Source organism: Pongo pygmaeus, chromosome 16 (genome assembly GCF_028885625.2).
Source record: "Pongo pygmaeus isolate AG05252 chromosome 16, NHGRI_mPonPyg2-v2.0_pri, whole genome shotgun sequence".
Lineage (NCBI taxonomy): Eukaryota > Metazoa > Chordata > Mammalia > Primates > Hominidae > Pongo > Pongo pygmaeus.
This window is the reverse complement of record NC_072389.2, coordinates 31,291,143-31,363,231: the sequence shown is the minus strand read 5'-3', so window position 1 is coordinate 31,363,231 and position 72,089 is coordinate 31,291,143. Positions and strand designations below refer to the sequence as shown.

The window sequence follows — 72,089 nt, the reverse complement described above, 5'->3', positions numbered from 1 at the left end:
CCAGCTACTCAACTGGTTGAGGCAAAAGGATTGCTTGACCCCAGGAGTTCAAATCTGCAGTGAGCTACATTCATGCCACTGTGCTCCAGCCTGGATCAAGAGTGAGACCCTGTCTCTGAAAAAAAAAAAAAAAAAAATCCTGATTTGGTCAAGAAGACATCACCAGTGAATGATTTTACATCTTCAAAAAATTAATACCAACTTATCATATATTTTTCAAAAAATAAACAGTAAACCTCAAGCCTGTGGCACCCAGCAGTGAAATGAGGAGCAATCAACCCAGCCAAGGATTTTGACATAATGTGGTCTTGTCCCTCCGTCCATCAGCCATCAGCATCTGCAATTCAAATTCCACTTCCCAGAGAGGGAGGAAACTGGTGGCAGCCACATGTGCAGCACAGCAGTGTCGGCTCCAGCAACAGCCCAGTTCCCAGGGTGTGCGTCCGGCTTCACGGAAGTCACCTGCTGCACTGGTTTGCCAACTGTTTGTTTTTCTAAGTCATCATCTGGGAATAGATAACAACTTTAATAATAATATTTAAATGCTTATTCTGTTCAACTTTTAAGTAATTAAAACTCTGATATTCTATTTTTTATAGATATTTATGAAGGCTCACAAAATGTGTCACTTCAAATGTCTACATTTTAGGTCTCCTGAGCACACAAACTAAATTGACCTTAATGAAATACCAGAATTTAAATCTTGTATTTCTTCTAAATAATGACCACCTGTTTGTCAACCCATATTTTCATCTTTGTCTATACTTGTAGCTAGTGTAAAGAAAGAAATATGCAAAACAATGAAATCATAGTAAAAAGAGTAATTTATCACCCACCTTTCTCTCTCCCTTTCTAGTGTTTTGTAAATCTCCATCTATGTAGCCCAATTACATCTCTTTACTACTCTGATTTGGTTTTATTCACTTATATAATATAATTGTTTGCAAAGTCTGAAAATTATCTTGAAAAAATGTACATTTTTTCTCCTTTTCATGTGTTCAATTCTATTTGTGCTAAATAAATTTAGACCTTTCACATAAAAAAACTATAAGAACAACATGAAGAACAGATCACTTTCCAATGTGAATTATCAGCCTTATACCACAGCTAGACAAAGTTACTGAAGAAAAACTATGATCAATATGACTTATGAACATAAACACAAAAATTAAAGGAAATACTATCAAAACAAATAACAGACATGTAAAAATGTATAAATTTTGATGAAGGTATACATCTTACGAATGCAAATTTGGTTCAACATACAAAAAGAATTAGTGCCATAAACTATATTAAGAGATAAGGGACACAATACACGTGGTCATCTTAAAAGATGAGCAATAAGCACTTGCTAAATTGAAATTTAATTTATTATAAAAACATGCAAGAAGTTAGGCAAATAAGAAATGTTTCCTCACCATGAAAGCACAGAAAACCTCACATGACATCCTAAATGTTCTGAGAAGCTTAAACACTTTCTTGTAAAATTAGAAACAAGAGGACGATACCACTTTCACAGTTTTAGTCACCACTGTATTGGAGGATGTGGACAAGGTAATTGGTGTAGAAAATAAACATAACACAGTCAGATTGGAAGGAAAGTCAGATTATGTCTCCAAATGACATGATCCTGCCTAGAGACATCATAAAAACTCTAATAAAACATAACAAAATATGAAAAAAGGGTTTAGCAAGCTTGTACAGGTTAAGCAGGTTGTACAGGTTAAGCAGCTTAGTACAGATCAATATATAAAATCAACAGTATTTTTATTTATTAGCAATTAACAATCTAAAAACAAATTTTCAAAAACCATTTCATGTAAAATGGAATAAAAGTTAAATATCTATGACTTAATTTAATAAAATAAGTATAAGATACATATACTGAGGACTACAAAACATGTCAAACAAATTAATACAATTATAAATTAAATACATTGAGCTTTCACTGATTACAAAGCTTAGTATCATTAGGTTGCTGATACTTTCCAAATATATCTAATGCAATCCCTAGCTAAATCCTAGGTGACATTTTCTCCCTAAATTGGCAACTTTACTCTAAAATTCCTATATAAACCAATCGAATTCCAGAACAGACAAAAATAATTTTGAAAAAGAACAAAGTTTGTGTAGTAAAATCCTACTTTCTGATTTCAAAACATACTACAAAAGAAATAGTAATCAAAATTGTGTTAAGGATATGGAACAACAAAAGACCCAGGATAGCCATAGCTATCCTAAGCAGAAAGAACAAAACTAGAGGGATTATATTACCTGACTTCAAATTATACTAGAGAGCTATAGTAAATGAAACGGCATGGTATTGGAATAAAAATACCCATATAGACCTATGGAACAGAATAGAAAACCAAGGAACAAATCCACAGCCCTACAGTTACGTCATTTTCGACAAAGTTGCCAAGAATGTACACTGGGGAAAAAGCCAGTCTCTTAAATAAATGGTGCTGGGAAAACTGGTTATCGATATGCAGAAGAATGAAACTACAACTCTGTCTCTCACTGCATGCAAAAAATCAAATCAAAATGGATTAAAGACTTAAATTGAAGACCTCCAATTATGAAACTATTACAAGAAAACATTAAGGAAACTCTCCAGTATGTTGGTCTAGGAGAAAATTTCTTACATGCATGGTAAAACAATTTTACAAGGTTGACAAGTGAATTCAATATAAAGAAATATTTCCCCACACAGTGTTGCTGGGACAAATGGACATTGACATGCAGGTTTTCTCCTCCCTAGCACCATATGCATGATTCACTCAAATTAATAATGCACCTAAATATAGGAGCCAAATAGACCAAATCCATAGAACAGAATGTAAGAATACATCTTCATCCCTGAAATAAATTGGATCTTTGTCCCCACCAAATCTCATGTCAAATTGTAATCTGCAGTGTTTGCCGTGGGACCTGGTGGGAGCTGATTGGATCCTGAGGGTGATTTTCGTGAATGGTTTAGCACCACTGGTGTTGTTCTCCTGATAGTGAGTGAGTTCTCACAAGATCTGGTTGCTTAAAAGTGTGTAGCACTCCAGCCCCTCTCTTCATCCTGCTCTGGCCGTGTGAAGTGCTGGCTCCCCGTTTGCCTTCCACCATGATTGGAAATTTCCTGAGGCCTTCCCAGAAGCAGAAGTCACTATGCTTCCCATACAGCCTGCAGAACTGTGAGCCAATTAAGCCTCTTTTCTTTATATATTACCCAGTCTCAGTATTTCTTTATACCAATGGGAGAACAGACTAATACAGTAGCCTTGGGTTAAACAATGGTTTGTAAGCTATGACACCTAAAGCAAATGAACATAATTTTAAAAAGACATAATGAACTTCACAGAAATCAAGTATTAAAATTAAAAAACAGACACTTGGAACTCATTACAAAAAAGTATTGTGTGATTCAAAGTACATGGTTAAAAGTAAAAAGGCAACACCAAAGGATGAGAGAAAATCTTTAAAAATCTCATAGCTAATTAGGGTCTGTTATCCAGAATAGATAAAAAGTCTTACTTCTTGAAAATAAAAAGGCAAACGTCTTAATCAAAAATGGCAAATAATTTGAAGAGTCATTTTTCCAAAAAAAGTTGTAGTCTTGTCCAATAAACACATGAGAACATGCTCAATTCTTTTGTTATTCAAGAAATGCAAATCTAAAAAACCATAAGATATACTTTAGAAACCTCAAAGGTATTTTGATAACTAAATAAAATGAGTTGGAAAAGGCAAAATACTATCTGATGCCATTTATATAACACTCTGAAAAAGAAAAAAGTACAGAGACAGTATTCGGTGAGTACGAAGAGATTGGACCACAGAAAATTTGAATCAGTAAAGTACAAGAAATGTCTCTGGGGCTGTGAAATTGTTCTATATGACAACGTGACACTGAATATGTGACACTGTTATTCAAGACCTACAGAACTTCATAACACACAGACGGTAAAATAAAAACCTTATTTCGGCCAGGCACCATGGCTCATGCCTGTAATCCCAACACTTCGGGAGGCTGAGGTGGAGGGGATCACTTGAAGACAGGAGTTCAAGACCAGCCTAGCCAACATGGCAAAACCCTGCCTCTACTAAAAATACAAAATACAAAAATTAGCCATGCATGGTGGCACATGCCTATAATCCCAGCTACTCCGGAGGTTGAGGCAGGAGAATTCCTTCAACCTGGGAGGCAGAGGTTGAGGTAAGCCAAGATCGCACCACTGAACTCTAACCTGGGGAACAGAGCACGACTGTATCAAAAAAAAAAAAAGCCTTATTTAGTTGATAGACAGAGAGATTAACTAAATAATATAACTGTATAACAAATGTGTGAAATAAGCTCACTAGAGTCGAAAAGGGGGCTGACCTAAGTAAATTAGGAAATAGAGGGAGATTCTGAGATTCTAAGTCAAAAGGACAAATAATTTGTATATAAGGACTTACTTTTAGCTGGTAAAGTAGTTTCCCAGGGGTGTATAAATTACCACTTTTGAAAACACTATGCATGTATTTTTGGATGATATCATTAAGTTAACAAAGCCAACTAGTTCCATGTTAGAGGCGCAAGCTACATACAAGCGAGTTGGAACAGGTACATAGCTTCATGTGGTACTGGATTAGATCATGTGCTGCCAGAAACTTTACATGGAACTCATGGTTAGTTTAATATAGATACATATACATACATATTGAAATATTTATATACATGTATATATTTGTAAGTCAGTAAACACATGTGTATTCTTTTGCTCAGTCAGCTGACAAGGCCTCAAGTCATCAGACGTCCTAGGGGCAATGAATATATCACAGTCTCTAGATCTTCATTTCTAATTCCACTTTCCATTCAAAGGAACTAGGGCATTGTGAAGAAACGGTGGATAATAGGGATAGACAGTGAATAAACATAATCAGCCTGCAGCACCTAGTAGTGCCAGAAGAAAAGAAAATGCCAACCAACAATGCAACAAACCAAACAGCACACAACACCAACAAACCATAAGTATGGGGAGATTTCAAAATTATAGAGGATTCAACTGAAAGAAAGTCCCAGCCGGGAGTGGTGGCTCACGCCTGTAATCCCAGCACTTTGGGAGGCCAAGGCGTGTGCATCATGAGGTCAGGAGATCGAGACCATCCTGGATAACATGGTGAAACCTTGTCTCTACTAAAAATACAAAAAATTAGCCAGGCATAGTGGTGGGCGCCTGTAGTCCCAGCTACTCAGGAGGCTGAGGCAGGAGAATGGCGTGAACCCAGGAGGCAGAGTTTGCACTGAGTTGAGATCGTACCTCTGCACTCCAGCCTGGGCGACAGAGTGAGACTTCATCTCAAAAAAAAAAAAAAAAAGAAAGAAAAAGAAAGTCTCTTGGACAATATTGAAGCAATTTGAGCAATAAACCAAATAAATTATTTCAAGTGAAGTGTAAAATAAGTACCCATATTTGTCTATGGGTAGAACAATGATGGAATAATATGGAACAATTGAAGAAGAATTGGCATTTGTTCATTGTGATTAATTCCAAATAATTTTGCAGACACTCTGCCCCTAGGAAGTGGAACATAATTCTTCACTTCTTATTTGTGTGTTGTGTAGTGACTTCTTTTTGAAACATACAACATGGAAAGGGGAAGAAAAAAAAGAGTAATTTCACTGTGCAGAAATTTGATTGGAACTATCTCATTCAGGTGATTAAATTAACATCAAAAGTGATAAAGCTGTTACAGTCTGTACCCTTAACAGGATGTGATGAGAATGGCACTTTCCCTCTGTGGTCTTCCTCCCTGAAACCTACAATCCAGTCTAATCATGAAAGAAACACCAAAGAAATCCCAAATTAGGAATGCCAATGTCATAGCAATCATGGAAACTTGGAGAAATTGTCGCAGTCAAAGTCGATTAAGGAGCATGAATTGTAAATGTAATGAGGTATCCTGGATAGGATCCTGGAACAGAAACTCGACATTAAATGATGACTAAATCAATCTGAATAACGTGTGGATAGTTAATAACAGTGTAATATTGGTTGGTTCATTGTGACTAATATCCCACACTAATGTAAGGCGGTTATTAAGGAACATGGTGTATGGAGTCTGTGGAAACTCTATGTATTATATTTGAAACTGCTCTGTAAATCTAAAACTGTTCTTAAATTTCAAAAGTTTATTTTATTTTAAGCCTTTGCTGAGCTTATAAAACAGAAAGAACATTAACAATATCATTGATGCCCCCTGAATGTATCTCCTGAATTTCATCATCTATGTTAACAGCTGAAGGTAACTATTATTATGGATTATCTTTGTCAGTCTCTAATTTTCTTATATTCATTTTTCCTGTATGTTTGTATATATAAATACTGTATTGTTTTGTCTCTTATCTTTAAACTTAAATAAATATAAATATTGAAAATATTGAATTTAATCCATATCCCTAGTCTAATTATGAGAAGACATCAGACAAATTCATATTGTGGGAAATTTTACAATAGAACTGACTAGTCCTTGTCAAAAGGGTCAAGGTAATAGAAAATAAGTGAAGACTGAAAAACTATTTCATATTGGAGAAGATCAGATGTGAAGGTAGAACTTAAGATGGCACCCAACGACTCCAACCTCTAAGTATAAGTGAAGTTGATAAGTAACTTTGTATTTTAATTCCTTCTAATGAATGTAGTCAGAAACTGTGAGTTGCTTAAAATCAACAGAATACTACAATGGTGACGGGACATTAGTAGGATGATGATGTTACATTAGATTGCGATTCTTGTGTTGCTAGCAAAGTCCCTCCTCTCTTGGTGGCTTTGATGTAACATTTGCCATATGGGAGAAGCCAACATGGGAGGGAACTGAATGCAGAAACAGGCCAAAGCCAACAAAGAACTGAGGCCCTTGGTCCAAAACTCTTACCCAGAGTTTGCAATATTACATTTAAAATGAATCCAAGATACTTTTCAAAAAGTGTTTTTTGAAAAAAACACTGTATCACTCACAGGTAGTATGAATATCTTAGAATAAAAAAAAATCTTAACTCTTTTGTTCTCCCTATTAGTACTGTCATTCATTTCACTTATACGTGAATATACATGCACATATACATGTATATTTATATACATATAACATATAGACATAAGCATGCCTAATCAAATAGATTGGTGCTACTATTATTTTCCAGAAACCATTATCTGTGAGACTAAATTAAGAATATGAAAAATAAAAGTTTTATTCCATAGGGCAACCATTAAAATAGTAAAAAAAAAAAAAAGTTATATAATCGATATGCTAAGAATGGAGAGAAAACAGAATTGCATAAAATTCTCAATTAAAACCTCAAAACACAGAAAATAAGTGAAGTACAATAACGGGGCAACAAATCAAAAAGAGTAACACATATGACTAATATTAATCCAACTCCATTGGTTGTCAATAGTCTAAAAGCATCAATCAAAGAACTGAGAATGTCAGCATAGATCAATAAAGTCAACCCAACTAAATGATGTTAAGTAAAATCTATGAAATATAAAGACATGTATACATTTAAAATAAATAGATGAAACAAAATAGCCTAGGCTAACACTTATCAAATAAAGGAAGAGTCGCTGCATGAATTACACACAGAGAAGTCTTCAAGCAAGGAAAGTCACTAAAAGTAAAGACGGGCATTACACAAAGATGAAGGGGTCAGTTCTCCAGTACAACATAATAATCCTTAAAGCATTTAAGCGCCTAACAACAGAATGTCAAACTATGTAAGGCCAAAACTGACATAACTGCAAAGAGAAAGAGATTAATTCATTATTATAGTTGGAAACCTCAACCCTCTCTGTCAGATAGTATTTGTCTGCAACTGTACAGTTACTGTCATCTATACACAAGGGTTACCTCAGCTCCATCCAAGTGCCAAGCATTTTCAGGAATGGAGATGTGACTTCGTATATTACTGGAGGCGTCTCCTGCAGAGGCTCCACAACAGGGGCAGCACTGGTCTCATAGTGTCTTGGCCCTATGATAGCATGCATCTCCCAAAGGACTCGATAGCATGCATCTCCCAAAGGACTCGTGGAGCGGGTGCTACATTGTTGCAGGTATACATGCCACTTCTGTATAATGGAGGCTTGAGAAATAGCTGATATTGGCCTGGAAAACAACCCTTCTATCCAGCCCTTAATAGAGAGATCTGTTCTCATTGTTACTGGCAGATGATCAGTTACAGGCTCAATGTGCTGCATGGTCTTGCATGCTCCCAGAACCTGTTGTTCAATTGGAGAATACTGGGTTTCAGCACATTTCCATAGCTGTGACCAGAATCTTAGAAGAACTGCTTTCCCATGCTGAATGTGCCAGAGGACCTGTTTTGTCCCTTCAGCGTTTACAGTCACATCAAAAGACACTGGTATCCCAGAAGGGGGGAACTAGAGCTTGTGCCTGAGCAATCAATATTTTAGCCTTTTCAAATGCTACCACTTGTTCTTTAGTTCTTTATCCTAGAAGATCTTTTTTTTTTTTTTTTGAGACAGGGTTTCTAGCTCTTTTGCCCAAGTTGGAGTGCAGTGGCACGATCTCAGCTCACTAAATACTCCACCTCCCAACTTCAAGCAACTCTCATGCCTCATCCACACAAGTAATTGGGATTACAGGTATGAATCACCATGCCTGGCTAATTTTTTGTATTTTTAATAGAGAAGAGGTTTCACCACGTTGGCCACGCTGGTCTCGAACTCCTGGCCTCAAGTGATCTGCCTGCCATGGTCTCCCAAAGTGCTGGGATTACAGGTGTGAGCTACTGTGCCCAGCTGAGACTGCTTCTTTAATAGTCAGTATAGGGGAGGCAAACATTGAGATAAACATGGAATGAAAGCCCACCGGTATCCCAAAAAACCTAGGAAACTTTGTAACTGTTTAACTGTTTTAGGTATGGAAAATTGTTATATTTTCTCAATGACCAAGCCGGAAATAAGGTGTGTCTTACCTGGCCAAGTGACCCATAGGAACTTTGCAGCTGGTTCCAGGCCTTGTACTTTTGTGAGTTGATGGCCCATCCTCTGGATTGAAGAAGGGTGTCAATGTGTCTCCTTATTGCTGTAGCAATGACAAGTCTTCAGAAGTTAGAGTATCATCAATCTAATGACTGCAAGTCAGGGTAAAAAGGATGCTAAGGAAGGCATTAGCTAAATCTAACACAGCATGATAAGTGCCTATGTTTTGTATTAATTGCTCAATCACTTGAGTTATATTACATAGAGCAGCATGTATCTTAGAAAGATCAGTAGTGTCCACTCATCTACTGTCATATCCAAGTGCCATCAGATTTTCTTATTGGTCACACAGGATGGTTGAAAGGACTCTGGGCTGGCCAGATAATATTAACTTTGGCCAGTTTCTCCATGGTGGCTGTGATTTCTTGTATTCTACCAGGAAGATGGTATTGTCTCACATTAACAATACATTGTGGGGGAGGGAGGTGTACACCTTCCCATTTTGCCTCCCATCTTAATATAGCCTTTGTCATAGGTGAGATTCCCCCACAGATGTTTGTAAAGTGCATCCTAAGAAGACATCCATACTCAAGATGTTTTCTGCAATAGGTGAGATAAAGACAGGAGAGTAAGCAAGGGGGAACTCCAGACAAAACTAAGGAGGAGAGGAGTTTGTTTCTCTCAGATTTTTAACGCCTCACAACCATCTATAGCTTCGCACTTACCAGGGTGTCTCTCTGGATTTCCATCAATTAAGACACATTCTGCACCTGTGCCCACTAAAGCTAAGGTTTTCCTAGTGCTGTTTTAGACTCCAATCAATAGTGAGCTCCAAATACAGCCTCTGGTCACCCCCTATTGATCTCACACAGAAGCAGCCTTGACCCTACCTATGGTCTCCAGGCTGGAAAGAAGTCCACCCCTGAATTGCAGAGATTGGGATCCTTTTACCAAAGGTTTCTTCCTGTCTTTCTCCCTCTTCTGGTGGAGGCGGGGGAGGTACTTAGAAGGTGTCTAAACTATTGATCAGGAGTCAGATCTTTCCAAACCCCACTAATACGCCATTGGGTTGCCCATCTATATTCTCTTTGTCAATCCAAGCTGAAATCAGATCATACCACATTTGTTTCCTAGTAACCTTAATTGTGCCTTTTTAAACTCCTTTTTTCAGTCCAGCAGACTTTGTTTCTCCCTTTTTCCATTTTCCTTTAGCAACCAGTCAGACCTAATCTCTTTTCTTTTGAGTTTCTAGGAAATCTGAAACGGCTTTCCCTATATCTTGTCCCATAAGGGGGTTATTGCACTTCCGGGGGTACTTCTGTCTCCATTTTTCAGGTTCATTCCCTTCTAGGGAGATATCATCCTCATTGGTGTCCCATAGCTGCATCATTCATGTACATAAGGCTTTCTCTTGGCAGCTGTTTAAAAGTTTTTGTTATATCCAGTAATCCTACCCAGGCCTGTGTGTGTTGGAATTTTGCTTTCCACTGCATGAACAGTTTCACTCTCAAATGGGAAGGATAATGATCTTCCTCCTCTGAGTTAAACTCTATGTCATCATCTGCCTCACTGGTTGGTTCCCAAGAATTACAGGTATTTGCATCCCAGCCTGCATTGGCAAGGACAGTCCACACATTCAGCTGGCACAGCTTTCTCTCTCCCAGCCACACAAAGTGGCAAGGTACAATTTCCAACTGTGCCTCTTGAGTTTCAAGTTTATCATAAAACCAGACATTAACACAGACATGGAAGTTCTCATCCCTTTCTCACTGTGACTCTTTTCCTAGCTTCCCTACACTTGCCTCAGCTGCTACCTGCGCTTTCGTGACCACTCACATAGATAATAACAGCAGCAAACTCACTGTTATCACTGTTTTGCCACCTTTTTCACCACAGTGAGTCATACTTTTTAGTAAGATTTTACTAAAAAGCTTTAAACACACATAGCAGTCCACCGATATGTAGCATATGGGCAACACTACCGACGTGGATGAGGAGGGCCACTCGTAAAACCTCCTCCACAGATGCTTCTTTCCCCTTGTCCATACTTTGGTTTCCTGGCTGGCCATTTGCTCTGTTAAAGGGCCGTATACACAAAGCAACTCTGAAATGCCAAAGGATCTGAAAAATTAAAGAAGAAGGCAGAAAATCCATTTAGTCAGTACTGGTTAATTTATTGATGGAACTTACACGCAGAAGTATAACCTTGGATGGCTGCAGGCAGGTAGTTGTTCACACTGTTACTCTCCAGACCCAGGGTTAATACTCCACAGGGAAAGGGTATACCTGCTTTAGCAAGGCAATTAAAAGCAACCCTCCAGAATGGACAAGGAGGCTACATGCCTCATAGCCTGTAATTTTTGTGGTAACACCCAGGGTGACATGATTTTACACTAAGGACAGTTAATAAATGAGAGATCAGAAGGCATTCATGGAACCGGGGCAAATCAGAAGTAATATGGTGGACTAGCATCCAAGTTGGGTCACTTTGTCTCCACAGGTTCTGTGACCTGCTGTTTTTTCGAAGTACAGCTGGGAATATTAATGTAAGTGCAAGACATGCAAGGTTTTATACTTCCCTGTCTTCAGTAGCACAGTGATGAAGAGAACAGTCTCTGGAGGGAAATGTCTAATGTGAAATGAACTCTCCAAAAAATAAGAAGATGTAATATTTGAACAGAGGCAGAAGAATCAACAGGCCAGGCACGGTGGCTCACACCTGTAATCCCAGAACTTTGGGAGGCCAAGGCGGATGGTCAGGAGATTGAGACCAGCCTGACCAACATGGTGAAACCCCATCTCTACTAAAAATAAAATAAAATAAAATAAAATAGCCAGGTGTGGGGACATGTGCCTGTAGTCCCAGCCACTCAGGAGGCTCAGGCAGGAGAATTGCTTGAACCCGTGAGGGAGAGGTTGCAGTGAGCCAAGATCACAACATTGCACTCCAGCCTGGGTAACAGAGTGAGACTCTGTCTCAAAAAATTAATAATAATAAAATAAAGAAGAATCAATAAAAATAAAACAGAGTTGAAAATCTGATAGATGCCTATATAAACAAATAATCCAAAAGAATAAGTAATGGAAAAAGGTGAATTTTCTTTTTTTTTTTTTTTTTTGAGACGGAGTCTCACTCTGTCACCCAGACTGGAGTGCAGTGGCACCATCTTGGCTCACTGCAAGCTGCACCTCCCAGGTTCACACAATTCTCCTGCCTCAGCTTCCCAAGTAGCTGGGACTACAGGTGCCCACCACCATGCCTGGCTAATTTTTTGTATTTTTAGTAGAGATGAGGTTTCACTGTGTTAGCCAGGATGGTCTCGATCTCCTGACCTCGTGATCCACCTGCCTTGGCCTCCCAAAGTGCAGGGATTACAGGCGTGAGCCATCGTGCCAGGCTGGGAAAAGATGAATTTTCAATAAATATTTCAGGATACTGAATGTCCATCTGGAGAAATAAAATTTACTTTTAAACTCATGCACAAAATCGACTTCAGGTGGATTATAGACCTCCATAGAAAAAAGAATTCAATGGAGTATTTAGAATTTAATATAGGAAAATAGTTCCATTACAATAGGGTAGGTGAGGAATTCTTAAAAAGCACCTACAAAGTGTTTATTCTAAGAGAGAAGTGCTATTCTAACATAGTTGATGTGAGTAGGAACACTGGGTCAAGCTCAAGGTTGTTCTAAGTCTTTTCCTGTAGGGCTTCAGCTCAGATTCAGAGCTACAACTTTCAGGTCACAGTAGTGTCTACCTCTTGAGATGCTGTGACAACTTAATGCACTCATACACAAAATGTGTAGACTAATAGCAGGTTTGAAAGGAAAATAAAATCTCAGAACACTAAATCACTATGCCCAATGGGAAAGTTACGCTTGGGAACTGTGTCACACTAAAACAGACTTCCTTTTTTTCCCAAATAGACAGCTGTAATTATACATGGTTACTTTATCTTATGCAAAATGTAGATCCAGCAAACATGAGATGAATGCATAATCAACTCCTCTATTTTCACTCCTGACACTGGGAAGGGTCAGACGTTATTGGCAGGTCTGTCTTTTGTCCCTGGCTCTGCACCTGATACATAAGTAAAATTTCTTACTTCCTAGATTTTTTCACTACAAGTAAGAGTTACTGAGGGGTAACATTACAATTAACATATATAATTGAATCTACTAGATGCATCCAAAGTGTATAATAAAAGTGAGATGTGTTTTTAGAAAAAAAAAACGCTATAGAAAGGTATGAGAAATGTGTTTTCCTTACAAAGGGAAAGTACTTTTGTCTACGGTAGAGGTTTTCAAGTTGTCTTTAAATTAAAGGCAAACTGATGGATAAAGCTAAATGGATACAGAAAGTTGGGGCTTGGTGTGGTGGTTCATTCCTGTAATCCCAGCACTTTTGGAGGCCAAAATGGGAGGACTACATGAAGTCAGCAGTTTGTGACCAGCCTGGGTAACAAAGTGAGGTACCATATCTACAAAAAAAAAAAAAAAATGAGCCAGGCACAGTAGTGTGTGCCTGTTGTCTCAGCTACTCAAGAGGCTAAGGCGGAAGGACTGCTTGAGGCTAGGAATTTGAAGCAATAGTAAGCTATGACTGTGTCACTGCATTCCAGCCCAGGTGATAGAGTGAGACCGTGTCTCAAAAAAAAAGGGAAAGGAAGCTTGGAGAGAATTTTTTGTTGTTGTTCTAAGGTAAAATCATAGGACAAAACTGAAAGTTCAGCGGAATTGTAGATTTGTAGCAGATTGATCTTGCAAAAGAAATATTGTTTGTGTCCAAGTGGGCTGAAATTTAAAGGGTATTATTATTCAGTCTTTCTATAAATTGCACATTAAAAAGCACATTTATGCAAGCCCAGGATCTGGACATGATTTTTTCAGAGAACTTATCTGCTTCTCAGTAAAAAACAGTAAAAGGTTAACAAGCATTTCTTAAATCTTACCTTATGATTAAACTGATTGATATTTGATGAATTCATTCATAAAATTTTATTAAAATTGCTTTAGTATTAACACCACGCTATGCAAAGGTAAAGTTGGTTTTCTTTTTTGAACCAGGATTTTGTTTAATATTAAGAGAGAGTAAAAGATTTTTGTTTGCCTTTTGGGCAAACTGCAGAAGAAGAAGAGGGGAGTAAGGTTCAGTTGGTCTCATACTATATTTAGTAGGCCTTACTGTTTTTTCATTTTTTCAGGGTATTTTTGTTTGTATTTCTGAGACAGGGTCTCACTCTGTCAGCCAGGCTGGAGTGCAGTGGTGTGATCTCGACTCACTGCAACCTCCACATCATGGGTGCAAGTGATCCTCTTTCCTCAGCCTCTGTAGTAGCTAGGACTACAGGCACACACCAATACAAGCAGATAATTTACAAATTTCTTTTCTGTAGAGACGAAGTCTCACTATATTGCCCAGCCTTGTCTTGAACTCCTGGGCTCAAATGATCTTCCCATGTCGGCCTCCCAAAGCAATGGAATTACAGGCACAAGCCAATGCACTCAGCCTGATATTAGACCTTATGGTTTAACAAACTGAATCTCCTTTCTCTATATCAAAGAATAAAGGTTTTTGCTTTTTAGAAATATTTAAAATATCATCTTTGGCTTAATGAGTAATTTATTTCATCGTGATTGGTGATTCCATTTTGTAACATCAAGTGTTTCAAACCTTTGATATTTGACAAACTTTCCAAATCAAATTCTAATTTAGCCTTAGTGACCTAATTAACTTTTTGAATATTACGTCACCTGAAGTCCAACAGGGACAAATCAGCCACATTTAACATGTTAAAATCATACAGAAGCATGTGAAATATTTAACTTTGAGTTCTATTTACCTAAATATTAGCATGTGCTCCAAAATCATATGAGATGCCAATAATTCTGACATGCCTTACTATATGTTATCAGTAATAATTATGATTATGTTAAACTGTTGTATGACACAGAAATAAGCAAATTTCTTCTCAACTGCACCTGTAACTACCACTGTCCTAAGAGTTTTCCATTCACAATTATTGTTTTATTTTGATTATTCTCAAAAAGTGGTTTATAAAAAACCAGTGGGCCAAAACTTGCTGCTTTAGAAGAGTTCGTGAAAATGATTCTGATAGGTTTTCTTGAATTTAGGTTTCTGATAACTGTGGAGATTGTGCCATTGTACTAATGAAAACAACAACAATAAAAACAACAAAACTCCCAGGACTCTAATTAACAGGCTGATATGTTCATGAGGATTGCTAAGCCAATATAAAGTAGAACAAGTTAATTGTGTGGGACTGATGTAACAGAAGACTGAAACAACTTTTTAGGACTTTTTTATTTGAAACATTGATGACTATTTTTGTTTTTCAGAGTAAAGAAAACTTTTTTCTTAGCTATTTATAGTTTTTAACAATTGAATATGGTACACTCTTTAGAGAAAAATTTCAAGTACACTTCTTTCTCTTTACCTGATTTCCCCAGAATTTGAAACCTATTTCTGAATATTCTTAATTTATGGTAATATAAGTTATTTGCATATGATCAATAACAATTTTTTTTTGTAATGGGACACAATTGGAGATACTGGTTACCTTGCCAAGGCTTTGGCTGGAATAGCATATTTTCATCTATGAGCAGATTGCTTTGAGAAATTTAGGTTGAATAATAGAACCAATAAAATTGTTTGGAGAGACTGGCCCTGTGCCTTCTCTATGCAGTTTCTTTACAGATTTTCTGATCTGTGGTAAGAAACACATGTCACTTTCTGACAGGCCTAGGAACTCCAAGTAATCTTGCGACCTCAAGATGAGAGGAATTCACCCAGTTCATACAGTTATTTGCAGGCACAATAAATCCTTGTTTGAGCCTGAGGGGCTATTTGAAAAGTCAAATGGTAGACACTTTGTTTAAAAAAAAGTTCCATCAATGCCAACTTAGAAGAGCCTATATGGAAAAAAAAATACTCTTGCTGCACTTTATGAAAATAATCAGGCCAAGTACGATAGGACTAAAACTTATTTTGGAAATAAATTGGTCTTACTATGATTTTTCTTTAGTAAAAATGGAAGACTATAGAAAGAAAAAATGTATTTCAAATGAAACTACAGTACATCTTTTATTGGATTCTAGCCCTGTTCATTGTCCTCCAGTTTTATTATTGGTTTACAATTTAGCTAGACTGGATACTAAATTCTTTGCTGGCTACAAGTCTCGAAACTAACATTTTCAATGTTTTTTTTTTTTCTTTCCCATTTTTTTCTGACTTGGAATTAGTAGAAAACTGTGCTTTTTGTAAAGTCCGGCAGATTGAAACTAAAAAACTTAAACTTTGGGAGAAATAACAGCATCTTATTTATTTACATAAAACATTCCATGACTGTCTACTTATATATGGACTTCTCTGTAATATAGTCTATCGGTTTTCAAGGATTGCTCTCTACTTTGTTGCTATAATTCAGCTTTGTCTCTTTTTCCTTCTTTTTTCCCTTTATTTCTTATTCCCCCTATTTCTTCACAACCTTCTAGAATGAGTCTCCTTAAAAATGTGGATCCTAACCTTCTAGGAATAAACCATCCTAATGTTGAAAGATTAGGGGAAAAACATAACCAAACACTCATTTTCTTCTAAAATGCTTTCTCTGAAATATTTTGAAGAACAAGGAAAATAAAATCTTGGGATCCAAAATTCACTATGCCAAAGGAGAAGTTGGGAACTGAGTCATGCTAATACTACCTTCCTTTTGTTCCCAAAGAGACAGCTGTAATTTCACAAGGTGGCTTATCTTATGTAAAATGTAGATCTACCACGCACAAGACAAATGCACAATCAACTTTTTCCCCATTCCTCCTTACACGTGCAACATCTGGATGCAGTGAGTGCTAATCCAGGCCTCATAAGGATGTAACACTTGCCTCACTGTCTTTCCCCCTGTTCTTTATCCTGCATCCACTCCTGCCTGGTCTCACCCCTATAAATATGGAAGTCAGCAAAACCCTCTTTGAAAAAGGCACAGGCCACAGAGCCTACTGTGACTTGTGTTTCTTTATCCTTAAACTTGGCAAAATAATTCTCTGAAATGAATGAGATCTGTGTCAGTCATTTTTGGGTTACATAGGTCTACACTAAACACTAAGTCAGTATTTCCTACTAGTGACAGCTTTTTTCAAGTAATTGCAAGAAGTATCATATGTATCAATAGCAAAATACATCATTATTTTACATCACAATAAAAGCATATAACTATTGAAAAACTAAGACATCACAAAAATTTTATCTCATATATGTTGAAAATAATACTTTTTGTTTGAAATGCCTGTTCCTCGGTGCCATAAAGAAATAGCACTTGAATATAATTTCCTCAGCAAGGCCATTTCTGTATTTTCTGCAGAAGGGGTACACTCACCAGCAGTTTTCCCATGAGAGTACACCGAACAAAGGAGACATGGTCATTTATAACCTGATGCTTCCACCCTACTACTGTGTCCAGTTTCCATTGGCTGGAACAGGCCCTCACATTCTGTATTTGTCCCGACTGGCTAGCAACTTAGAACTTTTTAAAAGAGGCAAAGGCAGAGGAGTACAAAGGAAGGGGGAAGTAACTTTTGGAATGCTGAGAAAGGTAAAAACACCTTCAAATAAGGAAGAGGAACAGGCTATGACCTAATGCTTGCTTGGACCAATATAAGCATGCCAGGGCAAATATTTAGGCTAAATTGTGGGAGCTAAGAACAGAAAGTACATTGATTTCTTTATTAAGGCTAGCAGATATTTAAGAATGTTAGCACAGGTCTTTGAATAAATTTTGCTTCTAAGAGAAGTTACTACTTATTCCTAATGAGATGGGGAGGAAAGTCTTTGAAGAGGAACCTCTACTTTACTTTTTACATTTTTGAACTTATATAAATGTGTGTATTTATGTTATATCACTACTATGATCATGAGACAGAAAATGAAAGCAAAATAGGTAATAAAGATTTTCTAAAATTTCTCATATTTGGATAAAACTCTTCTAAATCACTGTGCAACTCACCTTGTCCATGGATTTTTCCTACACTAGCATCATCTCTGCTAATTAGGAGTTTTGCGGATGCCATATTTGTAGTGAGAGAACTATAAGAGTTTCTGTTAGATTATGTTTCTCATCTACTAACGTCCCTCTCCAAGTTATGATGTTAAAGATACCACCAGAATGTGAAAACGGAAGTTTTTTACATCAAGTTCACTTGTGTGCACACAAAGTCCATCACATTATGACTGTCTTCTAACCAATAGTCTTTTTACAATATTATGATCCATCTCTATTTAGAAGATGTAAAAAATATGCCTTTTAAAATAAATGGAACACACTATTTTTCCCTGTGACTGCCCCCTTCTCAGTATAAAATTTCGTCGGCTCATCATATGTATTCTGGTCTATTATTGGGAAAACATGCTTAACTATAGTTTCAAATTAGTTGAAAAACTCCATTTACCTGCTACCTCAGGATTAGAGAGAGAGTTATTATTGGGCTACTAGAATTCCTATTTTAAATATTGCTGTGTATTGTTTTAATTTTATATAACCTGGGCATTCATTTTGTATATGGTTTTGACATTCTCATACCAGAAATAGGGTTTAGAAATCCATGACACTTTCCACTTTGGGGCCTCCTCCATGTTCCTCAAAGTAGTCACTGAACATAGCCCCTTATAAAACCTGCTCAAGGTGACTACTCCATATAAGACAGCTGAATACCACCTTTATCTCACCCCACTGTCCCCTGTGGGAACTGCACAGATATTCGGCAGTAACCACCTCTCAGTCACACTTTGACTGTGGAAATCATGGTTGCTTCACCTTAACCCAGCAATTTGAACTCCTCATGAGAAACCTGCTTGGGTAACACTCCAAAACCCAATGTGATGTTTAGTTTAGGAGTCAACTAACTGTATTAAAGAATACCTAGAACACTGGCAAAGCATTACTTCTGGGTCTGTGAGGGTTTCACCAGAAAGGTCTGAAATGGGAGTTGGTAGACAGAGTGGGTAAGATCCTGTGATGGAGCAGGGACCCTTTGTTAGGGGCCTGTAGCTTCCCCAAGCAGGGAAATAAAGGAAAATCATGAGTCCCTTCAAGGGAAATCCCTGGTACCTAGCTAGCACTGACAAAGAAATAAGGAACTTGATAAGCAAGAAAGTTATAGTAGCCTAAACAATAGCCAAGGAAGTTACAGTCAGAAGATGTTTGTTTTGTTCCAAAGATCACATCTTAACATACATTCCTGAGTCATTTTTCATAAACCTAGAACCCCATCAAATGCATCTGCTGACAAGTACACCTCAGATAAGGGGGTCCTGAAAACTGAATTCTGACTGCCATTCTTTGTACTAAATTTCTTCCTGAGGGGCCTAGAGGGAGGCAAATCCATTAACCACAGAGCTAACATTTTCTTCTGCTGACCCCCCAAGTTTTAAAAACAAACCTTCTTTTCTTTAAGCAATTATAAATCAGAAAACCCTTGAACCTATGTATGGGCTGTAAGCCCCTGCTTCAAACTATCGTGACTTTTCAGGACAAAACCAATGTGTAACCTCCATGTACTGATTTATAATTTTGCCAGTAACTTCTGCTTTCCTGAAATTTACCCCTGCTTTAAAAAAACCCTTACCTGCAAGCCACTGGGGAAGTGGAAACTTAAGCATTAGCTGCCTCATCCGCCTTGCTTGACAATGTCCAGATAAACACCTCTTTTTCTCCCACTGCAAATGTCAGTGTAGATATATAGTCTTACTGCACTGGGTGAGCAGTCCTGAGATGAATTCTATAACAATCCACCCTCTATGTGGGTAGGCACCATCCAGTGGGCTGGGGGCCCTGATAGAATGAAAAAGTAATGAGAATGATTTTGCTCTCCCTCTCCCCTGGAGCTGGTACACTCTCTGCCTCCTGCCCTTGGACACCTTAACTACAGACTCTATTCCTTGGGACTCCAGGACTTACTTCTGCATCCCTCCACATTCTCAGGCCTTTGGCCTCAGACTGAGAATTACACTGTCAGCTTTCCTCATTCTGAGACTTTCAGCCTTGGAATGAGCCAGGCTACTGGTACTCCATGGTTTACAGCTTACAGAAGACTTGTCTTGGCTTCCATAATCACGTGACCCAATTTATCAAATTAATGCCCCCCATCCATCTATCAATATCTGTATCTGCTTGGTTCTGTATCTCTGAAGAATGCTAAACACGTTTTATTTGTTAAACCATGAATGATTGTAGAGAACCAGAATTTTAGGAATGAGTTTCTTTCATTGGTTTTGGGGTTTCTAAACTTAGATCTCTAAACTGATGATACCTAAAAATGCTAAAGACTCTATTTCTAATAGTCCAGACAACATTGCTAGTCCATGTCATAAACTGCTTAAGAGATATGCAAACATCTACCTTTGACACTCCTAATCAACACTGATAAAAGACAAGGAACTTGGTGACTCTGAAAGCACACCTGTAAACATCTGTGGAAAATCAAGGACTCTGCTTCTAGCATTGATGAGTAAAGTGATGGATAAAAAAGATAAGCTAAGAGATTCAAATTTCAGAATTCGGCTTCACATAAAAAGCCTTAGAGCTTCTTACAGTGCTCTGAGTGAGAATTTTATCTCCTATACTCATGGGGATGAAAATGCTAGAAGTCAAACACAAACCCTCACCATGCAATTGGCTGAATTACTATGAAAGTTGAACTTTCAGCCTGGCAAGGTATCTACTATAAATTTATAGCACTGTACAGAGAAGAATGGAACTCTGCAGATTGGGTTGGGAACATTTTGGGAGACCATATTGAGGCTGGAGACATTGAACTCTGAAATTGTGATGTCTTCTTTGCCAGCAGACCTGACCCACTACTGACATCCTCTTGGCAGTAGCCTCTTCACCCACACATAAGCGGTTCCATCTCTGTCTGAAGGGATTACGCCAGCATTGCCTCAGGGAAAGTTAATGGACTCCCCTGAGGCAGTTGGGGAGGAATGCAATGCAGATTGTTCTAAGGTCCTACACCCACCACTCCTTTTTGCTCCTAGACCTGTAAGTAGACTCAAATCTCAAAATGCCCTTAAAAACGATATACAAAGTTTGGCCCACTGGAGGTTCATGACAGTTCAAGAAGACTACTTGAGTTGATAATTTATACAAGCAGAAATCTGAAGAACAGATGTGGAAAAGGGTATTAAGAGTTAGGATAATAGTGGAGGAAACACAAAGTTGGATCACCCGGATTTATTGATATGGACCCATTAAAAAAGATACTGCTTGTAGTTTTACAGCATGGGAAATTAGAAAGGGCCCTAACAGTTTGGTTGGTTGGCTGAACCATGAATCAAAAGATGGCCCTTATTTAGCCAGTTGAATATGTCTGATCTCCCTTGGACTAACATAGAGGAAGAGATTTAAAGGCTTAGAACAAATGGAACTCCAGAGTGCATTTGTCCTTTGTCCTGTGGTGCCCAGCCAGTGCGAGAGCTTTTATATCTTAAATTACTCAAAAGGTAGCCCAAGGCCTAGAAATCCCCTGAAAACTCCACACAGCAAGGAGACCCCAGTCCTCAGGAGAAGCAGAAAAAGCCACTTAAAGCTTAAAAAGAACGATGGCTAAACTGTGCTGGGAAACAGAGGAAAACTGGCTCACTCTCTTACCATAGCTCTTCTGGACTCTAATCATCCGGTGGATGTGAACATGCATTCTCTGACAGTAGTCAGCCTCTTTTCCCAGGCACCTATGTCATCAGTCACCGGGCTTATGAATAAAGTGGCCACAGAGGTAGGGACTGAGGTTTTGCATACACACAGCAACCTGGAATTCCTTTCACCATGGCCAACCAGGTTACAGACCCCTCTGAGTGTTCCAGCTGTCAGCAGCGGAAACTAACACCGAGCCCCCATATGGCACCATTCCCCAGGAAGATCTGCCAATTTCCTTGTGGTAGGTTCATTACATTGGGCAGCTTTCATCAGGGAAGGGGCAGCATTTTGTTCTTCCTGGAATAGTAAGACAGTTACTCTGTCTATAAATTTTACTTCCTTGCATGCAGGTATTCTGTGGAAACTACCATCCATGGACTTAAAGAATTCCTATCTACCATCATGGTATTCCACACAGCATTGCTTCTCAACAAGGAACTCACTTCACACACAAAGAAGGGCAGAAATGAGCTCCTGCTCAGAAACTTCAGTGAATTCACCATGTTCCCTATAATCCTGAAGCAAATCACTTGAAACAATGGTGGAATGACCTTTGGGAGTTACGGTTCCAGCACCTGCTACATGACAATACTGTGTAACTGTGGGGCAAGGTTCTCTAGAAGGCTGTATATGCTCTGAACCAACATGCATTATATGGTGTCATTTCTCCCGAAGCAGTGTGGTCACAAACACTTCATCAACCTCTAAGGACTCCCAGATATTTCCTATCTTCTAAACCCTCACAAGAATACAGGCTTTTACTAGTAGTCTGCCTCTCTAAGATTCTTTTAGACTCTGCCCATCACCCAGTTTGAAAGACACTTTCATATTTTTAGGTATTCATTTTCAGCAAGAACCTACTTGTCATTACCAGTTTTCTGTATTAGTCCCTTCTTTGTTGCTTAAAACAGAATACAAAATATTGGGTAATTTATAAAGAAAATAAATGTATTTCTTACACTTAAGGCATAAATGATGGCTTGGCGGCCTCCACAAATTTCAAAGTATTTTTTTTTTTTTTGACAGCCTGGGAGTCCAGAGAGAGAGGTGTCACAGGGCCAGATCCACTGCAGAGAGCCCCCAGTAGAAGGATGCCAAACACAAATGTGGGGTTGGAGCTGCTGCAAAGAGTCCCCACCAGGGCAATGCCAAGTGAAGCCACAGCATTGAAGTCACTGCAGGGAGTTCCACATGGGTAATGCCTAGTGGTACCAATACCAGGATCCCAAGATTGTGAAGTCCCCTATGGCATTCAATGCCTGCCTGGGAAAATTTCAACCAGTACAAGCACCCACGGGTGATTCACCAAGGAAAACCTTAGGGGTGACATTGCCTAGGGCTTGCCACTCCAACCCTCACCCCAGGGTGTTAAGGAGTAAAAAAAAGAACAAAAAACAAGGCTCTCCAGCTTTAAGATGTAATATTTGTCCTCCTGGACTTCAAATTTACTTAGGGGCTGTTACTGTTTTCTTTGTGTCTATTTCTCTCTTATAGAATGGGAATGTGTACATTACGTTTATCCTGAAATCAACTTTGAAAAAATTCTAACAGTGAGAAAATTATGACTGTAAAAGAGATATGACCTGACTGAATCCATCTTGCCTTTAATCTCCAAGCTGCCCTTGTTTGTTCCTGGACAAAGGGAACATTAACATTATAGCCTATCTTTGAAACAAAGATGAAAGCCCCTCCTTGAAGCAAATCCCTTAATTGCTTGGGGACCAGATCACCTTTGTAAAACCAACAAATTAACCACAAGATTAGAAAATATGGCTCAGGGGTCATACAGCCAGAGGCCATAAGATTACTAACATCCTCAATTGCTCCTAGAGATAGCATTCATACTGTGAACCCTAAGGGGCCTAGGATCCCTATAAGCCCACTGTTTGGGCTGGCCCTGCAGACTCCTCAGTTACAAAATTTGCTACACCTCCCTGAAACAAAAAAGTTGAAGTTTCCCTCTTATCTTGTTTTATGTCCTTGAAAACTTGACTTCATAACCATGTGAGGGTGCTGTCCCTTGTTCTCCCACATACAGAGGGTTGGAATTTTTGCATTCATGTCAGGCAGCCAGTCTGAAAGGATACATGATAATGTCACAGCTTGCTTTAAGGATTCTCTTTGGGCAGTTAAAATCCTTGAAGCTTGGAGCTGACTGACCTACGTTATTTCTGAACAACAGCCACTGCCCCATACTGTAGCTCAGTAACTAAGGTTTTTCCCTTTTACTGCAGCAGCCTGGGTTTGATTCTCAGCTCAAGCAGTAAGCCCTTTCTACTGTGATATTTGGAGACTTTTTGCCATTCATTCGATGATTTTCTTCTCTATGGACATCTTCTCACTTTCTGTCTTAAATTTTCCTTTCCAAGCTATCTTTGGGGAAATTCTAAATGTTGCAAAAACTGCTTGCCATCCCTCTGAGACACCTCATGCATCCATAGTTAAGTCATAACCTTAGTTAGGCTTCTAAGTTTCTCATGGGCCGTTACTTTTGGAAAAGTTGAAAGCCAAAAATACTACCTATTTGTCCTGGCTAAAATCTATTAATAAAAGATTTCAGCAGATTTTCTTTTGAGATCTCTGTAATCAAAAATCAACTTGATTAAGGCTGATATTGAGCTACATGTGTACAGATACTATTTTGAAGCCTTTGGTCTCCCTCTGTAAAAATTTCTCATTCAATGGAATTCTTTCTGATCCTCCATTTACTCCTGTCTGTTCTTCCTTCCTCTTGTATCTAACCTTTTTGACTTGCAGGACCTGAAATTACTTTGCATTATGAAAAAAAATTAACCTTGATGTGTAATAGCTAGATAAAAAATGTCCTTTTTAAAATGACTAATGGTAGTTGCTTATAGTAAGTGACTATTTCTACAGGGTGATACTCTTTTATTCGTACATTTAAATAAGAAGGGTTTGCTCTCATGGGCTAATTACAGAGTGGGCTGATGGGTGCTGGGTTGTCCAGCAGCCTTGGGAAAATGTCCTTACAATGAAACACACTGTGGAAGCATTGCAGTGTGTCATGCCATACTGTTTGCCTCTTTAGGGGACCCAGGATTCGGTATAAAAATAAGATTCCTCATTTAGGGGAATCTGTTTTGCCTTCCAGCTCTGCCTGCTTCCTAGGCCCTAGAAACTGCATGCTTTCCTGGTTCTGTTCCTTAAAAGGTTCCACCACAAAGGCAATAATCCCATTTAAAAACTTAACAACTTTAAGAAAATCTCCACATGTAAGAGTGTCTGCTTTTCCTGGCCATCCTGACTGAACTTTTACCCCCACATTTTTCCTTGGTTTAGATAAAATATAAATTCTCTATAATTATTTCACCTAAGAATTATCCCTTTAAAATAAAAATTTGGAACTGCCTGGTTAAAAACTGTTTAGGGCAGGGAACAGGTAATCAAGAGACTGATGATCTAAAATGAAAAAGAAAAACTTAAAAACTGACAAATGAAGAATCCATATAACTCTACCAGATCTGCTTCTCTATGTCTGTGTATTTATATGCTTCATATATGCAATATTTTGCTGACAAACTATATAAAAGATCTCTAATTAACTGGCATATATATGCACTTAAATAAAATATTTTATCAGAAAACATTTAACTAAAATGCTTTTTAGTTCACATGACTCTAATAATCTTTGAATAATAAAGATAGCTTTAAAGATTATTCGTACAGTAAAATTATTTCTTCAACGTTTAGACATTTGGTCTAAATTAGGCAGGTCAGATATTCTCTTTGCTGTTTTAAGGTTATGAATATCTATGACTTTTTGTAAGTGTCCAACCTGCCTGCATTAGAGCCAGCAGCTTCTAGGTAAAGCCTGGGGATGTGTTGAGTTAGCCACGCCCCCTAGTTATGTTGGAAAGAGTCAGACATTATCTTCATTTCTGTCCTGTGTCCTAGGCTTTGCACTTGGTATGAAATCAAAATTGCTTTCACTAAAAATAAAAGTTGTGAAGATTTAACATTGTAACACATGTAATTGATACTACTGAGAAAAGATTTACATTCAAGGTATATAAAAATTATAAAATGTGTTTTTCTAAAAAGTCATAAGAAGACCCAAAGATATTGTTTTGTTTAAAAAAGTAATCTTGTCTAAATTAGAGGTTTTGAAAATTGTCTTAAGCTAAAAAAATAATAGGACAAAATGGAAGGTTTAAGCAAGTTATAAAAGGTTTGTAAAAGATTGGTCTTGTAAAGAAAGTTCTGTGTGTGAGTGTGAGCAACTTGCCAAAACTTGAAGCAGGTTACTTAGTTTTTCTACAGAATGATCATTAATATAAAAATCACAGTAATACAGGCCCAGAATCTGTCCCCTTATGTGTGATCAGCAGAGTGTTCACGGAGAATTAATCAGTTGTTTAGTAGAAAATTTTAAACAGTTATGCTCAAACTGATTTAGATTGGATAGATTTGTTTATAAGGCTTTAAGTAAAAATTAGGTTTCACATTAATAAAACACTAATGCAAAGGTAAAATTTCATTTTCTCTTTAAACAAGATTTTTGTATAATACTGAGATATAATAAAATATTTTTTATTTGTCTTTTAAATAAACCGAAAAAAGTAGGGGAGACAGAAGATACAGATTCAGATGGCCTCAGGCTGTCTTTATTTGGTCCTGTTGTTTGGGAGTTGAGTCTCCTCTCTACCAATGAATAAAGGCTTTTGCCTTTTTAAATTTTTGAGCTAACATTTTGGCTAAGCAAATGATTTGTGGTTATCTGGGATTCTATTTTGTGATATGAAGTGTTTTAAGCCTTTAATATTTGCACACTTTGAAAAATAAAATTATAAACTAAGAATTTTTATTTTAACTCATTAGCCTTTTAAGTATTAGGTCCCCTGAAGTCCAAAAGAGACATATTTAGCTTATTTGGTATATTAACCAACCTACAGAAAACATTGTCAAATACAAAATCATATTTAACTTTCTTTGGATTATATTTATATAAATGTTATTAGTATGTATTCCAAAATGATATGGTTCCTATAATTCTAATATGCCTTAGTATATATTATCAGTAATAATTATGATTATTACGTTGAATTGTTATGTGCCACAGAAATGACCAGATTTCTTTGTCGATTGTCTCTTTAACAATGGCCTCGTTGGACACAGTGACTCAAGCCTGTAATGTCCTCACTGGGCATGGTGGCTCATGCCTGTAATCCTAGAACTTTAGGAGGCTAAGTTGGGAGGATTGTTTGAGCTCAGGTGTTTGAGATCAGCCTGAGCAAGATAGTGAGACCTTAGATCTACAAAAAAATCAAAAAATTAGTTGGATGTGGTAGCACTTGCCTGTGGTCCCAGCTCCTCTGGAGGCTGAAGAAAGAGGATTGCTTGATCCCAGGAAGGTGAGGCTACAGTGAGCCGTAATTGTGCCACTGGACTCCAGCCTGGGTGACTTGAGACCCTGTCTCAAAAAAATCAAAGTAAAATTAATAAAACAATGGCTGTCCTGAGATTATTGTCATCCACAGATTATTGTGCTCTTTTTTTAACAACTATTCAAAAGGTGCTTGCTCTTTGAAATGTTCTTTTGAATACAGGTTTCTGATAACTAAAGATTGTGGCATTGAAATTGGAAAAAAACAAAATAAAACAAACAAACTTCCAGGAGCTGCTACGTTTATGAGGACTGCTGGTCCAATGTCAGACAATACAAGAGTTAACTGCATGAACTGAACTAATAGAAGACCAAAATAATCCTTTTATGACCCATTGCTTGAAATGTTGCTGACCCTTTTTGTTGTTTTTCAGAGTGAAGACAACATTTTTCTTTTCAGCTATTTAGAGCTTTTAATTATTGAGTACAGTATATTCCTGTGAGCAGAAGTTGAAGGATATTTCATTTTCTCTAGTTGATTTCTCCAGAATTTGAAAACTATTTATGAGTATTCTATACTATGGAGATATAGTTATTTACATAAGTACAATAAAAATCTCATTTCTTTTGTAACAGAACACAATTGGAGACACTGATTATTTTACCAAAGATATGGTTACGTTACCATTGGAATGGCCCACTTTCAGATACAAACAGACAGGCTTGGGGAATTAAAACTGACTAACAGAGTTGATAAAAGCCCCTTAAGAAACCGACCTCATAACTGCCTATACAGGCCTTGTACAGGGTTCCTGACCTGTGGTAAGTATAAAATGTGACATTCTGACAGGCCTATGATTCCCAAATTTTCTTGGGAGCTGAAGAAGAGAGAAATTCAACCAATCTGTACAAGTATTTGCAGGCACAGGTACATCCTTTCAAGGCTTTAAAAAAGTCTAATCTGAGATTCATTAGGGAACAAAGTTCCAGCAAACCCAATTTAGAAAGAGCTAATATGGCAAATAATTATTCTTGCTGAACTTTACACAAATAATCAGGCTAAGTATAATAATATCAAAACTTATTTTGCAAATAAATGTGTCCTACTGTGATATGTCTTAAATAAAAATGAGAACTAGAGAGCGACATGTATTTCAGAAAGATACTATAGCACACCTGTTGTTAGATTCTAGTCTTGTCCATTGTTTTTGAGCTTTTTATTGTTTTCTGCACTTTGGACTGAATCCTGAAATCTCTCAGAGCTAAATTCCTCAAACTAACACATTCACATTTTTCTTCCACTTTTCTGACCTGAACTCAATGAAATGGCTACGACCTTCTTCCTGAGGCCCTTGCATGCTGAAGCTTATCCCTTGAGATACAGATGTGAAATATGTGAGATTGTCATCATTGTCCTCCTTTGCAACTTAAAAATGCTTTGAATCTAACATCTGAATACACTGTGCCCAACATCAACCTTTGTTAATGTTTTCTATTTCCTTACAAATGCCTGTTATTAAAAATACGTTTTGCCTTAATCACATAAGGAGGCCTAGTTCATTTGCAGTGACACCTCCTGGAATGAAACACAGCTAGGATCTATTCTGAGGACTAGGAAACTAGGTAAAACGATATGAGATGGTATATTTAAATTTATTCTTTCCTGTTTATCCCAATTTGTCTTTCTAACAACCTCTGACCCAAATCTCTCTTGACTATTGACCCCATGTCTGATTGGTTCTTGGGGCTATTCACCTAAATACCTCAGGGATTTAGACGAATTATATAAGGACTTCTGAAGCTAGGACTTCCACTCCTCATATTAGGACTCATTATCCTATAGTCAGCTGTTCACTTAAGTGCTGTACTAAAACTGTGGATGAGAGTACTAACGTCTTGGTCATGCAAGCCTAGGAACCCCACCCAGGCACCTGTGAATACATGCAGGCAGCTGCTAAGCAGTTTCATTCCATTTACTCTGGGGCCAAACCCTTTCTCAAGTATATGCCTTGTCAGCAGGAAGAAGTTAGAATGGTCTTTGGACTTGTCCCAACTCTGTACCTCACCCCTTAAGAAAAAGATGCAATGAAACTCAGCAAGGGGAAATTGAAATCACGTTTGCAAAAACAGTAACAGTGACAAAATTATGATAGGGAGAGGGACATGACCTAAGTGACTTCATCTTGCATTTAACCTCCAAGCAGTCATTGCTTATTTCTGGGCAAAAACAAAACCAACTTTGGGAGAAATTTACTTTGTAGCTGAACTCTGAAACAAAGATAATAACAGCTCCTCCCTGAAACAAAACCCCTCATTGTTTGGGGACCACATCACCTTTGTAAAACAAACAAATTAACCACAATATTAGAAAGTATGGCTCAGGAGTCATACAATCAGAGGCCACAATATTAATAACCTCCCTGATGGCTCCTATAAATAACATTACTATTGTAAAACCTAAGATTGGTGTTTGCGGTATTTTTCATAACTTGCATTCTGATAGACCAGTGGGTGCCACCAAAACCAGTAAACTGGCTCATCTAGATATGTGGCCCACACCCAGGAGCTGAGGCAGCAAAGAAGATGGCTTTGACTTCCTAAGATTTCATTCCTGAACCAACCAATCAGCATGTCCCTTTCTCTAACCTCCTGCCCACAAAACAATCTATAAAAACTCTGGCCTCTGAATATTTGGGGAAGCAGTGTTGAGTAATAAGAAAACTCTGCTCTTTCCTTTAGCCAGCTCTACATGTATAAAATTTTCTCTACAGCAATTCCCCTATCTTGGTAAAGTGGCTCTATCTGGGCAGCAGCCAACATGAACCCATTCGCCATTAACAACCCAACTGCTGAATTTTGTATGAAGATAACTTGTTTTGAGTTCATGGGCTGAAAGAGGAGACTTTAGATTTGGGAACTTTCTGCTGGTGCTGGAACAATTTAAGCCTTTGAACTATCAGAATGAAATAAAGTTATTGTAAGTGACAGGGCGTGATTTTTTGAGTCAGAAGTGGAGTCCTGTGGTTGGAATATTGCTTCCCTCCCAAATTTATGCTGAAATTTCATCCCTAACATGGCAGTATTGAATTGTGAGACCTTTAAAAGGTGATTGGATCATGAAGAGTTTGATCCCATAAATGAATTAATCCTTTAATGGATTAATAAATTAATATTTAAAGATTAGCAGTCTATTATGAGAGAAGAGTAGCTTATAAGAAGGGAGACACGATCTTGCATGTCAGCAAGCTCTACTCCATTGCCATACGATACCCTGCAGACTTCAGAACTCTTCAGAGAGTCCCAACCAGGAACAGGATCTCGCCACATACAACCTCTCAACCTTGGACTTTTCAGCCTCCATAACTGTATGAAATACATGTGTTTTCTTTATCAACTACCCAGTTTCAGGTATTCCGTTATAAGTAACAGAAAATGGAGTAAAACAAAGTCTTAGTATTACTATGCTCCGTTATTAAGTTCAATGGATTATTACAACCATTCCAGACAAGAATACAAATGCTCGATGTCTTTCAGGAACGAAGGTTTGCATCACCCTGCCAGATAAAGACCCAGTACCAGCAGAGGGGCTTGCTGAAGACAAAAAGAATACAGAATGGGTAGGAGTAGAAGGGAGTTATAAGTACCAGACAGGGCTGGGCACGGTGGCTCATGCCTGTAATCCCAGCACTTTGGGAGGCGAAGGCAGGCAGATCATGAGGTCAGGAGATCAAGAGCATCCTGGCTAACACAGTGAAACCCCATCTCTACTAAAAATACAAAAAAATTAGCTGGGCGTGGTGGCAGGCACTTGTGGTCCCAGCTACTCAGGAGGCTGAGGCAGGAGAATGGTGTGAACCTGGGAGGCGGAGCTTGCAGTGAGTCAAGATCACACCACTGCAGTCCAGCTGGGGCGACAAAGTGAGACTCTGTATCAAATAATAATAATAATAATAATGATAATAAAGTCAATAAATACATACATACATACCAGACAGGACCAGGTGACCAGTTACAGAAACAAGGATTAAAATTGTCACTAGTATTTCCTATCTACTTTGTTAAGAATACATTTGCATGTTATATATAAATATATTAGGTAAATAACATTGTTTTTATTTCTCTCTTGACACATAACACAAGAATGTATTAACTTGATATTAGCAGTTAAGTGTTAGTAATTTAACATTTGTACTGAAGTTATGGGGTATCAGGAGAAGAGTAAACATCACCCACAGACTTCTACTACTCTTAAGAAAAATAGTATAGTGTGTTCTGGTTGCACACGGGATCATTGCATCATGTTAGGTAGAGCTATTGCCTTCTTATTGTCTGTATCTGAAGATTAGTTATGGCTTAAGGTGATACATATAGGTGTCAACTAGAATGGTGCTGGACTTGTCATGTTTAATTCAAGGTGCTGACTGGATTACAGAATACCTCGGGAATTGGTAAAGCATTACTTCTGGGTGTGTCTGCCAGGGTGTTTCCAGAGGAGACTGATGTATGAGTCAGGGAATTTAGTGGGAAAAATCCACCCTCAATGGGGGAAGGCAGCATACAATCTCCTTGGGGACCAAATAGAACCAAAAACGAAAAATTTTTAAGACGTTTTCCTGTCTCTCTCCTGGAGAAAGTAGACTCCTTTTCCTGCTCTTGGAAAAGAGAACTCCATGATCTATGGCCTTGAAACTCCAGAACTTATACAGTAAATGCCCTGGATTCCCAGGTCATTGGTCCCAAACTGAGAATTACACCAAGGGCTTCCCTGGTTCTGAAGTCTTCAGCTTTGGACTGAGCCACCACGCTACAGCATCCAAGGTCCTTAAACTCCCAGATGCCTGTCTTGGGAATTCTCCATCTCTACAATGTTACATGAGTAAATCCCCAAACAAAATGCCGTTCATCTAACTATTGTCTATCTATCAACTCTCCATCTATGTATCTATCTATCTACCTACCTACCTACCTCCCTGTACTTCTGTCTCTCTGGAAAAAAAAGACACAAAAACTGACAAATACACCCATAAAGACTTCAGCCCAATGGCGCAATACTATGTCTTTCTCTAGTTGCTCCTCCACCACCCCTGCTGCTTATGAGTGTATGTCCTGGAGAGCTCCTCTCTTTCCACTGGCACTTCAAGGAATGCTGCCCTCTTCTTACTGGGATTGGTTAGTAATACATTACTCATGCCATTATACACATTTTGTTGAGTTGCCTCCTCTGTATTTCACTTTAAGAACACGCATGGACATCACTTTTCTCCCACTTAGCACTCTCCTAGAGAGTGGTTACCTTGGTAGAATTAAACTAGACACAGGTCAGACAGGAGCCACAGGGTGTCTCACAGTATAAACAACTACTCTGTGAGAAGGATACCTGGATGTAGCTGGATAGTTGGGCTTTAGGCCATCGACCAGGATAAGTAAGCATCCCATGAAAGGCACAGCCAGTACCAAACCCTGAGTCGTATTGGGCAAGGCTATAGGTTATAGCCACTACCCAGAGAGGCCTTAATAGCAAACAGAAGTAAAAATAAAACACATGCTGTGAGATAATTTTATAAACTACAGTTCCAGGAATCCTTGAGAGGGAAAGTAACAATGGCAAGGCATTATCTGAAAGTTTGCACTGGAGTGGTGGCTCTCCAAAGATAAAGAAAAATCTCAGGCCAGGCGTGGTGGCTCATGCCTGTAATCCCAGCACTTTGGGAGGCCGAGGCGGGCAGATCATGAGGTCAGGAGATCAAGACCATCCTGGCTAACACAGTGAAATCCAGTCTCTACTAAAAACACAAAAAAATTAGCTGGGCGTGGTGGCGGGCGCCTGTAGTCCCAGCTGCTGGGGAGGCTGAGCCAGGGGAATGGCATGAACCTGGGAGGCAGAGCTTGCAGTGAGCTGAGATCGCACCACTGTACTCCAGCCTGGGTGACAGAGCAAGACCCCGTCTCAAAAAAAAAAAAAAAAAAAAAAAAATCTCTATCTAGAGGATTTCAGCCCTAATCATAGAAATATAAACAATGATCTCTGTAACTTATTTATTTATTTATTTATTTAGGTTTCACTGTGTTGCCCAGGCTGGAGTGCACTGGTTATTCACTGGCACAAGCATAGTACACTACACAGCCTCAAACTCCTGGTACCACATGTTCATCCTACCCACCCTCCCTAGCAGCTGGGACTGACTACAGGTGTGTGCCACCACACTTGCACAGATACAATTTTTAAATCAAGAAAGTTGCATTTCCTTTTCCTCTTTCCCATGGTCATTCTAATCATGTGAAGAATGATCACACAAATCATTTTATGATTAGTTACTGCAGATGTAGATGCATTATAGTTTCCAGACAATCTTTTACGCTGTCCACTTGTTACTTGGATCAACTTTATTTTTGGATACTTGAGAAGAAGAATGGGCTTTAGTGTTCCCTGAAGAATAGAGTGAGTAAAATAGAAAATCATCTCATTTATATTTTATAACATTATTGCATTTGTACCATGAGTTTTATGTTCCATGCAGGCTCAATTAAGTTAACAGGAAGACCTGCTCTCAAATACATGAGTCATGTCTACACTTCTATTTATATTGAAATAATCTTAGATTAACAGAGAGTTGTTAAAATCTTACATAAAGTTGTATATACCCTTCAATTTCCTGTAATATTAATATCATGCACATAACCATAGACTATCTATGAAAACTCAGAAACTGATAAAGGCACAAGGGTATTAACTAAAGTGCTGACTGTCTTCATATTTTACCAGGTTTTCCACTAATGCCATGTTTCCTTTTTTTTGGATGTAATCGAGGATAACATATTATGTTTACTGTCAAGTGTATTATTGTTTATTGAAGCATAGCCAATTACCACGTAGCTTAGTGGCTCAAAAGCACACACAAATTACTCACAGTTTCTCTGGGTCAGGAATCCAGATGTGGATGATGGCCAAGGCTGAGGTCTCACCTGAAGGATCAGCTGGGGAGGAATCATCTTCCAAGTTCACGTGATTGACCAGGTTGAGAAGACTTCACTGATTAATTATTCCATACCTTTAAAATATCAATAGCAATATTTTATTAACTGTTCTTAAAAAAATAAAATAATAGAGAAGAGATCAGTGTGCAATGCATTCTATGAGGTAGTTTCCTCTGAGGTTACAACCAAACAAAGATAATCCAAAAAATGAAAACTATAAACTAATATGCTTTATGGATACCCGGGCAGTAATTCTCAAGGAAATAGTTTCAACACAAATCAGGATCATAAAACAGAATTAAACACTAATTTATTTATTTATTTACTCAGGATCATAAGTATGGTAAAACAGAATAAAAAGAATTAGTGTAATAACTATATTAATGTAATAAATGACAAAATTTTCATTATCACAACTAAAGATATGGAATAAGCACTTTCCAATTCAAAAACCCACTCACAGTAAAAACATTTAAATTTTGCATAAAGGGAATGTTCTTAGCTAAAACAGGCACCTATGAAAAATTCACATGACAACACACCGTATCAAGTAGGTCTCAGTAATATTCCCAAAATTAAAAACACAAAAGGTTACCTATTCCCACTAATTCAACTAAACATTATACTTGAGGATATAATTTATAAAATTAGGCTAGAAAAATAAATATAAGACTTCCAAATTGAAAGGGAAAAAGTCAAACAATCTATTGGCCAGTGACATAATCTAATATATAGAAAATCCTAAAAAATCTACTAAAATAAGGTTGGAAGAAAAAAAATTCAGTATGCATGATCAATGTAATAATTGCATTCTTATACAATACAAACTAATCAGATAATGAAACTCAGAAAATAATTTCATTGAACATGGCATCAAAAAGGAAATATATTTGAAAATAAACAACATAATAACTGAAAGATATATATACTGAAAATTACAAATCATATTTAAGTATTAAAGAAATCCTAAATAAGTGAATAAAAGAATTAGTGTAATATACTATATAAACTAGATTTTCATTGATCAGAAGGCTATTAAATATTAACCAAGATGCTTATAATTTCTAAATGCATCTTCAGATTCAATACAAGCCCTAATAAAATTCTAACTTTAATCTTTTTCATTTTTAGCAATTCTTGGACCACTGATTCTAAAGTACACAGAAAAATGCATTTGATCCAGAAAAGCTGAAAGAATGTTAAATATTTTTTACAGAAACACAAATGATATTTATAGAAGGTCTGCCCATAGGGGAATGGGGCATAGTTCCCTACTTTTTATGTATGTGCTGTGCATAGTAATGTTTTTTGCAAAAGGTACAACATGAAAAGGGGAATCATATAAATTTTATAGTGGAGAAAACTGTGAGCTAAACTGCCTCATTCATGTGATCAAATAACATTACCATGATAAAGCAGCTGGGCACAGTGGCTCACACCTATAATCCCAGCACTTTGGGAGCCTGAGGTGAGAGGATCGCTTGGGGCCAGGACTTAGAGACCAGCCTGGGCAATGTAGTGAGACTCTGCCTCTATAAAAGTAAAAGTAAAAGTAAATCACCCAGATGTGGTGGCACATGCCTGTAGTCCCATCTACTCAAGAGGCTGAGGTGGAGGATCATTCAAGCCCAAGAGCTCGAGGCTGCAGTGAGCTTTGTTCACGCCACTGCACTCTGGCCTGAGCAACAGAGTGAGACCCTGCCTCAAAAAACAAACAAACAAACAAAGTGATATAGCATGTTGACACTATGTATTCTTGTTATAGTATCATGAGAATAAAACTTTCTCTCTGTGGTTTTCCTCTGCTAAATCCACAACAGCCATCAGCCATCCAATCATTAGGAAAACACTAGAGACATCCCAAAGGAGGGATTTCAATGACACCAGAAACAGGAAAAATCTGAGAAACTGGCACACGATATCTACATGTGATGTGGTGTCCTGGGCAGAATCCTGGAACAGAACACGGACATTACATGAAAACAGAACATCTGATTAGTTTTGAATCTTGGTGAATGATAATGTATAATATTGGTTCATCAATTGTGACAAATGTCTCAAATGAATGTAAGAATTTATAAAAAGGAAATTATGTGTTGAGTATATATGAACTCTCTGTATGTACTTCTAACTATTCTATAAATCCAAAACTATTGTAAATAGATTTAAAATAAATAAATAAAATATGTATTTTTTAAAATTACACTATTGAGCTTGCTAAGCAGAACATTGTCGACCTTGTAGTGTCCCAGGTGCTCACCTCCCCATTCCCACCATTTTTGTTACGCTGGTGAACATTACTATTATTTTTAATTTTCCTTTTTCCATTTGCTAACTTTTCTTTCTCAGAGTTTTTGGTCTCTAAGTTTGTATTTTTAAATAATGTCCTGTTCGCTGTTTCTTGTCTTCACAAATAGATAATTACATGTCTCTATCTATATTGCTCAGTAAAATTATAAGAAACATTCAGAGAAATCCAGATTGTGATACATTTTACAAAATATGTGACCTGTTTTCTCACAAAGGCCAAGGTCAGCAAAGTAAGTGAGGACTGAGAACCTGTCCCAGATTAAGCAGGATCTGACGTTGGCAGGTGAACTCTAAGATGGTGCACAATGATCCTCACAGCTTGGTGTACACAACCCAATATTCTCATCCTTTCCTTGTGACTTTGGGGAGAAACTGAGACTTGTTATGATACTTCAGAAGACTACAACATGATAGGATGTCACTTGAGTAATCCTGTTACCTAAGATTATGATACCTGTCTTGCTGCAAGCTCTCTCTCATGGTGGCTTTGATGACACATTCAGCCATGGCAGAGAAGCCAACATGGAAAATAACGGAACGCAGCCTCTGGCCACAGACAGCAAAAATCTGAGGCTCCTGGTCCAGTATCCTGCCCTAGAGGTTGAAATTTATATTTACAACTAATCTAAGCTCCTTTCATATAAAAGTATACTGCTTCAGAAGTAGTGGAACCATCTCATTAAAGAATAGTTCTATTTCTTCCTTTTTCCTGTATTTTTCCTTTTGTCTCTCTTTTCCTATCTTTCATTTTACTAATAGGTGTGTGTATGTATATATATATATGTGTGTGTGTGTATATATATCTTATACTTACAAAAATATAATTAAGTAAATTGCTTTTTTTTTTTTTTTTTCCTGAAACAGAGTCTGGCTCTGTCACCCAGGCTGGAGTGCAGTGGCGCATTCTCAGCTCACTGCAACCTCTGCCTTCTGCATTCAAGCGATTCTCCTGCCTCAGCCTCCTGAGTAGCTGGGATTACAGTCGTGCGTCACAATGCCCAGCCAATTTTTGTATTTTTTTTAGTAGAGATGGGGTTTCACCATGTTGGCGAGGCTGCTCTCGAACTCCTGACCTCAGGTGATCCACCCACCTCAGCCTCCTAAACTGCTGGGATTAAAGGACTGAGCCACCATGCCCAGCCTTGCTACTATTTTTTTGAAAGGCACCTGTCTGCTATTGAATATAATTATTTTAAATAAGCTGTCATATGTAAGATCAATTAAGAATATGACAATTAAAAGTTTTTATTATCTTGAGTAACCAATAAAAAAGTATTAAAAAAGTCTGAGATGCTAAGAAAGAAGAATGAATTATATGAAATGCTGAATAAAAACCACAAAAAAAGGAAATGAATGGAAGACAAAAATGGAAACGGGCAGTGCAAAAACTAGAAGATAGTAACAAACATGGTGGATATTCATCCAACTACATCAATAATCACTTTCAAAAAGTGTCAAAACCTAATTCAGAAGAATCATAATCAGAATATCAAGATATGTGTGAGTTACTTTATGAATTAATTTCAATATTGCTTTCATTTTTATATGAATAAAACGTAGATTCAAAATTCTGGATGGACTTTTTCAATAAGTGTAAATAAGTCTATTATGTGTATAAGAGTTTAGACAGAGATATTATTCTTTCTTTGAAATTCTACTTAAGTTTTGGATTCACTGACATACTGTGGATGTCCCCAACGAGACTACTACAGACATTACATATTCACCAATCTGAGCTTCCCTTTAGTGATACAAAGGCCAGCTCGCTTGTCCATCTTTCTCTGTGAGTTTGGCGCACATTGTTCCTTACTCAGCTTCACACTGACAACTACATACATATAGGCAGCGGTACAGTAATGATGGATTAATTGCAGGAAGAATGAAACAAAATGTTGTGGTAAAACTTATGGGGATTGGACACGGCTTATCACAGGTAAAAATGGACGATTCATCTGGAAGGATGGATTGCAAGACAGTGCACATCAAACAATGAAGGACAGTGACATCCTAGAGACACGAAACAATGACAATTACTGTTGCCTCAGGTTACTGCTTGGGGAGAGTTTCCAGGCTGTGGTGTGGCACAGACTCTGGAAGACACTCGGAGTTGAGAAGATGGAACTGACAGTCTGGACAAAGAGGTGGCTGAATTTCATGAAGCCGTCCTCCATGGCTGCATGAGGAGGGAGCACATGTGACAACACCCATGCAGGCTGGACTGTGGTGCCATCATTACTCCACTGAGACATGGTTCACAGGAGTACTGGAGCAGTACAGAAACAAAAAGCAAAGATACAAAGAAAAGTAACTTAAATGAATTCTTTAATAAAGATTAATTCACCTTTATGCTTTCATCTAATTTCTGACTACAAAAAGACAAAGTTTTCCATGACTCAGTGATCTTGCATCAAACCCAAGGATGAAGGAATAGATACTGTTTAGAAATAAAGTAAATAGTGTGTTAAGTAGGTTCAATCACCCTGTGTGGACACCAACCTGCCTTTCCTATGTTATCCTGTTAGTTGTGGCTGGTAAAATCACTACATTATGAAATAATTAAAGTACACTTTTCTACTTATAAGAGAACAATACATTTGTCACCAAAAGGAGAAGCCAATAAAGGTTTCTTCCTTCATTGATTTTCCTTAAAAAAATCTCCAGTTTCTTTTGCACTTTAAAAATATTTTTCCTCTGTTCTTCACAACGTGAATGCCACAGGCTATGTAGTTTGCATGAAGTATAGGGTTGCTCTTTAGACACGGTGAAATTAAGTTAAGTTGTAACCCAGTATACCATTTTCCTAAAAACTACCTTTGCATTTTTCCTTTTTCTCAGTGTTCACCTCTTGCTTAGCTCCTTAGAAATGCAAATGTAACCTTTTGCTTCCTTCATTTCCACCAGTGAAACAACCTGCAAGTATTGCCAGCTTATCTAAGTATATGTTTCCTTAGAAATTCTAAGGACCAAATGTTGAACCAAAGCAGGCAACATTCAGAATTCTCCCTCACAAGGAGACTGTCTCAAGACAATAGTTAATCCACATTCCAACTCTTTTCCTCAATGACACTGGTCAGACTAACGGATGACCCCTTAGCTAAGTTTTACAGCAAGTCACATAGACCCCACACCTCCATGTTCCTTCTGCATACCATCCACAAGAAAGTTCCTCTTCTTAAAACCCTGCTTTCTTCCCAGAAAACTGAAGCAGCTCCTTTAGATATGAACCTGGTTCTTCTCCATTGCTAAGCTGTGAAATAAAGTCACTTTCTTTTTACCACCCTCATGCTTGTTATTTGATATGTAAGTGACAAGTGGCCAAACCTGTGTTTGGTAACAAATTTGGTGGCCCGTAGGGGAGCATTATGTGTTCTAGGCAACCCAAGCCTGTGAGCCTGGTTTTGCTACCAAGGCGGAGGATTGTCTGTGAGCACCAGCAGCTGAAGGCTAGCAGAGCCCATGGCAGGAACGTTAGGGAACTTCCAAACAGCTGCTGAAAATCCTTCATTTCCTAGACCCTCCCTTACACTTCCTCACACAACTTCTGCAGCCATCAACACTTTGCTGGCACAAAGAATGTGACCTCTGAAGAAGCTGGCAGCCCTTGCAACCAAGTGAGCTAGTCGGAGTGCACCCGGCTTTCCTGTGTCTTCTGGGGTGTCGCTGGGGCTCTGCTGTTTCGTCTGGTCCACTAATGGGACTATCATTTGAGCATTTTACGGATTTGTATTTGCGGCACTACGGGGCATTGCTCCATTTGGTCTCAGACACCCGTGGAGCTGTTTTGAACAGAGGAGAGAAATTCAGGATTCTACCCAGCCCCTTAACTGGGGTTTGTTTGGAAGCTCACCATTTGTTTGTAAGTGTGAGTGTGTGACCTTTGAATGTGGGCCCTGATCTCTTCGTATCCTTTTCACTTCCAACTTCATCTTCATGACTGTCTTGGAAGCCACCTCCAGCCTTACTCATCTCAGTCAAAGGTACCCTTAGCTCTCTCCAGCTGGAAACAGGTTCCTTCGCCCATGATTTGCAGAGGTGGGAGGGATTCATCTCACACTGTGCGTGTCTAGGGTAGTGGGGTCTCCCTGATGGGATGTAAGCAAGAGTGGTGGGGGTACCAACCCTATACCATGCAGCGGCTAGAAGGTTCACAAACCTCCTTTTCTTTCTTTTTCTCTTTCCCTCCTTTTAAAAGGCCTGGCAGGAACTTCATATTCTCATTCTCTTTGGGATTTCAGCTGGTTACTTATTAAGACCTACTTTTGTGAACATTTTAAACAGATAGGCAAATTATAGCAAGAAAACTTTAGAGCTCAAATGGTTAACTGCAACTATTAAGTTAAGCAGAGTCATCAAAACCTCTCTTTCTTCCTCTGTTTTCTCTTCTGCCTGCTTCAAATTGGCTGTTACTAAACTGTTGGTGCTGTGGTAAGACTCATTATTTATGGACTAACTAGAAAGAAAACAAAGGAAACTTGTTTAAAACTGAAGGAAAAAAAGGTAAAAGATGATTTTTTAAAAACAAAACTGCCATAAAGATGGCTTTACCCAAATTTTGGTTCACAGCTTTCACTGGATTATATATTGGAGAAAACAAAATTTAACCATGGAAATAGGTTTCAGTTTTGTCAGACAATAATGTGTATCCAGCTATTTTTATAAAATACTGAGTGTGTACTGTTATTTTATGGTTAGAATCCCAAGGTAAAAGCTATTAGACCTTTGCTTGTGTGTATATACATATTTAGATATGTTGGTGTGTATGTACACATATTATGTGTTATGTCTAGCCTGCTACCAAATTGACTTACAAGTAAATAAGTGCTCATAAATTAAGTCAGGATGCTTTTCAACTTCATGTAAATTTAGTAATCCTTGACAAATAAAACCGGTTTTAAGATTACTGGTGACATAATATTATAAATATCTTCAAAATGATCAGCGTATTTTTTATCTGAGTTTACTGAACAAATGGTTTTGTATTTATCTCTGTCTATATATTAAGGTGTCAGGATATGACATCAAGGTTATAAGACCATAAACCCAGCCAAAAACAGAATCATTTTTGTTTGTGTGATTTTACAGGTGAGTTAGACTAATTTAATATTACTAATTCAATGAAAACAGTTAAATCTTCTGTGCTATTGACAAAATGCCCATATATTGAACTTTAAGGTTCTTACTTAGGTAAAAAACCTAATGTCCACAGACTTTAAAAATGGGTAATAGGGACATAACTAAATAATTACTACTTTTGTGCAATATCCCAGTTTTCAAAAGTACTCTAGGTAAACTGTTAAAATGGAAAAGCTGAGTACACGTAAATGAGATCAACACTGCTAAGTGACATTTTTGTATAATTTAAAATCTTAAAATCATTTTCGATGCTTACTAGATGTCTAGGCCATTTCCAATTAAGAAAGAGTTATCATATAGAGAAAACTGTTCTAAAAATGGTGAAATGGTTCTCATCTATACAATACTAACATCTGATAGTTCAGGATTTCTTTTTTCCTAGGTTTCTATAAAATGTGCCAAAGAAGAGGTGTCCTTATTGAGAAAAAGAATTATTTTGTCTAATTCAAAAGTTATCTAAAAGTTGATTCAAATTACGGTTTGAAAAGTTTATTTATGAAACAAGCTGGAAAGGAAGCAGTAAGTGGTGAAGAGAGATGTGAAGAAAGATACAGATAGGAACATATACTTTTGTTAAGGAAGGTTATAAAGGAAAATGTAATTTTATATGAGAAAGAATCATGTAAGGGAAATTATTCTCCTAAAGTGAAATGACTGGTTATTTATTTTATTTTATTTTATTATTATTATACTTTAAGAGTTAGGGTACATGTGCACAATGTGCAGGTTAGTTACATATGTATACATGTGCCATGCTGGTGTGCTGCACCCATTAACTTGTCATTTAGCATTAGGTATATCTCCTCATGCTATCTCTCTCCCCTCCCCCCACCCCACAACAGTCCCCAGAGTGTGATGTTCCCCTTCCTGTGTCCATGTGTTCTCACTGTTCAATTCCCACCTATGAGTGAGAACATGCGGTGTTTGGTTTTTTGTCCTTGCGATAGTTTACTGAGAATGATGATTTCCAATTTCATCCATGTCCCTACAAAGGACATGAACTCATCATCTTTTATGGCTGCATAGTATTCCATGGTGTATATGTGCCACATTTTCTTAATCCAATGACTGGTTATTTAAGAAACATGTTCTCATTACAAGGTTAATCTAGAAAAATAAAATTGAAAAAAATTTAAAAAAAGAAACAAGTACCATAAGACAAGTATACAGTCCAAGCATGTGACAGATGGTCTGTGTAAGTCATGATAAGACTGGTGAAGGGGAATTTATAAAAGAAATTTTGTATGCAATTAAGTTAGCCATTAAAAAGGAATTGTTAATAATAGTCTTTCTAAAGAATGGTCCCCTAGGTTAAATCAAGATTTTCTTAAGGTATCAATTTACTCTTAATAAAATTACAATACATTTTGATTTTCTATTCTATAATCCACTTCTTTTGAAAACTTCTGAGATTCATATCTCAAATGTTCAATTGTTGTCTTGCTGCTATTAGCTTTTTCTCCCTTTGATGTGGCCTGGGATGATAACTCTATCCTTCAGCTTCTTGTCAGCTCCTGTAACTTTTCTCCTTAGTTCTAAATGTTGTTGTGGCTGATGCTGAAATATTTTATCTTAGAGGTCTATAAAAGAAATGTTTTCCTCCAGGATAACCTGATTCTATACTCTTGGGTTTTGTTGTTGTTGTTTTTAGTGTGTCTAAATTTTCACTGTAATCAGGAAATTTATCATGCAGCTACTAAGAGTCATGTATTCCCCAGTTCTACTCAAAACCTTGTACACACTCTTCCCATGTTTGATTAAATTCAAGCACTTTTTATCTTAAGTTGTACTTCCAGGTTATCTAAATGGGCTTTCTTCTAAGGAGAGGCAGTCACACTAAAAAAGGTTTTCCTTTGACTTTTTGGTAACTGGCTTAAGAAACAAGATTTTACATTTTATCAAGATAGTTCCTATGCTGCCTTTATGAAGTGTTTAATTGCTTTTTAAAAACCCCCAAAATTTGAAAGGAGTAAGGTTTTTACACCCGTGTAACTTTTTCTACTGCCTTTAAAGTCTTCCAGTGATCACTTTGGTTAAATGAATAACTATTGTTTTACAAGGACCTGTGGTTTAGTTTTCATCAAATATTTTAAGCTTTCTCACATCTTTCACAGACATCTTCAAAATTGAATCTAAATTAAGTCTCTGACTTACTGCTGGGGCTTATCAAAGCCAAAAAACATTAATCACTGTGAAGTGTATCACCACCTACAATACCCTGAAAAAGTTCTTATCAGGTGATATCAACTAATCTCTGTGGTGTTAAGGTACAAGGAATTGACTCCTGGATACATGTAGCTCCCCTAAAGAAGACATAGACTCCTGCCAGCATCTAACATCATACTTAACTTAACCAAAGCCTCATCTTTAGACTCAGGCAAAGGCAATAATCAAAGTACACTGCTTTCATGCAACACAGGGACAGGCCTGTATTATACTTTATTTAATAATTTCCCTTGTATCAGAACTAGAAATATATGAAATATAATTTATTCTGTGCCTTAATACTAAATAATTTAAATGTTTATCTACCTATAGGCGTCCTTTCCTGTCACTCATTCTTTTTTTTTTTTTTGAGAAGGAGTCTCGCTGTATTGCCCAGGCTGGAGTGCAGTGGCATGATCTTGGCTCACTGCAATCTCTGCCTCCCAAGTTTAAGCAATTCCCCTGCCTCAGCCTCCTGAGTAGCTGGGACTACAGGCGTGCACCACCACACCCAGCTTTTTTTTTTGTATTTTAGTAGAGACGGGGTTTTACCATGTTGGCCAGGATGGTCTCGATCTCCTGACCTCGTGATCCACCTGTCTCAGTTCTGTCGCTCTTAGAACAAGACAAGGCTTACGGCATTCTTGCTTAAAATGTTGTTCATGGTGAATATTTTGTTTTATTAATATATCCAGAATTTAAAACTGTTCAATTTCTCCAGACCCAGGGACTATCATGGAATATATGAATGCATGAGATTGTAATGGCCGGTTCTTGTGGAATAAAATTAATTCAGACCCCCCAAATAAAGGATGGGCATATGGATGCCTAAACAGCTAAATACAATACTTATGTTTTGTTTAGCTATAGTTCCTATAAGCGAAGATTACAACAGCTCAAAGCAGAAAATTCAGAGACAATTCACTTACATAACCTTACCTTTTGACTTTAAGTTTTTGGCTCTTACATTGCTTAAAAGGGGTTTTAAGGATTAATGACTGCCTGCCCATCTTCATTCCAATCTGGCCTACAACATTTAATTGGATATATGACTTTTGATTCTAAGTCCCTTGGCCATAGTGGTCGCACCAAGGAACATGGTGGACACAGGTCAGGCAGCACGCCGCTGTGGCATTGACATGAGAAAAAATAAGTGTGGCTACCGATACTGCCTCTGGCATACCTAGACAAAAAAAGGAGAATATAAACTATAAAATAAAGTCCTAAGCCCCCACCAACTTAACAGACACTCCCTACCCCCATGTTAGCCAAAGCAACCTGAAAAACTAATTCAGACCATGACAACAAGGGGGGGTTGAACATGCTTCACTATACCTTCCTCCCATTATGGGAATTTAGGCACAACTGATCAGCATTAACGTTACAATAAAAACTGTAAAACAGACTCTTTATAACAATAAAATACCAAATTATGAACAGGACTTAAGAACATGCCAGGCAAGAGTTAAGTCTCATATTCCTACACTTTACAAAAAGCAGACTATGTTTACAACTGCCACAAGGTTTCTGTGTTTCTCTAGCAGCCAAGCAAGCACTACCCTCAAGATGAGCTGACTGACTGACCCCAGCCACTGTTCCACCAGCCATAACTACAGACTGAAGTAGACAAGAGACCAATTTCGGTAATTTTCTCCTGATAAAAGATCACTCACCATAAACAGTTTTGGCCGGTTTACAGTAAATGCACACTTGTATGCCTTTGTCCTCAAAAGAACTTTTGAAATATAGGGCATAATTATAATACATTTAAAAGTTAAGTCTCTGCCCCAAAATCAATGAGTTATATGTTCCATGGATATTTGCTAATACACATGGGTCAGGACCACTTTCATGACTATTCACAACTCCTCCTGTTGCCTGTTAAGTATGTATAGTTAACCAACTTGTCCTCATATCTCCACAGGAGCTCTGGGTGGAAGTGACATTTGGGGCTTTGCACTTTGCTGTGTGTACTTCCTGGATAACTCCAGAAACATCCTCAGCCTTAAAAGACATGCACAAGCAAACTAATGCTATGTCTAATCTCATGATGTCTTTAAATCATATGGCTTTAGATATCTTCACTGCAGCCCAGGGCGGCACTTGGGCATTCATTAAGGCTGACCATTTTACACACATACACACACACACACACCAGATTATTCTCACAATATAACACAAGCTATGCATGTAGATACCCATATTTCTGCTACAGATGCCCTCTCTCAGGACTCTATGGCATCATGATTTAGTCGGCTTCCTGGTACGTAAAATCCTTTTATATATATTATTAATACTGTTAAATGCCCTCTTCAGCTGCTATGAATTTTATTCCTGTTGTACACTCTACATGGAGATGCAGGAAATCATTCTCAGAAATTCTTGGATCCTCACACCATATATGCACAGTAAGTTCCTGCTGAAAACTCAAGAATATTTCCAACTCCAGGTAAACAGATTCCATTCTAATGCTCTATAACTATGCTCCCTTTCAGTAGGAAGCAGACCAAATGAGTATGATGCTCCAATCCCATAAAAATAAAGTGGAATTGGATAGTGGGGTGTTGTAACCTAGTACTTCATTGTCCTTAAAAAATATTTATTTTTCTCTTTTTCCTGTGTGTTCATATCTTACTTAGCTCCTTAGAAATGCAAATTCAAACTTTTCCCTCCTTCCTTTCCACCAGCCAGACCACCAGCAAGCACTGTCAGCTTATCTAAATATATGTTTGCTTACCAATTACCAAATCTTGAACCAAAATAAGCATCCACCAGAATTCTCCTCCATAGAGAGATTGTCTCAAGACATCAGTTAATCCACAACCTGACTCTGTCCCCAGTGATGCTGGGCAGACTAACAAATGACCCATGACTAGAGATAAGTTATCCAGCAAGTCATGTAGATCCTATACCTCCATACCCCTTCTGCATCCCCTGCTTGCCAATATTTCTTCTTAAAACCCTGTTTTCTGCCCAGAAAACTTATATGGTTCCTTTAGATATGAATCCAGCCCTTCCACATTGCTAAGCTCTGGAATAGTGACTTTGTTTTGTTTTTTTTTTTGGAGACGGAGTCCCACTCCGTCCCCCAGTAGCTGGGATTACAGGCACATGCCACTGTGCCAGATTAATTTTTGTATCTTTAGTAGAGACAGGGTTTCGCCATGTTGGCCAGGCTGGTCTTGAACTCCTGACCTCAGGTGATCATCCAGCCTCGGCCTCCCAAAGTGCTGGGATTACAGATGTGAGCCACTGCACCTGGCCAGTGACTTTCTTTTTACTACCCTTCTGTTATTTGATTTTGCAAGTAGACATTGCCAAACCTGGGTTTGGTAACAAAATGGTGCCAAGCTTTAGTACAATAGATGAGTGGCACTTTTTTCCTTAAAGCATGGTTTGTCAATTCTGTTTACAGCACTGAAGCCCACAGACCCTGACTGCTGTCGTACCTAGCAGAGCAAGTGCCCATGTGTTATTATATATTCCCATAAAATACCAGTGTTTTTGCTCTGTTGATTGCTCATGTCTCACAAATCTTGAAGAAGTGTTCCCAACCCTCGCATTTTTTTGACTAAGACAACAAAAATTAAAATCTAAAAAGAGCATAAGCATGAAAGCCTTTTGAGAATATTAAGGTAGATGAAAATGACAATAAATAAAAAATTGAAATTCCCTTTTTACAAGTCAATGGCACAAAAGTATTTTCTGATTACAGCACTCAATGTACACATTTTCTAAGTGGTATTTTTTATATCTCTGAGAACTAAAACCAAATTTAATAATCACTAATCAAATATAAGAAAATAATTAATATCTAACAGAATAAGTGTTCTCTACAAAGAAATGTCATATACACATTTATGGAAGTGAGGTGGAAGGAATTATGGAGTCCAGCTATCGTCTAAATCTTTGTATAAGGGGAAGATGAAGCAACATCATGAAGTTCACCCCTGCACAATTAAGAAGTGGTTGCTCCTTGAATTCAGACATGAAGTGTTACTGTACTGCTACACAAATCAATACCTTGTTAACCTTTCACACGTACAGCAAACTAAGCCATATAATGGAAAGTTTCACACATGTTTTCAAGCATAAGGATCTGAGCCAATTTTGCTGTGTGACTTCCACAAGTTTCTGTCCTTCTCCTTTTCAACCACAGATATTTCAGAGAAAATTTGCAGAAAAACATAAAACAGAGAATGTGTAACATCTGTCTTTTCTAATAAAAGTGATGTTCACATTCAATTTAGGAGAGAGAAATATGAGAAAAGATTAAAATAATTAAAAGTGTTCATTGAAAAATAATTTTGAATGCATTTTTAAAACAGAAGAATAAAGACCTTAAATAGACAACACAAAAATAAAAATTTGGTTTTAGATGAGAATAAAAAAAGAAAAAAATTATACCCAAGTGTTAAACACTTTTGCACAACAAATCATATCAAAACCAGGATAAATATTACAATGCAAGAAATAAAGTCTTAAGGTATCACTGGTCAGCCAGCAGAATCAGTATTGAATAAACTCAGCCTTATTCAAAAGAACAGAATTCCCCACCTCACCAACAGAAAGGACAGGGAGCTGCTGCCCTTGTGCATGGAGACCCCATACAGTGCCTCTGAGCTCAGAGGCTCCCATGTGGCTTTGACTTTGGTGGGCATAGTCTGGAGGAGAAACAACCTGTCACAGGGTCATCTACACCAGTGCAGGAGGTTACTATGGCTGCATCTCAAGGTTTTCAACACTACTGGCTGTTGTTGAAAGTATTTATACATAAAGTGGGGAGTGGTGTTGGGGGATTGTCTAAGATTCACAAGGATATTAAGGGATTTAAGAGTCTACAGCAACGTTCTAAGTTCTAAACCAGCTGGGTGCGGTGGCTCACGCCTGTAATCCCAGCACTTCAGTAGGCTGAGGTGGGTGGAATGCTTGAACTCGGGAATTCGAGATCAGCCTGGGCAACAAGGTGAAACCCCATCTCTACAAAAAATACAAAAAATAAAATAAAATAAAATAACTGGGCATGGAGCTGTGCACCTGTGGTCCTAGCTACTTGGGAAAGTGAGGTGGGAGGATTGCTTGAGCTCAGAAGTCGAGGCTCCAGTGAGCCAAGATCTTGCCACTGCACTCCAGCCCAGGTGTAAGAGCGAGATCCTGTCTCAAAAAAAATTAAAATTTATTTTTTTTAAAAAGTTCTAAACCTACAGCTTTATTCAAGGTACAGCTGAAAATATTGGTGTAGGTGCAAGACATGCAGGTTGTTACATTTTTTACTTCATTATAGAGAAGTGCCGTGGCTAAAAGAAGAGGCTCTGGGCCAGGCACAGTGGTTTATACCTGTAATCTTAGCACCCTGGGAGACAAAGCAGGGAGGATTGCTTGTGGGCTAAGAGTTCTACACTAGCATGGGAAATACAGGAAGACCCGGTGTCTACTAAAAAAAAAAAAAAAAATGAATTAACCAGGCACGGTGGCTTGTGCCTGTAGTCCTAGCTATATAGGAGGCTGAGAGGGGAGGATCATTTGATCCCAGTAGTTTGAACAAAGAATCTGCTCTACAATTGAGCCACTATATCCTAGCTGGACAACAGGACGAAATCCTCTCTCTCTCTTAAAAAAGAAAAAATACAAAACAATCTTTGGAGAGAAAATTATTGTGCTAAATAGACTCTCTTAATAAGAAGACAGTGTGGGCTAGGTGCAGTGACTCACACTTGTAATCCCAGCATGTTGAGAGGCCGAGGCGGGCAGATCACCTGAGGTCAGGAGTTTGAGACCAGCCTAGCCAACATGGTGAAACTCCATCTCTACTAAAAATACAAAACAATTAGCCGGGTGTGATGGCGCACACCTATAATCCGTTACTCGGGAGGCTGAAGCACAAGAATCGCTTGAACCCGGGAGGAGGAGTTTGCAGTGAGCCATGATCGCGCCATAGCATTCCACCCTGGGCGACAGAGTGACTCTGTATCAAAAAAAAAAAAAAAAGATAATAATAATGATAATAATAAGACAGTGTGGAATTTGCACAAAGATAGAAGAAACAACCAGTAACTTAAAAAATAAAAACAGAGCTAGAATGCAGACATATACATATATAAAAATTAATTTATACTTTGATGCATGGGAGAATGATCAATTTTTATTAAAATGTTCCAGGAAATTGAATAACCACAGGGAACAACCAAGATCTGACCTTTGACCTCATATACACACAAAATCAATTCTAGTTGGTTCATAGGCTTAACTATAAAAATAATAGGGTATTCGGAAAATAATTTAGGAAAATATCTTCATGACAAAGGGTAGGCTGAGCTGTCTAACTAGACCTGAAAATTATTTACCATGTAAGACAAGACACACCCTACATAGTCAAAGTGAGCAAAGTCTCTGGGGCAGTGTCAAACTCAAGGTTCCTTTATACCTTTCCTGCAGAAAGTCAGCTCAGTCTCCAAAATGGACCACTGAAGTGAAAATTGTGCTTACTTCTTGTGATGTCAGTGTGGATTGTATGAAATGATAACATATAAAGCATGTAGTATATTATCAAGCCTATAATAACCCCTAAAAATTAATTTTCTAATAAATTGTGAGATATATCATTTGCATCAGTTGTAACATGTCATTATTTCATACACCAGAATGGAAGAACAAAACCACTAACAAATGAAGAAACTAGTACTTTTATCACTTATAAATAAATCACATAGTAATAATATAAATACATTATAATTACTGGAAAAAGTATTTTCAATGGGAATACATGTGGATATTTGTCCTGTCATTCCTATGATTACATGGGATGGAACATACAAGAAAAATACATTGACAAAGGTTTTCCTAAATTTTCTGTCATTGACATGTAGCTCTCCTGAATCACTCTTCAACTCATCTGCCCATGATTTTCCCCATATTATTATCAACTGTGCTAATCTGAAGCTTTGGTGATGCTGCACTTCTCGTGAGATTCCTATGTTGCTCTTGAGAGTGTATCTTTCCAACCTTCTGAAACCCCCTATGCAAGATATGATGTTGATGATATGACCTGAAAATGTCAATGGAAGGTTTATAGACCAAGCTCATGTATATGTAAATGAGGACAATCACATTATGGTTGCCTTCTCGTCAATAATGTTTTAACACTATCAAATTTAAGGTGCATCTGTGTTTCATAAATGTGAAAATGTGCCCTCTATGATGAATGGGATACACTGTCCTCTGTGACTGAACATTTCTCAGTGTTAGATTATGGTGGCTCATCAACTGTATTCTTATCTGTTATTGAAGAAATATGCTTAAATCTTATCACATAAGTTTACCAAGGGCATTTACATTCTAGATAGCTATTAGAGACATTAGAGTTATTAGTGGAATACTATAATTCTTCTGTTATGCACGGAAATGTAGTTTTATGAACTATGGTTTAAGAAATCCATTGAGAAAGAAGATAGAAATTATAAAGAGTTACTTGAAAAATTCACTGGAGTGATAGCTTTCTAAAGACCTAGAAAAAGCTGTATCTTGAAACTTCCCACTGCAGTCTTAGGAATATGACCAATGATCCTTGTAAATTTCATTATAAATTCCATTCTTTCAGCTATAACATTTATGTAGCTCTTTTTTCTTCATTTCCATTTGCCGTTTTAACCATATGGTTGGTGATCATACAAATCACATTATAATTAGTCACTGCAGAAGTAGATGCATAATGGTCTTTATAAAATGTTTTAATCTGCCCCCTTGCTACTCTGCTCAACCCTAATTTGGGTACTTGGATTTGAGGAGTGGTTTTGGTTTTCCCTCAGGAATACACTGATTGAAGAAGAAACACATAAAGTATGAGTTTCTGTACACCCAAAATTCAGTCAACCTCCTAAACTATGGGAGTTTCTTTAAGTGTATGCAGAAACTCACATACAAAAACAAAAACTCACATAATTTAGGAGGTTGACTGAATTTTGCCCTACAGTTTTAAATTCCAGCAAGGCTAAATTAAATAAACATAAAGTCATGCTCTCAAATATCCAAGACATTCTTTCATTGAACTCCAACTTCTAATCAAGTTAGAGTGTGGAGACAAAGTGTTGGGTGTTTGCCTCATGATGTGGTCTAGAATTTGGTTTCTTTTAAATGGTATCTCTTTTAGAATTGTGGCGTCCAGGCCAGCCTCTAAGGAACTGTTGGTTTAAGACATTGTGGGAAATCACATATTCCATGCAGTTAGAGTTTGTCTGGGGACTCATTGCTCAGCACTTCATCATCTGCTTTCTCCACTCACTAGCATCCAACTGCAAAATCCTATTGTGTAAAAGATTCATATCCAGGTCTCTGTAAGTAGAGACTGGCCTAAACCAATTTATCAGAAACATTTTTTGTACTCTGCTTACCTGCTACCTTGGTGGCTTTAGGGTTGGCAGTGGGCAACATAATTCCACAATGTGAGTGTCAACAGAATGCACGGTCCCAAACAATTCCTGATGGAGTCTGTAGAATTAAAAGAACTAAATTAGAACATATTTTTCTGAAAGGATTGAAGGTACAGTTGTCTTTTGATTACTTGAAGAAGAAATCCCTGTACCAAGAAAACATGATCCTGAATGCAGAAATATGATTTACGTTCCCTGTCTCTGAAATTTCTTATTCTTGGCTTCTAATATCTGAGAGTCATATCTCCCAAAAATGCTTCCGTGGGATCCTGAATATACACTGCTAAATGATGTCTACACATGGGGATTTCTGGGATATGTGAAGGAAAGGCAACTTTTTCTGAATAAGTGGTTGCTGACACTCCAACTGGTGACTGGGTAATGGAGAAGGAGAAAAAGGAAGACAGTCCCTGGAGCTTGATGGTGGCTTCTTAAAGCAGGTGCACCTGGGTTTGGAAAGGTGACGAGATAAAAAGAACGCTAGTTTGCTATTCTCTCCCTACGTGCCCATTCATCTCTGGAAGCCAGTTTTTTGCTTATGTCTTTGTTTTCCTTTTAAAAATATAATACTTTTAGAAAACAAATTTATTTTGAAATAATTTCAGATTTACAAAAAGATACACAGGTAGAAAAGACAGTTTCATATACCCTTCAGCTAACTAAAATGTTACTACTATAACCATAGTATATTCATGAAAACTAAGAATCTCACTATGTTTCAAAACTATTAATTGATCTACAGGCTTCCTTCATATTTTACCAGAATTTCTAATAATGACATATTTATCTGTTCCAAGACGTAATCCAGAATACCACATTGCAATTTCCATCAGGTATATTACCTAAGATTTGGTGCATAACAAATTACTATACATCTTAGTGGTTCAAAACCACACACATATTACTCACAGTTTCTCTGGTTCTTCAGTCCAGATGTAGGTGACGGCCCAGGCTAAGGCTCAGCTGGGGAAAGGTCTCCTTCCAAGCTCATGTAACTGTTCTTAGGATTAACCTCTCTGACCTCATCAAGAAGAATTCATTAGTGAATTATTCGAATCACTTAAACAATTAATACTAATTTATTACAAATTATTCCCATAAAGTGGAGAAGACATGATTTCCCATTGTATACTGAGTTAGTTTACCCTGATACCACAACCAGACAAAGACATATACCTTATGAATACAGGGGCAAAAATCATCAAGGAAATATTAGTAAAACAAACCAGAAACATGTAAAAATTATTACACACTATGTCAAGGTAAATACCTCAGAAAAGCAAAATTTGGTTCAACATACAATACAACTAGTGCTATGCACTATATTCATACAATAAAGAAAAAAAACCACATAGTCGTCTCAGAAGATGCATAGGCACTTGAGAATTCTCAAACTCCCTATGAGAAAAATATGCAGCAAATGAGGCAGATAAGGGAACTGTCTTCCTTTTAAAGAGGATCCATGAAAAACCAACATGTCATCATAGGTTATCTGAAAGGTTCACTAATTTCTCCAAGATTAGAAACAAGACAAGGATTTCCACTCTTGACCTTTGTTTTCAACATTATGCTGGAGGATATAGACATGGCAATTAGTCTAGAAAAATAAATATAAAGCTTCCGGTATGGAAAGAAAGTCAAACTCTGTCTGTTGGCATATGACATGATCTCATGTATAAAATTTCGAAAGGACTCTAATGAAATATGTTTAGAATTTACAAATGAGTTCAACAAACTTGCAGTATATAAGGTCAATATATAAAATCCTCTGAATTTCCATATGCTAGCAACTGACAGTCTAAAACAAAAAACTCAGAATGTTCCATTTGAGATGACAACAAAAATAAGTTTCTCAAATTAAGTATAAGATATATACACAAAACTATAGAAGAAATTTTGTTAAAAAATAAATGGAAAAAAAACTTTGACTATTCATTGCTTATAAAGGTTAATGTTGTTAGGCTGGCAATATTTTCCAAATGCATCTATAGATTTAATGCAACCTCTATCAAAATCCCAGGTGACATTTCCTTTCTCTAAATTCACAAAGTTTATCTAAAATTCATATATAATGCAATAGACCCAGAGCAGCCTAAATAATTTTGAGAAAGAAGAAAAAAGGTTGGCATGGGAGATACATACTTCCTGAATTCAAAACTCACTACAAAGTAATAGTAATCAAGATTTATGGTACTAGTATAAGAAAATAGATGTTGATCAATATAATAGAATATAATGCTCAAAAATGAATACTTATATTTATAGTGAAATAATTTTATAATATCACCAAATAAATTATATATGGATAAATATTTTTACGCAAATATTTTTGAAACAAGTGCATATTCCATGTAAGTTCATCTCCTGCCTCACACTGAAAATGTAATTGACTCAAAATGATCATATATCTCTATATAATAGCTAAACAGGCCCAAAATATAGAAAATAACAACAGGAATACATCTTCGTGGTCTTAAACAGTCTTTCCTAAGATATGATGCTGAAAGCAAAAGGGAAGAAGAGAAAACAGGTATATTAAACCTCATTAGAATTTGAAACTTTTGTGATTCACACTACACCATCAAAAATAAAGACACCTAAAGAATGGGAGTAAATATTTGCAAACAAAAGCAAAAACTGGCAAATTAAATCCAAGTAAACTTAAGAGCTTGTGCACAGCAGAAGAAAACTATCAACAGAATATACAGACAACTTACAGAATGGGAGAAAAGCTTTGCAACCTATGTGTCTGACCAAGGTCTAATATCCAGCATCTATAAGGAACTTAAACAAATGTTCAAGAAAAAAAAATCAACCCTATAAAAAAGAGGGCAAAGGACATGAACAGACACTTTCAACAGAAGATACATATGTAGCTAACAATCATATGAAGAAAAGCTCAACCTCACTGATCCTTAAAGAAATGCAAATCAAAACCACAATATGATACCATCTAACACCAGCCATCTAACCAATTGGTGGATGTCTCAATTAGTTCAATCATTGTGGAAGGCAGTGTGGAGATTCCACAAAGACCTAAAAACAGAAATATCATTTAACCCAGCAATCCCATTACTGAGCATATACTCAAAGAAATAAAAAGTGTTCTATTAAGAAGGCACATTCATGCATATGTTCATTGCAGCACTATTCACAATAGCAAGAACATGGAATCAGCCTAAATGCCCATCAATGGTGGACTGCATAAAGAAAATGTGGTACATATACGCCATGGAACACTACGCAGCCATACAAAAGAATATCATGTCCTTTACAGGAAAATGGATGGAGCTGGAGGCTATTATCCTTAGCAAACTAATGCAAGAACAGAAAACCAAATACCATATTTTTTCCCTTATAAGTGGGAGGTAAACGACGAGACCAAATAAACACACAGCGGGAAACAACACACACTGAGGCCTATTGGAGGGTGGAGGGTGGGAGGCGAGAGAGGATCAGAAAAAATAACTAATGGGTACTAGGCTTAGTACATTGATGATGAAATAATCTACAACAAACAAACATAATACAAGTTTACCTATGCAACAAATGTGCACAGGTACCCTGAAACTTACAAGTTAAATTAAAAACCAAATATTTGCAAATATTCTAGGTGATAATGGTCTATTGTTAATCGTATATGACAACATCTTAGAGCTCAAAAATAAAAAGGCAAATATCTCAATCAAAAATGGAAATTATTCAAATACCCAATTCTCCAAAAAAGCTACAGACATATCCAAATCACACGAAAAGACACTCAATGCCTTTTGCCGTTATGAGATAGGAGACCGGCAAGTTGTTTTCTAGTCACAACCCTGCTGATCAAAACAAGATCTGGTCCAGACAGCATACAGTGAAGAAACTGGCAAACAGAGACACAGCAATCCCTGGTTATCCTCATTGCTCACTGGCATGAGACATTCCCTCCAGTGCCATGACTGTTTATAAATTCCATGCCAACAACCTGGAATTTACCACCTCTTTCCATGGCAACAACCCAGAAGTTACTGCTCCTTTCCTAGAAATTCTGAAGAACCTCCTCATCAAGTTTCATTGATCCACTCCTCAATTTACATGTAATTGAAAGTGGGTTTACCTTAGTGTAAAGATAGTAGACAAGAGCCCATAGGTTACCAACCGATGCAATGCCTATGAGTTAGCACCGCTCTTTAAGGAGCAGTAATGTTCAATAAAATGCTATCTATCACCACTGGCTTGCCCTTAAATACTTTCCTGGGTAAAGCCAAGAACCCAGCCAGCTGAAGCCCCCAATTTGGGGCTTACCTGTCCTGCAACAATAGGAGAAGGGAAGTCAAAAAAACATGATACATACTTCAAAAATCTAAAAGGTATATTGCTACCTGAAAAAATATAAGTTGGAAAAGGCAAAATACTGTGTAATTCCACCTATATGATTCTCTAGAAAAGGAAAAAATTATAGTGATAGCAAAGAGTTTGGTGGTAACAAGGGGCTTGGGAGAGAGAAAGGTGGGATCAGTGAAATATAGGTTTTTTTTGGGCAGTGAAATTACTCTCTCTGATATTGTAATGGTGGATACATAATAATGTTTTCTGAATCCTGAAGAACTTTATAACACAAAGTGTGTATCTAAATTATGCAAATTTAAAACCTTATTTAGTAGGTAGAAGTTTTCCAAAGAGGAATGCCCCCAAAATAATATACCTATGTAATGAATGTATGGAATAACCTCACTGAAGATAGTGGAGGAAAGCAATGGACCTAAGTAATTTGGGAAATAAGTGGATATTCTGAGGCTAAAAGCCAAAGTATTTATACCTAAGTACTGTACTTTACTTGGTAAAATTGTTTCCCATTGGGGTATCAGTTACCAGTTCTGAAACCACTCTGCATGGATGTTCAGGTAGTATGATTAAATGAACAGCATCAACTTCTTCACAGGGACAGTAAGAGAATACATACATCATTCATATGGTGCTGGATTAGATCATAAGGTGTTGGAAACATTAGTAGAAATTACACAATCATACACTTAGCGTGGAGTACAATTAAATACACAGGTAGCCTGGAGCACCTAGTAGTGGTTAAAGAAAAGAAAATGCTGAACAACAACAAAACCAACCAACCATAAAACATTGAACCTTAATTATGTGGGTATTTCAAAATTATACCAGAGACAACTAAAAACCTTCCAATAGGCAACCATGGAACAATCTGAGCAATCAAATAAATTAGCATATGTAAAGTATAAAATAACTATCAATGTTTAGATGATGTTATATGAATAAATGTGTAATAGAATAGACACGCTTATGGTTGAGAGTTCCAATAAATGTGTAGACATTCTGCCAATAAAAAGGTAGATCATGAATCCCCCCTTTTTTTTTTTTTTTTTGAGATGGAGTCTGGAGTCTCGCTCTGTTGCCCAGGCTGGAGTGCAGAGGCATGATCTCAGCTCACTGCAAACTCTGCCTCCCAGGTTCAAGTGATTCTCCTGCCTCAGCCTCCCGAGTGGCTGGGAGTACAGGTGTGTGCACTGTGCCTAGCTAATTTTTGTATTTTTAGTAGAGATGAGCTTTCGCCATGTTGGCCAGACTGGTCTCAAACTCCTGACCTCAGATGATCCGCCTGTCTCAGCCTCCCACAGTGCTGGGATTACAGGCGTGAGCCATGGTGCTTAGCCCATGACTCCCCACTTCTTAAATGCGTGTTGTGTTAGTAACTTTGTTCTGAAACATTCTGTGGGGAAATGGAAAAATAATAATTTCACAGTGTGTGGTAATTCGATAAAAACGACCTCATCTAGGTGATCAAATTAACATTAACAGTGATAAAGCCTGTTGAGAGCCTGTGCCCTTGGTATGATGTGAGAAGAATGGCACCTTTCCTCTGTCATATTCCTCTCCTATACCCACAAATCTAGTCTTATCATGAAAAAAACCTCAAGAGAAATCCCACATTAGAAATGTCAGTGTCATCAAAAACTAGGAAATGCTAAGAAACTGCAACAGTCAGAGAAATCTAAGGAGACATGATATGTAACTGTGCTGAGGTATCCTGGATGAGATCCTGGAATAGAAATTAGACATTATGTGAAAACTAAGAAAATCTGAATAAAGTATGAAGAGTAGTTAATGATACTGTTTAAAACTGGTTGTGACAAATGTCCTAAATTAAGAAATTAATAAAAAGGGCAACTGTGGTGGGATATACGGAAAGTCTATGTAATATATTTAAAACAATTCTGTAAATCCTAAACGATTCTTAAGTGTATAAGGTTTCTTTTTATTTAAAGTCACTGCTGACCTTATAAAATAGAACATGAGCAATATGTTAATAGCCGTTAATGGATCTCCTTAGCTTCATCATCTTCTTTAATCACTGAAGGTAACTATTACTGTGAATTTATTTGTTATCCTCTAATTTGTGTTTGTTATATTTATCTCTATGTTTATATTTCTAATATCCGTAATGTTTAGTTTTTCTTGTCTTCAAACTTAGATGACATGTGTTTAATGTATACATGTCCCTAGTTTAATCATGAGAAATCATGAGACAAATCCATATTGTGGGACATCTTACAAAATATCTGACCTGTACATTTCAAAAGGGTCAACGTCAAGAAAAATAAGTGAAGACTATGAAACTTGCAGATTGGAGAAGACCTAATGTGTCATTTAGACCCTGCAATAGTGCCCAATGATCTCCACCTGCAAGAAATACCTGTGCTTTGTTGAGTTGCCTCCTCCGTGTCTCACATGACCAACACGTGTGAGCTCAACTTTTTTCCAACTCAGAGCTCCCCTAGAAAGTCGCTATATTGGTGGGAATGGAGTGGACAGAGGTCGAACAAGTGCCACAAGGGTGTCTCACGGTATAAACAAATATCCTGTGAGAAGGATGCTGGGTCAAAGATTGTACACTTATGCTTTGGGGTATCCACCAGGATAAATAAGTATCCCATGAAAGGCACACTGTAAACATCCAGGACACAGTTTCCTGGAATCCTGTTGGGCAGGGTGATAATTTATAGTCACTGTCCCTGGAGAGACCTCAAGAGATTATTAGACGTAACAAAAATACAAGAGATGCAGAGGTGATTTTATAAATCATGGCTCAAAGTTCCCATGGAGAAGGAAGATAGAAGTGGCAAAGTGTTATTTGAAAGTTTGCAGCAGAGTGCAGCTCTCTGAAGACAGAAAATTCTGTTATCTTCAGACTTTCTGCCTTAATCTTAGAAATATAAGCAGAGATTATTCTAAGGTGTCTTCCAAATCTGATTCTTCATCCAGATCAACTACATATTTTTTTCTCCCTCCCCTTTTATCCTTCATATCTCATCAACGATGGTCATGTGAATCTCACTGTAAGCAGGGACTGCAGACGCATGTGCCTTGCGGTTTTCACAATATGCTTCGCTCTGACCACTTGTTACTCTTGTCAGCTCCACTTGTTGATACTTAGAAAATGAAACAGGCTTTGATGTTCCCCAAAGAGTGTACTGAATGAAGAAGAAACTCATATAAAGTATAATTTAGAATGTTGAGCATATTTGCATTGAGAGTTTCAGCTTCTACAAGGGCTCAATTCAGTGAACAGGAAGCCCTAATTTCAACTTTAGGAGTCATGCACCCTTTAAATTTTATTTACTATTCAGACTAGAGGGTGGAGACAACGTTGGGTTCTTGCCTAAGGATGTGGTCAGATGATGGGGTGTTTTCAATGGCATCTTTCTGAGAATTCTGGTGGCCAATCCAGACTCAGTACAAATCATATTTTCCGAGCTATCATGGTAATGTTTGGGAGCTTAGTGCTCAGCACTGTGTCGTCTGTGCCTGGGACATCATGGAAGCAGAGTTTTATGTCTAATCACTTTTCCAGTCTTACCCCTGAGCACACAGAGCTCATCCACCCTCTTGCCACCTAGAGATGAGTCTGTCCTTCTAAACATCTATTTCTGGCTCCTTCATGGCCTGCCACTTGATTTTTTTTTTTTTTCTGAAGAATTTACTCATGGATGATCTTCACAGTACATATCATAATAGACCACATGTATGCATTGAAATGAAGAGGAAAACGGGATTGTATAAGTCACTTACCTTATAGAAACTCCTGTTATAATGAAATAAAAAGAGCAAACCTCCATGACTTAAGATTGCCAATTTAAATGGAACCATCCTTTCCTATGGGGTGAATTGTAAGATTAGAGGAGTAAGAAGGTTTACTGAATTATAAATGCCTCAAATAATAGCACCTGAATTACTATTACCGTCTTCTCAGAAGTGAGAAATATGGTCACGGCCAGCTGTGTCTCTCATTCTAGGTCTCCAGGACGCAGGAGTTTGTTTTCTCACTGAAGCTATGAATATGGTATGGAGAATGTAGCCCATGATCACAGTTCAAAAAAGCAAGAGTCTTGACTTTGTGGATGTCCTTGGGAGTGTAGTATGCAGTCCCATGGCTTAATAAGCTTTGAGGGCATCATTCCTGGAACATCACTGGTGTTCCTCTGTAAAGTAGTGTGACCTGTGAACAGGGAGCTGTGTTGGGGAAGAGGGAACAGTCCTCACTGCTGTAGGAATCTTTCTTTAACCAGCACATTTGCAGAGTCAGCACTCAGCCTGTGTCCATCTCTTACATCACTCCATGGTGAGCTGGGGTATGTTGTACTGTGTTGTTCTTTCCTTTTTTCTATTAGGCTACTTCCACCTCTGCACAACACACTCTGTATCACTAACATGCCTCGCTTTCATACATCTAATGTCTAAAGGTTCATTTCCACGTCTTTTTGAGCAGGAATTAACCTACAACTCCATGATTATAAACTTTCTTCATATCTAGTTAACTTTCTTCCATGATAATGTCTATGCTGTGGATTTTGGGCTTGTCACGTGAAATGGTTTGGCTGTGTCTCCACCCAAATCTCACCTTGAATTGTAATAATCCCCATGTGTCAAGGGCAGGGCCAGGTGGACAAAACTGAATCATGGGGGCAATTTCCCCCATACTATCCTCATGGTAGTAAACAAGTCTCACAAGATTTGACGGTTTTATAAATGGGAGATCCCCTGCACAAGTTCTCTTGTCTGCCACTATGTAGGATGTGACTTTGCTCCTCATTTGCCTTCTGCCATGATTGTGAGGCCTCCCCAGCCACGTGAAACTGTGAGCCAATTAAACCTCTTCCCTTTATTAATTACCCAGTCTTAGATATGTCTTTATTAGCATCATGAGAACAGATTAATATACCACAGGACAACACAGATCCATGATATGAGTGTCAAGAGAATGTGTGGTCCCATAAATTCGTGATGGAGTCTGCATGATGAAGAAAACTGAATGATCACCGTGTTTTCTCAAAGGCTTAAGGCATCGTTTCCTTTTAAAACTTGGGGAATAAGAGGAATCCCTGTACTAAGAAAACACTCTTAATGAACAAATATTTATGTTCACCATCACTGGTGTTCCTCAATCTTCTCTCCTAATGTCTGGAAGTCATGTTTTCTTAAATGTCTTTATAGTGAGATCCTACAAAACACTGCCAGAATGCCTGAAAACAGGGCCTTCTAACATATGTGAGAAAGGCGTCTTTCCTTGGAAAAGTGGTTATGAACACAGGAATTGATAAATGGGTAATGGGAAGTGTGATGGGAAAGAAGAAAGTGGATGAGTGTCCCTGGAGCTTGATGGTGTCTTTCTGAAGCAGGTACCCTGTGTAGGAATGGGGGATAATAAGGCAAGCTACTTTGCCATAGTCTCCCTATGTCTCTATTCATCCTCTAATCTGTGGTTTTATTGTGGTTGAAATCTGTCTTTGTATTGTTGTTTTATTTTTTGGTACCTGAATATTACATTTTAAGAAATATTTTTATTTTATCATAGTTTTAGTTTTACAGAAAGTAGTAAAGATAACAGAGTTTCATATATCCTACAGCTTCCTGAAATGTTAATACCTTATATCCCAATAGCATATTTATGAAAACTCAGAAATTGACACTGGTACAAAACTATTTATTGAAAAAGATTTTCTTCATATTTTACCCGGTTTTCCACTAGTGTCATTTTTCTGTTCTAGGATCTAATCCAAGATACCACATTACATTTACTGTCAGGCATATAACTGACCGACTGTTGTATAACATATTACTACATAGTTTAGACTTTCAAACCCAGCCCTACATAGTACTTACAGTTTCTCTGGGTCAGATACCTGGCAGAGATCTCAAGGGAAGGCTCATCTGGGGAAGGATCCTCTTCCAAGCTCCTGGGATTCTTGGGAGGATTCAATTTCTTTCCAGGTCAAGATGACCTCACTGGTGAGTTACTCAAAGCCTTTTGGGAATTAATAACAATCAATAAAAACAGACAAGTAGAGAACCTTTCCTAATGCAATGTATGAAGCCAGTGTTCCCTGACACCAGGGTAGACAAAGACATTTCAAGAAAAGAAGATTACAGACCAATATGAAACAGGTAAAAAGTATCAAGGAAATACTATCAAAATTAACTAGTAACATAAAAAGGAGTATACACTAGGAGCAAAACTATTTATCCCTGCAACGTATGTCTGGTAAAACCTACAAAAACAACTGGTGTTATAAACTATACTAACAGAATTTTTTAAAAAGACTCATGGTCACCTCTAAACACACAGAATAGGCATTTGACAAATTCCAAACCCATTCGTGATAAGAGCTCTGGGAAAATTAGGCATGGAAGAAAACTTTCTAAATCTACCAAGAGCATCCATGGAAAACTCACATAACATGAGGAAAGACATATAACCCAACAGAATAGAGTTGAGCACCCCCAAATCAATCTTTATATATAGGGCAAACTTATTTTCAAGGTTGGAAAATTAATTCAGGATGAAAAAATAGTTTTTCAGCAAATGTTGCTGGGAGAAAGGGATATCCACATGCAAGTTAAACTGTTTCCTGTACCATGCATGTATTTGACTCAAAATAGAATATGTGGCTAAATGTAAGAGCTAAAACTAAAAATCCCACAGAAGAGAACATAAAAATAGATTTTCATGGCCTTACATGAAATAATGGATTCTAACATGTGACACAAAAGTACAAGTGACAGAAAAAAAAAATAGATACATTGAACTTCATGTGGATCAATACCTTTTAAGATGCAAAGTACAACATCAAGACAGCTGAAATAATGGAAGAAGATATTCTCAAGTCGTATAACTGTTAGGAGACTATTGTCCAGAATATATGAAACATTCAGGCATGCACCACCACACCCAGCTAATTTTTGTATTTTTAGTAGAGATGGGGTTTCGCCATGTTTCTTAGGCTGGGCTCAAACTCTTGGCCTCAAGTGATACACCCACCTGAGCTTCCCAAATTGCTTGGATTACAGGCACGAGCCACCATGCCCAGCCTCATTCTTCATTATTATTTTCTAAATTTGTATTCCTAATTAATATATTGTTCAGCTTTTTTTTTGTCTTCAACATTAGATAAATACGTGTATAAATTAATGTTTAATCTTACTCAAATTATGAAAAAATATAACAAATCCACATCGTCATACATCCTATGGAACACCCAACAAGTTCTTTTCACCAAGATCAAGGTCAAAAAAATAAGTGAAGACCCAGAAACTGATACAGATGAGACAGGACCTGATGTGGCAGGTAGGTTCTAAGATGCTTCCCAATGATCTACATCTCTAGATATGCAGAACCCTATTCTAATATCCTCACTGTGAGGTTTATACGTGCCATACCACATGTATAAACAAACACAAAAGGGGCAAAGTGTATGGAACAATGGTTTGTAAGAGAGATGATATCAAACAGCAAAGGATGATATCAAACAGCAAAGGACAGTGATACCTGAGACATACAATACTGTGACATGAGCTCTACCACTGCCTCAAGTTACCACTTTGGGAGACGTTCCAGGCTGTGGTGTGGCATGGACTTTGGAAGACACTGTGAGTTGAGAAGATGGAACTGAGAGTTGATTACAGATTGGCTGGATTGCATCTAGCATTTCTTCACATCCAGTGGTAAGAATGGGAGACAGCATCCATGTCAGCATCCATGCAGGCTGGACTGCTATTGTCATCATTACTCACTGAAATATGGTTCACAGAAGTACAGGAGCAATGCAGAAACAAAGGCAAAGACACAAAGAAAAGTTACTTGAATGAAGATTTAATATTGCACAAAGACTGATGCCTTTACATGTTGTACCAAAACCAAGGCTTAAAAAATAACCATTCGAGATAAAGTAAATGATGTGTATAAGTCGAATGAACCAACAAAGTGGACGCGAACCTACTTTTACTATATAATTTTCATACATGTGGCTGATAATCTGAATATATTATAAAATAATAAAAGTGGAGCTTTCTATTTATAAGAGCAAAACAAAATTATCAGAAAAATAAGGATTAAAGATATTTTTACCTCCATTTGTTTCCCTATAAAACCTTATGTTTGCTTTATATTTGGAAAATAATTTGTCACTTTCTTCACTACATAAATTCTACTGCCATTCTAGTTTGCATGGAGTATAGGGTTGCTATTTATATGCAGTAAAATTAAGTTAAATGGTGCCAGGCTGCAATATCACAGATGAGGTGCTGTTATTATTGTTGTTATTTTAACCAAGATCTGTCATTGAAATTCTCCATGTACAGTACTGAAGCCAAGAGACCATGACTGCAGCCCTAACTGGAAAATCAAATGCCCATCTACTGATTTGGAGCACTTGTAAAATATCAGTGTTCACGCTCTCTTGGTTGCTCACATCTCATAAATCTTGGACACATGGTCCCCTATGTCCCCAGAATAATTTTAGAGCATTATACTGATTATTACCTTTCTTGTTCAGTAGACATATGTTATTGAGTTTCAGCGACTCATTCTGTATGAATGCTTCCCTCACAAGAGGATGTGTTGTCAACATAGTCGTGTTGGCATTAAGGCACTCCTCAGTGCAAACTCTCAATAAATTGTTATCTGTTTGTTGGAGTCCTGCTAAATAATATCTGACAATGGGGCTTTTTGAGACATGTGAGTAACAGGCATCTGTCTTTCAAAAACTGGTTACATAGTTAGCACCAGATACTAAAACTGGTGACTGAAAAATGCTGAATATGATGAAGAAGATGAAAGAGGACGAGTCTCTGGAACTTGGGGGGATCTTCCTGAAGCAAGTATACCTGTGTTAGAGTTGGTAAATCGATATGGAAAGATGCTTTGCTATTCTCTCTCTACCTGCCCTTTCATCTCCTGAGCTGAAGGTATTCTGTTTGTGCTTTGGAATTATTTTCATATCACATTTAATACATTTTTCAAAAGTATTTTTGTTTGAAATAATTTTAAAGACACAGAAATATGCACAGATAGTACAGAAAGCTTTATGTATCTTTGAATTACATGCAATGCAATAGATTATGTAACCATGAGCCCTAAAAATTAGTTGGCACAAAACTATTTATTGAAGTATAGGCTTTTTCCATATTTTACTAGGCTTTTAAGTAATGTCATTTTTCTGTCCAGGATATCATATTGCATTTACTGTCAGGTGTATTATTTACTGCTGAATAATAAATTCTCACACACTAAGTGGCTCTTACAGTTTCTTTGTATCATGAATCCAGACGTAGATGATGGCCAAGGACGAGGTCTCAAGTGAAGGTTCAGCTGGGGAAGGAGCCTTTTCCACATTCGTGTGATTGTTGTTAGCAGTCAAGGCCTGTGCTGGTTGAGATGACTTCACTGGTGAACTATTCCAAACCTGAAAATAATTAATAACAATCTATCACAAACTCTTCGTAAAAACGTAAACTACAGTAAAAATGGAGAAGAGATCACTTCCTGATATATAGTATTAGTTTACACTGATATTACAACTAAGGCAAGACATTTCAAGAAAGAAAAATTAAGACCAATATGTTTTATAAACAAAGGGCTAAGGTCTTCAATAAAATGGTAGCAATACAAATCAGCAAATGTAAAAAGAATTATACACCATCACCAAGAGTATTTGTCTCAGGAATGCAAATTTGGTTTAACATACAAAATAATTAGTGTCATACCCTATAAGAATAAAATAAAAAACAAAAGCCATATGATCATCTCAAAAGATGCAGGAAAGGCACCTGAAAAATCCAAAATCCATTTTTGATAACAGTATACAACAAATTAAGCCTATAAGGAAAGTTTCTTTATTTTAAAGGGCAACCCTGAAAAACTCAGTATCATCATAATTTAATTTAAAGGCTAAATAATGGTATAAACTTGGACATACAGATCAAAGGAATATAGTAGAACTGAATGCCCAAAAATTAATCTTTACCTTTATAGTCAAATGATTTTATAAGGTTGCCAAGCCAATTCAATCTGGAAAAATATATTTGTAACAAATATTGCCAGGACAATTGAATAGCCAAAAGCAAGTTGAACTTCTCACTCACACCATATACATAATTGGCTCAAAATAATCATATATCCAAATGTAAGACCTAAATAGACCAAACCCTTAGAAGATAATATAGAAATACATAATTTGGTTGTTAGGTTAAACAATAACTCCTATCATTTCTAAGATATGATACTTACAGCCCAAGAAAAGGAAATAAGAAACATGAACATATTTAACTTTGTAAGAATTAAAATCTTCTGAGATTAAAAGTACATAATTAAAAGTAAAAAGATAATGCAAATAATAGAAGAAAATCTTCACAATCACATAGCAGAAAAGAATCTATTAGCCACAACATATAAAATATTTTACAACTCAAAATAAAAAGGCAAATATCACAATCAAATTGGTGAACTATCTGAATAGACACGTATCCTAAGATACTATATTCATGTCTAGTAAGCACTTGATATGAGGCCTAAGTCTTTTGTCATTAGGCAAATGCAATTGCAAACAACCATTAGATATACTTCAAAAATCTAAAGGATATATTGCAAAAAAAAATAAATTTAAAAAGACAAAATACTTTGTGTGATTTCAGTTATGTGACGCTCTGGAATGTGAAAAAGTAGAGAGATAATAAAATGTTTGGTATTTACTAGGAGCTTGGAAAAGAGGCAGGTCAAACTGGTGAGGTACAGCAGATTTGTTCAAGGCAGTGAAATTATTCTGGTATCATACTGTAATGATAAATACATGATTATATTTTACAAATCCTAACTAACTTTAGAATACAAAAATGAACTTAAAATATACAAATTAAAAACCTTCTACAGTAGGTAGCAGATAGCATGAGGCTATATACACAATAGAATTAAATAACATGTCAGTGAAATAATGTCACTGAATGGAGTGGGGGGAAAGCAGCTGACCCAAGGAACGTAGCAAGTAAGTGGATATTCTGAGTCTGAAGGGTAAAGATTTATCCATAAAAACTTTAGTTGGTAAAGTTTTTTCTCATGGCCATATACATTTCTAATTCTGAAACCACCTATACAAGTCTTTTGGATTACGTGATTAAATAACAGAACCATCTTTATCACTGTTAGTGTGGTAGGCTACACACAAGTAAGCAGGAATAGGTGCACTGATTCACATGGTACTGGATTAGATCATGGAGTGCTGGAGGATTATTAGGAATTCATGTTTAACTTAAAGGTACAGATACATGATAAAATATTTGTGTGTGTGTGTGTGTCTGTGTCTGTGTGTGAATCAGCATACAAAGATGTATTTGCTCTTTCAGCACACAAGATCACAAATCAACACATGCCCCAGGAACAATGAATATGCCAAGGGCCCAGGTCTCCATTTTTAATCAATTTTCCAATAAGAAGAACTAGGGCTGTGTGAAAAAAAAAAAGGTTAATACCAGGCTTGTGAGGAAATCCACACAATTAGCTTAAGCACCTAGTAGTGCCAGAAAAAATAAAATGCCAAACAACAGTGTAAACAACTAACCAACCACGTAACAGCAAAGCTTAATTATGGTAGTGTTTCAAAATGACAAATGATTCAACTGAAATAGCCAACACTGCAACAATTTAATAGCCAACACTGCAACAATTTAAACAAATAAATGAAGTAGTAGAAGTAAAGAGTAAAAGAAATATCCATGTTCGCATACTGATAAAAATGATTGCATAAATATAATGATTATTGGAGGAGAATAGACACTTTCAGGATGAAAGTTCCAAATAACTTTGGTAGACATTCTGCTCATAAAGTGGAGCATTTTTTGTTTTGTTTTGTTTTTTGTTTTCCAAAATGGCACACTGGAGACTTTGTTAGTGTGCCTCACCTGCTTAGAAAGAGCAAAATTGTGTCTAGAGATTCACACTGTGAATTTCTATCCAACAAACACAGGAACTCAACAGAAAAAGTGAAAGAACCTTTGGATACTTTGAAAGGAGCAGCAGGCAGCAACTTGCCATGTGTCAGATGGGAAACTGAGCCTTCAGAGTGCAAAAGAGGGAGACTATCTCTGTGACACATTCCCACTGGGGAACCAGGCAGTCGAGGTCACAGGGAAGCGCCTTAACCCTGCCCAGCACTGGAGCTGACTTAGAGAGGAGGGGACCATGAAAGAAGGAGTGGCACCTGGGTGTGCTGTGTCTGCACCCCCAGATCCCAGCAGGGACAGAAGGAAGATATTCCTGACCCTAATTCATAGAAGATCTTGCAGAAATCAGCCAAGTAACCCAGGCAGCAGTCACGCACTGGAAGAAGCTCCCAACTGAGGGAGAAATTAACCAACTAAGATTTGTATCTGATCTAATATTGAGCAGAGGATGAACCCCCTAAGGCCTAAACCAAGGGGCGTGCACGAAGCACTCTTGTGCCAGGGTCATGGGAGCTGGGTACCGCTGATTCACATGTCAAATCAAGGGGTGTGGCCTCAGAGCTACTGTTTCACTTTCAGTCTCCAGTGGGAAGTCTTGCAGCCTGGGGCAGGTTTGTGTTCTGAGCCTAGACTGCCTGGGACTTACCTGGCTGTTGTGGGTGTTTGCCAGCAGAAGTCTGCATGTGTAAGACCTTCTGTGTCAAGGTTGTTGGAACTGACCTGCCACTTGCTACCCCTCTCTCCATCTACAGACTCTCATGTGCCACAGGGTGTTCTCCTCTCTGGAACATTATCCCAGTGGTCAGGGAACTCTCCACTGACCCCATTCTGGCTTCTGTTTACACCCAGACTTGGAGAGGCAGAGTATGGACTTTCCCGACCCAGTCCACACTCAGCGTTGCCCCTCTACCTGTCCTAGTAGCAGAACAGGAACAGGGACTTTTTAGAGTTCTGGGTCACTTCCCATCAGCTGACTACTTCCCCTGGGTAACAAAGGTTAAGCATAAATCCCACCACCATGACTGCAGCTGGCTCTCTCCTGCAAGTGCCACCTTCTGGCCCACGGTCAACCAACACAGTCCATTACAACATCTGCTGGCACACTCACATGGTACTGGTATAAATGTAGACATACAGACCAGAGGAACAGAACAGAGACCCCAGAAATGAAGCCAAATACTTACGATTAACTGATTTTCAACAAAGCAGACAAAAACATACACTGAGGAATGAACACCCCATTCAATAAAAGGTGCTGGAAAAATAAGATAGCCACATGCAGAAGAATGAAACTGGATCCTCATCTGTCACCATATGTAAAAATTAACTCAAGATGGATTAAAGACTTAAATGTAAGACATGAAACCATAAAGACATTGGCCTAGGCAAATGTGAGACCCCGAAAGCAACTACAACATAAACAAAAACAAATAAATGGGACTTAGCTAAACTGAAAAGCTTCTGCACAGCAAAAGAAATAATCGACAGAATAAAGAACCAACTTACAGAATGGGAGAAAATATTTGGAAACTGTCCATCCAACAAAGGACTAATCCAGAATCTACAAGAAATAGAAACAAATCAGCAAGAAAAAAATAAATAACCCCATTAAAAACTGGGGAGATGATGTGAACACACAAAAGAAGATATACAAATGGCCAGCAAACATATGAAAAAAAAATGCTTAACATCATTAATCATCAGGGAACGCAAATTAACACCACAATGCGATACCAATCTTACCCTAGTCAGAAGGACCATTATGAAAAAGTCAATAAATGATAGATATTGGTGTGGATGAGGTGAAAAGGGAATGCTTAGACACCCTTGGTGGGAATGTAAATTAGTACAACCTGTATGGGAAACAGTATGGAGATTTCTCAATGAACTTTTCAAAGCAGAGCTACCATTCAATCTAGCAATCCCACCACTGGGCATGGACCCAAATGAAAAGAAGTCATTCTATCAGGCGCCACCTCCAGTCTTCCTGGACCCTGCAATTCGAGGGTTTCAGGCTCCAGACAAGTGTAGGGTTCTCCATAAAGGCAGCCTCGGTGGTGGACCCGACTCCTTGCAACCCCACACGGAGGGAGTGGAGGGGCGTGTTCTGCAGCCTGCTGCACAGGATAAAAGGTAAATTCCACCTGGTGAGTAGAAGGCACGTATGGCAGCTCCTCTGGGGCTGTGGGAGTACCAGCAAGAGTGGCTGGCGGCCTGGCGCACAAGTGTCTGCGGAGCACATACTCAGAAAACTGGGGCAGACAGGGAAAGGTGGTTGTCGCAGAGACTTTGCTTCAGGGGCTGAACACACCAGCCAGGGAAGTGGCCCATCACCTAGTCTCTAGAAGCACTTTGTGCTCCTCACTTGGCTTCCTGATACAAATCGTGACAACATATTTCAGAGGACTTGGGAGAAATTCGCCCTCTTGGCGCCCTCAGGTCGGTTCTCTGTGGCGTTCCGCCAGGGAAGGGAGGAAGTCCCCACGGATGGTTTGAAGGAGGGGTGCCTGATCTCGGGCTTGGCACATGGGTGAGCTCCACTTCCCGGCCCCAAAGCCTTTATTGCATCTGCTGCAGACTCCATCAGACTGGGCACAGTGATCCAAGAGTTCACCCAAGTGAGAAATCCGGGTTAAGTTAGGTGTTGCTGCCCAGCGGGAGACCCGAGCCTGCCTTCTTCCTGGGCCTGAGTGAAGTGACACAGCCAGTGCCAGGGCTGGGGGCCAGGGAAGCCTGTTTCTGGTGTCACTGTGCTCTGTGCCAAGTAGGGAGAAATGTTTTTAAGGAGTTGACAACAACTCCTGAGAAAGCATTTCAGTGGTTACTGGAGGACTTGCACTCTGGAAATGCACAGAACCCAGGACAGCTGCCAGGAGTAACTGGGTGACTACACACGAGAGGGCAGACAGAGTCTGGCTCATTTCAGTACTCTGCATGGGTTAGTTGCCACCATCAGCTGTGATGGGAACATGTGGTGATTGCTTCAGGAGATGACAGTGGCCCTGAGGAGTCTGGAGACTGGGAGGTCCCAGATCAAGGCGCCAGCAGGTTTGGTGTCTGATGACAGCCCACTTCCTGGCTAATAGTCAGCGGCTTTCTCTTGTGCTGGCATCTCTCTCACTCCTAGGCTAGGCTCCTTCTGCAACCAATCGTTAGCTGCCAACCCCTAAGGGCCAGACAATACATTTACAGATTACAACCTGGCACATCCAAGGTAGCAGGAGGAGAAAGAGCAACTTTTTGTCTTGGCAGCCAAGCTTCATTGTTGGCTGGCACTCAATGTGCATTTCAGGTTTTTATGGTTCCTTGTCTGAGCTTATTGTAGCTGATTCCCAGGGTATCCTTATCTAAGAAGCAGTGAGTGAGCAGTGAGTTAGAAGCAGTGGGTGAGCCTGAACTTTGCTAACTGGAAGGACTGGCTGTCCCCTCCCCTTACCTTCCAGTCTCTCTCCCTGACTGCCATGTACAAGATAACCCCACCTAAAATAACTGAAGGCACTTCAGTTCTGTGTTGCTTTTCCTTGCAAAACATGGGTAAGATCTTAAAAAGATCCTGGAAGTGTGTTTGTGTGGCATGCATCGAGGTACGTATCCTTCCTTGAGGTGTGTTAGTTTCATCTTTCAGTACTCAGAGTTGTCTCCATAGTGCCAGGGAGGGAGGAGGTGCCAACCCCCTGTGCTCAGCCAGGATGCCCTGGCCTGGCCACGCCTTCTGAGGCTTCCACAGACCTAA

At 38.0% G+C, this 72,089-nt stretch overlaps 1 long non-coding RNA gene across 1 annotated transcript; it reads right to left on the bottom strand.

Annotated features, from left to right (window-relative positions):
- Positions 1-26,998: 26,998 nt before the first annotated feature.
- Positions 26,999-55,499, bottom strand: LOC129013564 (uncharacterized). The gene is made up of 4 exons (XR_008494021.2): positions 52,985-55,499; positions 52,037-52,133; positions 33,935-34,075; positions 26,999-27,113 (listed from the first exon to the last, which is right to left on the bottom strand). It is a non-coding gene; the product is annotated as an uncharacterized LOC129013564 (long non-coding RNA).
- Positions 55,500-72,089: the final 16,590 nt, after the last annotated feature.